Raw genomic sequence first — 72,089 nt, 5'->3', positions numbered from 1 at the left:
AACGCGAAATGCCGATTCTCAGTGCCCCAAATGCGCCAGTTTTGATTATTGACGAACCCATCCAAACGAAAGTGGGCTTCGACGTCGCTAAACCATAGCATACTAATTTCCATCTTGCCCCGCGGACAACTCTGCAGTTTGAACGTCCTAACGCAATCCGTCCAGAAGTTATAACGATTTTATATTGTCACCCTGTAAATATAGCAAAAGACATAATTCAAAATCGGTCCTCAGTTGCTTTACTGTCTCTGCAATCACGATGCGTATCGTACACGACAGAATGTATGTGATACGTAGACGATGACGGAGTACCTAGTAAGTACCTACAACAGTTTTAGATGGGTCGACGACATCTAATGATGGCCATATATAAAACCAGACAAATATTTATTAGAAGAATTCTAAGAAATCTTAATTATCTCGTGAAAAATGTTTCTTATAAAATATTTGTTCTGCTTGTTCTGTGTAGGTAAATATTCTACTGGCATGATCCTCTTTAAGTTCAAAAATGTTCAAATGTGTGTGAAATCTTATGGGACTTAACTGCTAAGGTCAACAGTTCCCAAGCTTACACACTTTTTTTTTTTTTTTGGTCATCAGTCTACTGGCTGGTTTGATGCGGCCCGCCACGAATTCCTTTCCTGTGCTAACCTCTTCATCTCAGAGTAGCACTTGCAACCTACGTCCTCAATTATTTGCTTGACGTATTGCAATTTCTGTCTTCGTCTACAGTTTTTGCCCTCTACAGCTCCCTCTAGTACCATGGAAGTCATTCCCTCATGTCTTAGCAGATGTCCTATCATCCTGTCCCTTCTCCTTATTAGTGTTTTCCACATATTCCTTTCCTCTCCGATTCTGCGTAGAACCTCCTCATTCCTTACTTTATCAGTCCACCTAATTTTCAACATTAGTCTATAGCACCACATCTCAAATGCTTCGATTCTCTTCTGTTCCGGTTTTCCCACAGTCCATGTTTCACTACCATACAATGCTGTACTCCAGACGTACATCCTCAGAAATTTCTTCCTCAAATAAAGGCCGGTATTTGATATTAGTAGACTTCTCTTGGCCAGAAATGCCTTTTTTGCCATAGCGAGTCTGCTTTTGATGTCCTCCTTGCTCCGTCCGTCATTGGTTATTTTACTGCCTAGGTAGCAGAATTCCTTAACATCATAGACTTCGTGATCATCAATCCTAATGTTAAGTTTTTCGCTGTTCTCATTTCTACTACTTCTCATTATCTCCGTCTTTCTCCGATTTACTTTCAAACCATACTGTGTACTCATTAGACTGTTCATTCCGTTCAGCAGATCATTTAATTCTTCTTCACTTTCATTCAGGATAGCAATGTCATCAGCGAATCGTATCATTGATATCCTTTCACCTTGTATTTTAATTCCACTCCAGAACCTTTCTTTTATTTCCACCATTGCTTCCTCGATGTACAGATTGATGAGTAGGGGCGAAAGGTTACAGCCTTGTCTTACACCCTTCTTAATACGAGCACTTCGTTCTTGATCGTCCACTCTTATTATTCCCTCTTCGTTGTTGCAGATATTGTATATGACCCGTCTCTCCCTATAGCTTACCCCTACTTTTTTCAGAATCTCGAACAGCTTGCACCATTTTATATTGTCGAACGCTTTTTCCAGGTCGACAAATCCTATGGAAGTGTCTTGATTTTTCTTTAGCCTTGCTTGCATTATTAGCCGTAACGTCAGAATTGCCTCTCTCGTCCCTTTACTTTTCCTAAAGCCAAACTGATCGTCACCTAGCGCATTCTCAATTTTCTTTTCCATTCTTCTGTATATTATTCTTGTAAGCAGCTTCGATGCATGAGCTGTTAAGCTGATTGTGCGATAATTCTCGCACTTGTCAGCTCTTGCCGTCTTCGGAATTGTGTGCATGATGCTTTTCCGAAAGTCAATGGTATATCGCCAGACTCATATATTCTACACACCAACGCGAATAGTCGTTTTGTTGCCACTTCCCCCAATGATTTTAGAAATTCTGATGGAATGTTATCTATCCCTTCTGCCTTATTTGACCGTAAGTCCTCCAAAGCTCTTTTGAATTCCGATTCTAATACTGGATCCCCTATCTCTTCTAAATCGACTCCTGTTTCTTCTTCTATCACATCAGACAAATCTTCACCCTCATAGAGGCTTTCAATGTATTCTTTCCACCTATCTGCTCTCTCCTCTGCATTTAACAGTGGAATTCCCGTTGCACTCTTAATGTTACCACCGTTGCTTTTAATGTCACCAAAGGTTGTTTTGACTTTCCTGTATGCTGAGTCTGTACTTCCGACAATCATATCTTTTTCGATGTCTTCACATTTTTCCTGCAGCCATGTCGTCTTAGCTTCCCTGCACTTCCTATTTATTTCATTCCTCAGCGACTTGTATTTCTGTATTCCTGATTTTCCCGGAACATGTTTGTGCTTATTCCTTTCATCAATCAACTGAAGTATTTCTTCTGTTACCCATGGTTTCTTAGCAGCTACCTTCTTTGTACCTATGTTTTCCTTCCCAACTTCTGTGATGGCCCTTTTTAGAGATGTCTATTCCACTTCAACTGTACTGCCTACCGCGCTATTCCTTATTGCTGTAACTACATCGTTAGAGAACTTCAAACGTATCTCGTCAGTCCGTAGTACTTCCGTATCCCACTTCTTTGCGTATTGATTCTTCCTGACTAGTGTCTTGAACTTCAGTATACTCTTCATCACTACTATATTGTGATCTGATTCTATATCCGCTCCTGGGTACGCCTTACAATCCAGTATCTGATTTCGGAATCTCTGTCTGACCATGATGTAATCTAATTGAAATCTTCCCGTATCTCCCGGCCTTTTCCAAGTATACCTCCTCCTCTTGTGAATCTTTAACAGGGTATTCGCTATTGCTAGCTGAAACTTGTTACAGAACGCAATTAGTCTTCCTCCTCTTTCATTCCTTGTCCCAAGCCACTATTCTCCTGTAATCTTTTCTTCTACTCCTTCCCCTACAACTGCATTCCAGTCGCCCATGCCTATTAGATTTTCGTCCCCCTTTACATAATGCATTACCCTTTCAATATCCTCCTACACTTTCTTTATCTGTTCATATTCAGCTTGCGGCGTCGGCATGTATACCTGAACTATCGTTGTCGGTGTTGGTCTGCTGTCGATTCTGATTAGAACAACCCGGTCACTGAACTGTTCACAGTAACACACCCTCTGCCCTACCTTCCTATTCATAACGAATCCTACACCTGTTATACCATTTTCTGCTGCTGTTGATATTACCCGATACTAATCTGACCAGAAATCCTTGTCTTCTTTCCACTTCACTTCACTGACCCCTACTATACCTAGATTGAGCCTTTGCATTTCCCTTTTCAGATTTTCTAGTTTCCCTACCACGTTCAAGCTTCTGACATTCCACGCCCCGACTCGTAGAACGTTATCCTTTCGTTGATTTTTGAATCTTTTTCTCATGGTAACCTCCCCCTTGGCAGTCCCCTCCCGGAGATACTTCTTCAATTACAGGCCACATGTCCTGTGGATACACGTTACGTGTCTTTAATGCAGTGGTTTCCATTGCCTTCTGCATCCTCATGTCGTTGATCATAGCTGATTCTTCCGCCTTTAGGAGCAATTTCCCACCCCTAGGACAAGAGAGTGCCCTGAACCTCTATCCGCTCCTCCGCCCTCTTTGACAAGGCCGTTGGCAGAATGAGGCTGACTTCTTATGCCGGAAGTCTTCGGCCGCCAATGCAGATTATTTAACAAAATTTAGGCAGTGGTGGGGATCGAACCCGGGACCTAAGATGTTTTGATTATGAATCAAAGACGCTACCCCTAGACCACGGGATAAAAATGGCATGCGTAACTCGAGTGCATTTCCATTTCCCGTCGACGACTGGTGAAAGTTCCAATGACTCGTCAGTCATGACTTTCTGAACTATGTCATTGGCTGCGACATACGATCTCCACCACAGAGACGAATTCTCTCGACCCAACTATGGACATGTGACACTGAATAATGACTAAAATACGAGTATGTGGTTAAACGAAAATACATGACACATGCTGATGTATTCTTTATACTCGTTTGCTTCAGTTCTCCACAGAAGTCTATCTTGTGCAAGCCTCTTCAACTCTGCACAACTACCGTAACCTATTCATAACGTGTAGGCTTTCACAGCCGGCGTCTTTATTACAATCTGGCCATTAAAATTGCTACACCACGAAAATGACGTGCTACAGAGGCGAAATTTAACCGACAGGAAGAAGATGCTATGTTATGCAAATGATTAGCTTTTCAGAGCATTCATACGAGGTTGGCGCCGGTGGCGACACCTACAACATGCTGACATAAGGAAAGTTTCCAACCGATTTCTCATACACAAACAGCAGTTGACCGGCGTTGCCTGGCGAAACGTTGTTGTGATGCCTCGTGTAAGGAGGAGAAATGCGTACCATCACGTTTCCGACTTTGATAAAGGTCGGATTGTAGCCTATCGCGATTGCGGTTTATCGTATCGCCACGTTGCTGCTCCCGTTGGTCGAGATCCAATGGCTGACAGCAGAATATGGAATCGGTGGGTTAAAGAGGGTAGTACGGAACGCCGTGCTGGATCCCAACAGTCAAGAAGACGGGCATGTTATCCGCATGGCTGTAACGGATCGTGCAGCCACGTCTCGATCCCTGAGTCAACAGATGGAGACGTTTGTAAGACAACAATCATCTGCACGAAGAGTTGGCCGACGTTTGCAGCAGTATGGACTATCAGCTACGAGACCATAGCTGCGGTTACCCTTGACGGTGCATCACTGGCAGGAGCACCTGCGGTGGTGTTCTCAACGACGAACCAGGGTGAACGAATGGCAAAACGTCACTTTTTCGGATGAATCCAGGTTCTCTTTACAGAATCATGATGGTCGCATCCGTGTTTGGCGACACCACGGTGAATGCACATTTGAAGCGTGTATTCGTCATTGCCATACTGGCGTTTCACCCAGCGTGATGGTATGGGGTGCCATTGGTTACACGTCTTGATCACGTCTTGTTCGCAATGACGGCAGTTTGAACAGTGGACGTTACATTTCAGATGTTTTACGACCCGTGCCTCTACCCTTCATTCTATCCCTGCGAAACCCTACATTTCAGCAGGATAATGCACGAGCGCATGTTGCAGGTCCTGTATGGGCCTTTCTGGGTACAGAAAACGTTCGACTGCTGCCCTGGCCAGCACATTCACCAGACCTCTCACCAACTGGAAACGTCTGGTCAATGGTGGGCGAGCAACTGGCTCATCAAAATACGCCAGTCACTACTCTTGATGAACTGTGGTATCGTGTTGAGGCTGCGTGGGCAGCTGTACCTGTACACGTCATCCAAGCTCTGTTTCACTAAATGTCCAGGCGTACCAAGGCCGTTATTACGGCCGGAGGTGGCTGTTCTGGGTACTGATTTCTCAGGATCTATGCACCCAAATTGCGTGAAAATGTAGTCACATGTCAGTTCTAGTATAATATATTTGTCCAATGAATACCCGTTTATCATCTGCATTTCTTCTTGGTGTAGCAATTTTAATGGCCAGTAGTGTAGAAAAAACTTCCGGGCTGAGAGCCGTGGTCGGTCTATAAAACTTTTTCTTCCTGACTTTTCGTTGCCAATTGCGGCAACATCTTCCGAGGCGAGTCAACACCTTGGAAGATGTTGCCTGCAGTTGGTAACGAAACTTCAGGAAGAAGAAGGTCTTTAGGCCGACCACGGCCTCTCAGCGCGGAAGTTTTAACTAATGTACCGAAACCCCTACCCATCTGAAGCTGCTTGCTGTAGTCAACATCTGTCTCTTTCTGCAATATTTATGCTCTCCCCCACAACTCATTACGTTACCAAACTGATGATTCCTTGATGCCTTAGAATGTGTCCTAAACTGACCTGCTCTTATAGCTATATTGTACCGTTAATCTCCTTCTTTCCCAATTCAGTTCTGTACTTCCTGATTAGTTATCCAACCCATCCACCTAATTTTTAGTATTCACTTACAACAGCTCCTTAAAAATCTTCTGTTCTCCTCCTGCATAAAATGTTTATGGTCTACACTTAATTTCCGTACCCTCCCCACCCACTAACGGCAGAGAACTCTTCATAAAATTTAATTTTATTTCTGGTATCAATAAATTTCTTTTAATCATAAATGCATCTATTATTGACTGCACTTTAGGTTCCCCCTAATTCGATCATGGTTAGTTGTTTTGTGCCCAAATAACACAACTCACCTGATAGGTGAGATTCCTGTATCGTGGAACACCTTCAGACATGTTCCTCTAGAAAGCTAGAAATTTACTGCATTCTCTTATTCCATTTTTCAATTATAGCATTCAAGTTTTACTTGCTGCAAACTTTCTCTGAAATCGAAAACACCACATAGGAAAATGAAGGTTTTCCCCAATGTGAAAACATGTTCCCAGGTACAATATGGTCAAATACCTATGAACCATTATTGTGTTGAAATCAAAGGCGTTACAATGCAGAAAACCTCCCCAAATTGTATTTTATCATCTATATGTTACATTACTACCCCGCCACAAATCAATAAACAGTGAGGGACACCAATTTGTGTAGAGGTATTATTAAAAATCAGTTAAGAGTTAAATATATTTTGGAATTAAGTTATTGGAAAGTAACAGAAATTTCCCTTTTCAAGACAGGTAAAATTAGTGATACCTGACATTGTCAGGGAGGAAACTGCCGTTTTAATATGGTTTATTAAATAGGAGTTTTTTAACGTAGAAAGAAATTATTGTATCATAATTAAAGTACCATAACCAGTTTCAAATGTTATCTTCAGTCATCTTCAGGTATGTAACACATGGAGGAAACGTAGCCTAGAAAAATTATGTACAATCTAGTAGAAGACCAAAGCACAACAAAAGCTGAGCAAAAACATAATGGAGAGCCAATTCTAAAAGTAGGAATGAACATTTGACGAATCGATTTACCAATATAGTACAAAATATGTTAATGTTAATATCATAGCGTTTAAAATGTGAAAAAGCGATGAACATGCATTGTAAAGCATTATTAACTGTAATCACGCCAGATAGTAGACCTTTCGAAAGAAGTTTAGACAAAAAATCTGAATTCTGATGCTCTTATCAATTGAGTCTCACACCTGTATTAGTACCGTATAGTGCATGATAAGTAAGTTTTGCGAGTACGTAGGTAGTGATTTACATGACCACATCTTTTTACAGCATTCACTTAGAAGCTTAAATTTTATGCCGTTAAGCGATCGTAGACATTATTATGTGACATAATTTGAACTTGATGCGCCTATCAGTTACTGAAGAAACGAAGCCGTAGCAGACGGAAGGACATGTTGACAGTCAAATAACAAATGACAAAAAGTTGTTTTTCGTATAATTACAAGTTTACAGTTTTCAGATGTTTTCCTTTTGTTGTATTGTGAAACTTTGTTTCTTGCAAAATTTCGTTACTTCTAGACCAACAGAGAGTAACATGCAGATTTTTATGAGCGAGTTTGCGAGTGCGAAAATACTTGACAGTATCTTTAAAATGTATTGACTAAGAAGCTTCAGTCAGTCTCTTTCATATGGCGCATTGCCAGTTAGCTGTGTAAGGCAGCAAAAAGGTTTGGGAGACTTAAGATCAGATAAGGTAGAAGGGATAGATAACATTCCTTCAGAATTTCTATAGTCATTGAATGAGTCAGGTGCTATACCATCTTACTTTCGCGAAAATATAATTCATACAGTTCTGAAGACCGCAAAAGCTGACTAGTGCGAGAATTATCGTATAATCTGCTTAGATCTTAATGCAGTCCAGTTCTTGACAGAAGTAATATGCTAAAGAAAAGAAAAGAAAACTGAGGATGTGTTACATGACGATCAGTTTGGCTGTAGGAAAGGAAGAGACACCAGAGAGGTAATTCTGACTTTGTGGTTGAAAATGGAAGCAAGACTAAAGAAAAATCTAGACTTTTCACAGGATTTGTCAAACTGGAGAGAGCATTCGACTGTTCGACAACGTCAAATGGTGCAAGATATTCGAAATTGTGAGGAAAATAAGGGTAAGCTACAGGGGGAGTCGGGTAATATGCAACCTGTACAAAAGCCAAGGCTGAATAATAAGAGTGGAAAACCGAGAACAAATTTTTCTAATTCAAAATGGTGTAACACCGAGATGTAGTCTTTCTCTCCCAGTCTGTACATCTGTACATACCTTCAATCTGTACATCGATGCAAGTAAAAGTAAGTTTCAGGAGTAGAATTAAACTTCAAGACGAAACGATGCCAACGATACGATTCGCTGATGACATTGCTATTCTCAGTGAACATGAAGAAGAATTACATGATCCACCGAATGGAATGGACACTCTAATGAGTACAGAATATGGATGGAGAGTAAATAGAAGAAAGGCGAAAGTAATGAGAAGTAGCAGAAGTGAGAACAGCGACAACCTTAACATGAGGACTGATGGGCTCGAAGTAGGGTAAGTTAAGAAGTTCTTGTACCAAGGCAGCAAAATAACCAATGACAGACGGAGCAAGGAGAAAATCGAAAGGATATTAACACTGACAGGAAGGGCATTCCCGGCTATGAGAGGTCTACTAGTATCAAACGTAGGCCTCAATTTAAGGAATAAATTTCTTAGAGTGTACGTTTGGATCCAGCTTTGTATGAAATAAGGACTATGGTAAAATAAGAAGAGAATCTAGGCATTTGAGTTGCGGTGCTACAGACGAGCTTTGAAAATTAGGTGGACTGGTAACGTAAGGAAAAAGGAGTTTCTGCGTAGAATCGGAGAGGAAAAGAATATGTGGACAACATGGACAAGAAGAAGGGACGGTATGATATGATATCTTTTAAGAAATATGGGAAAAACTTCCATGGTACTAGAGGGAGCTGTAGAGGGTAAAAACTGTTGAGGAAGACATAGATTTGAATACACAGAGCGAATAACTGAAGACGTAAGTTGCAAATACAACTCTGAGATGAAGAGTTTCGCACAGATAAGGAATTCGTGGCGGGCCGCATCAAACCGGTCAAAAGACTGATGACCCAGAAAAAAAGAAAGAATGAGTAAAGCTGTGGTGTCACCGCCAGACACCACACTTGCTAGGTGGTAGCCTTTAAATCGGCCGCTGTCCGTTAGTATACGTCGGACCCGCGTGTCACCACTATCAGTGATTGCAGACCAAGCGCCGCCACACGGCAGGTCTAGAGAGACTTCCTAGCACTCGCCCAAGTTGTACAGCCGACTTTGCTAGCGATGGTTCACTGACAAATTACGCTCTCATTTGCCGAGACGATAGTTAGCGTAGCCTTCAGCTACGTCATTTGCTACGACCTAGCAAGGCGCCATTACCAGTTACTATTGATGCTGTAAAACATGTACCGTCAAGAGCGATGTTCACCAATTATGGATTAAAGTTAAGTATTCCAGCAGCTACGTATGTTTTTTGCTAGTCTGATTTCCTTGACCTTTTCCAGACCTCACGCCAGCCTGCGTGAGCTAAAACGCGTGCATTTCGGCTTCCTCTCATAGTGGGTTGGCGCTCTTGCCAATCCACAACAAAAGCTGTTATTGTCTTGGTATTTACGAATGCGTGTTATTACATGAAAGCTACTAATTATGCTTTCCAGCGCACATTCACCGCTCTTTTACATTTTGAACGTCATGTTATCTTATAAGCACGAACATATTTTGTACTGTCCTATTACTTGGATTGGCCAAATGTTCACTTTTACTTTTAGAACTGACTCCCCATTGTGATTTTATTCAGCTTCTGTACAGTTCTTTTTATGTATTACACTTTATTGTACATAATTTTCTTAGACTAAGTTTCCCCCATGTGAAGGTGATTGCAGATAGCAAACGAAACTAGTTATCGTACATTGTGATAGTAAAATTGCCCTCAAAGTTTTTTACGCTTTAAAGTTTTTGTTTTATTTAAAAAACAGGCAGAAGTGTTAAGACATTTACGAAACTCATTTAATCTGCAAACATTTCATGTTCTATGGAATAGCTGTTTTTCTGCTTCAAGGTACAAGATGTACACAGTGGTTAAATATGACTGTACCACCAACATGTTACGTAATTAGTTTTCAAAACGTACAGAATTTTTCTTGCTAAAAATTCTGTAACTTAAGAATTAGCTGCAAATGTCAAATAGCTTAAAGGTGTTATGCTTCACTTAAATGTGTAGTACTCGTAGTATCAACAAATGCTGCACAAAGCACAACCTCGTTTCTAGTAACAACGAAAAACTAATATAAAATGTTGGTAACTACTTATGGCAGCCTATTGCACATTGTTTCATGTGTTTCTGAAATCAGTCCTTAAACTTAAGTACCAGCTAGAAACATCATGTGTTCCGTGGGCCACTGCGCTCTAGCTCCAACACTCTCCCCTGCTTTTAATGTACCATCTCCTAATCTAGTTCTCTCAGCATCGCCCAGTTATGTTCTATATTCCATTATTCTTGTCTTACTTTCGTAGTAGTAGTAGTAGTAACGAGGTCTGTTCAAACATCTATCCATTTCTGTTAAACGTTGTTGTGCTTTCTTTGCCATGTCTGATCCAATTGCAATAACTTTGGCAGGCCCGAGAGCTATAATTTCTTCCCTCTGGATTCTAATTCCCGATCGAATTTACTCCATGGTTTTGACAACAGCGCGCTCAATGTTCATATTTACTGACTGTAAATTGTGTCTTACGCCTTTCAAATGAAGAATTACGAGGGTGATACAAAACAGAAACAGGAGTAAAAAGCCCTTCGGGAGGAAACGTTGGTTCAGGGAGGTATAGAGGCGTACAAAGGTACTAATGGACTGGCACTTATTACTTTTCAGCGTCGGCAGTATGGTTATCGAAGCATTTGTTCCAACGTAAATCATTCTGTCGCTACTGGCAAAAGTTAAACTAACCTGCCAAACTTCAGAAGGAGTAACATAAAATTCCAGCTACTCGTTGGCAAAAAATTATACTTTTGGAGCATGTGGGCCGAGGTATCGCAGTCGTACACAAAAGTTTGTATGTACTTGACGTGAAATCAGCGTGTTTATAGCGCCCCACAATACGAGGCAGTTGATGGAACAGGAGAAGAAAGTGTACGTCAATCAGCGAGCAGTTACAGTGCACTGTGGTGGTGTCCTTCGTTACAAAATGGCCCGGAGGCAATGCGTGGATGAATTCACTTGGGGAAGAATGATAGGGAAAATGGAAAGACGAAGTGTGACGAGTGTAGCTCAGGAGTTTAGCAGTGCTCATAGCGTTGGTTCATGAGAACGGGTGGCGCTACAAACCACAGCCATTGCAAGACATCAGTTGGTTGGTTGTTTTGGGGAAGACCAGACATCATCGGTCTCATCGGATTAGGGAAGGACAGGTAGGGAATTCGGCCGTGCCCTTTGAAAGGAACCATCCCGGCAGTAAGGCATCAGTCTCACGCTCCAAAGTGACACAACGACTGTATTGTTGTGATCTCTTTACCTGGCGACCAGTACGTTGTGTTCCGTTGAAACCAGCATACCGGCGGCAACGTTTGCGTCATGTTGCTGTATGGGCGTACAGACCTCCAGATGTTTTAACACAGTTCATTCATCGGTCAACATTATGTGACACTGTACTCGTTTCCTATGTGCTTCTTACCTGGGGTGCGTTCCGCATTGACTTCATTTCTATGAATGACGATGCATTGTTATCCATATACACTGACGAGCCGAAGAAACTGGTAAACGTGCTAAACATAGCGTAAGGTCACCGCGAGCACGCAGCAGCGCCACAACACGACGTGGCATGGACTCGACTAATGTATGAAGTAGTGCTGAAAGGAACTGAAACCATGAATTCCACAGGACTGTCCTTAAACCGTAGCAGTACGAGGGGCTGAAGATCTCTTCTGAACAGCACGTTGCAAAGCATCCCAGGTATGCTCAATAATGTTCATGTCTCGGGAGTTTTATGGCCATCAGAACTGTTTAAGCTCAGAATACTGTTCCTGGAGCCACTCTCTAGAAATTCTGGACGTGTGAGGTGTCGCATTGTCCTGCTGGAATTACCCAAGTCCGTCGGAATGCACAATGGACATGAATGGATGCAGATGATCAGACAGGATGCTTACGTACGTGTCACCTATCAGAGTCGTATCTAGACGTATCAGGTGTCCTATATCACTCCATGTACACACGCCCCACGTCATTAAGGACCCTCCACCAGCTTGAACAGTCCCTTGCTGACATGCAGGGTCCATGGATTCATGAGGCTGTCTCCGTACCCGGAGAGGCTCCGTCCCCGCCGCAGCCACAGTGGTCCACAATCCCACGTCGACTACCGCAGTCCACTTCACCCCACCGCCGCCCCACACCGAACCCAGGGTTATTGTGTGGTTCGGTCCCTGGTGCCCCCCCCCCCCCGCCCCCCCCCCCCTCCATCCGGTAACGTCTCACACCACCAGACGAGTGTAACCCCTAAGTTTGCGTGGTAGGGTAATGTAACGGTGGTGTACGCGTACGTAGAGAACTTGTTTTGCGCAACAATAGCCGACATAGTGTAACTGAGGCGGAATAAGGGGAACCAGCCTAAAACCCATCCACGGACTGGCCGGTTCACCGTACCTCGACACAAATCCGGCGGGCGGATTTGTGCCTGGGACCAGGCGCTCCTTCCCGCCCGGAAAACCGTGCGTTAGACCGCACGGCCAACCGGGCCGGCTCCATATCCGTACACGACCATCCGCTCGATACAATTTGTAACGAGACTCATCCGACAACATGTTTCCAGCCATCAAAATTCCAATGTCGGTGTTGACTGGCCCAGGCGAGGTGCGAAGCCGTGCAGTCATCAACGGTACACAAGTGGGCCTTCGGCTCCGAAAGCCCATATCGATGATGTTTCGTTGAATCGTTCACACGCTGACACATATTGATGGCACAGTATTGAAACCTGCAGCAGTTTGCGTTAGGGTAGCACTTCTGTCACGTTGAACGATTCTCTTGAGTCGTTGTTGGTTGTGGTCACATATAACAGCGAAACCTACAGGCATCGCTGGCATCTGTGTTTATGCTGACGCAAGCATTTCCTACGATATTTCCACACTTTTCTCCAACCCATGATGATGCAGCCGACGTTTACATGTTGCTGTTTACATTTTGTTGCTTTCAATAACAAACCACCGATGCCTCATATTAAAAGCGAAGAAATAAATACGTGGCACTGTTGCACTGCTATAAAAACGTCGCCGGGATCTGATTTTAAATTATTCTGAACAACTTCAAAGTTTCTGCAACCAGATGAGCATATATACACGTCTCTCTTCCTTCCTACATTCCTTTTTCTCACTAGCGGAGTTTCAAAAACGGAGAGGTCTATTTACTGTAACTGCGCCGCTGGACACCGTCTGTGGTGCCCTTGGGGCGCCAGAGCAAGGCTATGGATAGCCGTTGTTTCTCCGAGTTATAATAAATTTATGTGCAGGAGTTGGCACGCCTGGGAGCTCCAGATTATGATTTGTTCGCGCCGTCCCGCCGGCCGGCATTTGTCCTCATCTGCGGCGTGTGAGGCCACTCGTGCTGCGAGCGGTGACATTCTACCAACGTACTAAAACCGGACGAGTCGTGAGAGCTCGGATGACCGTCTGCCGGTCCGCACGTGTGCCCGAGTGCCTCCACGGAAAGCTGAACTCTGGGCCTTAAATTAGCGTGTAGAGTGTACAGTGCTGAGCAGTCGGTTGGTGTTCTCACTTACATTCTACGTTAACCTCTGTCAAATGTTTTACGTGCCCTCCTATTTGCATTCCATACCGCGTTAATTACGATAGAAGTGTTCGAGAAAGAGGAGGAAACGCCTCTTAGTGTCCTCGTTTGGCAGCTACGTGTATTACATACAAGAAAACTTTTACATAGGTCATTTGAATGGAAATCATGATTCTGCTGGAAGACAGTGAAAAATGGCACCAATAGCATGTACCGGGTTGTTATAATTAAGGTGAAGCTACTGATCCCTCCAGTGTGATCTGTAATTATCATGTGGTAGCGAAACTTGGTAGATACGGTAACGGCCGGCCCATGTGGCCGAGCGGTTCTAGGCGCTTCAGTCTGTAACCGCGCGACCGCTACGGTCGCAGGTTCGAATCCTGCCTCGGGCATGGATGTGTGTGATGTCCTTAGGTTAGTTAGGTTTAAGTAGTTCTAAGTTCTAGGGGACTGATGACCTCACATGTTAAGTCCCATAGTGCTCAGAGCCATTTGAACCATTTTAGATATGGTAACGTGCTAACGCGAAACCGATTTTCGATGGAAAAAATTAGTTCCAGTTTTGGCCAGCAGGTAAATATGACGCTGTACACTGTTTGTATGACCGTATGACGTTTACACAGTCATTCCTCAATCAATAACGGTTTATAATCAATATCATGCCTTTCTCACTTGTTTGACATTTCCTGCCCATATACTATTCCTAACTCATTACATGTAAGAACATTCCTGTTCGTCTTCCTTGCATTTACACCGCCCGGATGGCACCAGTTTGTCAAAACTGTAGCTAGTTTTCTCCCAGTGGGAAGAACAAAAATGTTCAGTAAATTCGTGAGTACAGTCGCTGAGGAATGAAATAAACAGGAAGTGCAGAGAAGTTAAGGCGAAACGGCTGCAGCAAGAACGCGAAAAATCGCAAAAGAAATTATTATCGGAAGGACTGACTCAGCATATAGGAAAGTGAAAGTAGCCTTCGGTGAAATTAAAAACAAGTGTGTAAAATTAAGTGTGGAACTGGAATTCCACTGTCAAATGCAGAGGAGAGTGCGAGCTGATGGAAAGGGTACACTGAAGATGTGACAGAAGGGAAAACATCAGGCAGGGCATCCAGTATCAGAATCAATATTAGAGAGATTCGGAGGACTTAAGACAGAATAAGGCAGAAGGGGTGGATAATATTCCATCAGAATTTCTAAGATCATTGAGGGTGCTGGCAAAAAAAACACTATTCACGATTATGCTTGGAATGTATGAGTCTGGCGACATAAGGTCTGACTTTCGAAAAAATATTGTCCGCATAATATCGAAGACAGCGACAGCTAAGATGTGCAAGAATGATAGCACTATCAGCTTAACAGCTCATACATCCAAGTTGCTGACAAGAAAAGTATACAGAAGAATGGAAAACAAAACCGAGGATGTGATAAATGACGATCAGTTTGGCTTTGGAAAAAGTGAAAACATGTCAGTGATACGATTCACTATCTTCAGTGAAAATGACGAAGAATTACATGATCTGCTCAACACTTTGTTGGGTACAGTATGGATTCAGAGTAAATCGTAGAAAGACGAAAGTAATGAGAAGAATTAGAAATGAGAACAGCGAGAAACTGGGATTTATCGCCATGAAGTTAAGGAATTCAGCTACCTAGGCAGCAAAATAAACAATGATGGACGGAGCAAGGAGGTCATCAAAAGCAGACTAGTAACTGTAAAGCAACTAGGAATTGTCCAAGAGAAGTCTACTATCTTCAAACATAGGCTTTAATTTGAGGAAGAAATTCCTGAGAATGTACATCTGGGGTACAGCATAGTATGGTAGTGAATCATGGACTGTGGGAAAACCGGAACAGAAGCATTTGAGATGTGGTGCAACAATCGAATGTTGAAAATTTTCTGGACTGATAAGGTAAGGAATAAGGAGGTTCTGAGCAGAAACGGAGAGGAGAGGAATATGTGGGAAACACTGCCAAGGAGAAAGGAAGGACGATTGGACATCTGCTAAAACATCAGGGAATAACTTCCATGCTACTAGAGGGAGCTGTAGAGGGCAAAAACTGTAGGGGAAAAAAGAAATTGGATTACATCCAGGAAATAATTGAGGAGGTAGGTTGCAAGATCTACTCTAAGATGGAGAGGATGGCAGAGGATAGGAATTCTTGGCGGGCGAAGCAAACCAGTCAGAAGACTGACGACTCAAAAACAAAAAGTGCTTAACATGTCAGTATCTTGGAACTACAATATATAGAAAGATTTTCAAGAAAGTTATGTTTAATGGAGAGAAATTGAAATGTATGCCGTTCAGTGGAAAGCAATAATGTGTAGTCTAAGAAAATAAAAGAAGCCTAACACACTGGTGTTAGAGACGTGAAATCTGGAGAGTATATTTGTTTTAAATGAAATGGCTAGTTTGCTTTTGTTATACAGTATTACTGTAGAACAAAAGCAAACTAGCTGTTTTCATTTATTACAACGTTGTTCTAGCCAGAACCAACGCAAGATTCAGTCAACATAATATTTGTTTAGTGATGTAAGAGGATACTGTGCTATCCAGCCGCCGCTGGGTTGAAATTAATGTGTAAATATTTCGTATATAAGCGGCCAGGTTAAGCCATTGTTCCTAAAAAAACATGATATTGGAAGGAACATTTATTTCGTTCCGTAGGCAGCCATTAAGAAAGGATATGACACAATTCTGTCCCTAATGTACAAAAATAATCACGAATACAACGCTAAATGACAATAAAATTTAAACACCTAGAAGACAGGATCGCAAATCAATGCTACTTCGTTTATGTATACAATGTGGAATGTGTGTAAATCATTAGGGTAGAAATTCTCTGTGACATGCTACCAGCATGCAGTAGTGTTACTCACGTTTAGTGTTGTTACTGGACACGCGTAGTGAATGTAAGAACCGCGAACAGCATCAAATGTTGAGTGATTGGTGTGAAGGACGCGGAGATCCTGCGTATTCATGTGAGACGGCGCACTCAGTACCTCACACAGTTTGAAGCTGGCTCATTGTGGGTCTACGCTAGAACAACTAGCCGAATTGTGTAAAATCCAGATTTATGAGGCTTTTGGATGTGGCAGTGGCGCGATGTTGGACTACATGAGAACGTGAATGGATACATGCTAGTCTTCATGTCTTCGGTCAGCCACATCTGACCATTACAAGGGAGAATGCAAGCTGCCTTCTGAGAATAAGTAATGGACTCACTGAATCATTCAGTGCTATCCCGCACTCTAGGTCGGAGACTAGCAGCATACTTGCTAACGAATAAAGTCCCATGCGTAGACACCGTTAACACCACAACACAGATGGTTCCGTAAGAGGAGGACATTACCAGGAAGTACGGCAACTGACGACTACCGTCACAATGTGCTCAGCAGTGAACTGATGTTCTGCACTACTTCGGATGACCGTCGTCGACGAGTTTGATGGCAGCGACCTTTCGAGGGGTCCCATTCATCCAGTGCTTCGAAGAGGCACACAGGTATTGCTCCTGTCGTCATGGTGGGGGCAGGCATCGGGTATTACTTCCAGTCGTGACTAATATCAATTAAGGGAACTCTGGAAGCACAGTATTACGTCACGAATATCCTCGTGTGTTACCTCTCGTGTGACAGTATCACGGTGCTGTTCTACACAGCACAGTGCTCGCCCACATGTGCCACACGGCACTATGAACTGTCTGCGCGATGTTGAGGTCCTCCTGGACCCAGCAAGATCTTCAGATCTGTCCCCTGTAGAACATTTGGGGGACCAGTTCGGACGTCAAATTCATCGGGGATATTAAGGACCAGTTACAAAAATTTTAGGCCAACTTGCCTCAGTAGAGGATACAATGCCTTTATGTCAACCTTAGCAACCGAATCAGGGTAAGCAACCACCTACTCCTGAAGTGCTACAACGCCATACTGACAAGTGGGCTCATACCGCTAAATTCTTTATAAATATGACTGGATTTTGATATCACAGAAATAACATCAGCAGAGCAGATGAAGCTTCATTTCGTATCCTAGCCCACTTCTGAGGTCTTCCGTTTTTTGCCAATCGGTATACACAAAAGAGTATATTATATAATTCCACCCCTAATAGGTTGAACTGAGGTTCAACGCATATAACTAATCCATAATGCAAATTACATGGAGGCCAATGTTCATTTCTCAGGAAATAAGATAGTAAATTTTTCGTTACATTACACGACTGTAATGATAATGCCTACAGAACAGTATATCCTAAAGTTCTTAAGATACGGAGAAATGGGCCAGTTGGATGCAGCAGGAAGAATACATTGGCTTTACATCATTTTGATGGTCATGCGGTCTGGTCATTCATCTCGGCATTACACAGAATCCCTTAAATACTCACTCTGATGGTTTCTTGTTTGACGAGGCGGAATTCTCTTAACCGACATGTAATTTAACCCAAAATTAAACAGTGCTTTCACTGCATCTGATATTCGTATATTCATATATCTACTTAAAACTCGGCCGCTTTAGTAATACTTTCGAAGACAAAGAAACGTAACGATAGATACACAGATTGAACAAGCAAGATCTTAAAAAGCCTTAGAAAATCTTTCATAAATAACCTATCACCAGACAGGTAAAATGCATCAACATATCAAAAATGAATTCAGAGATACAAAAGGTACATCTTGACCCATATAAGTCTACATTACTTCTAAATGCTCTAAATCCTGGGAAACCTTGCTGGACATTACAGTAGTGCAGCGGAAAACACGGAGGTAGCCGAAACTATGTAATTACTTTCCGACAGAAGGTTAATGACTTCATTGTAATGCAACTGAGGCTACTATTTGTTCTATGAAAAACAGTTCGTCCGTCTTCCACCGATACCCAATGATTTCTGTTTTGAATCAAAGACAGTGACAGCGACAACCATGAATAAATTTTCAAAAAAATGAAGTATATAGTCAATCGGTTGCATAAATTTGTTGCAAAATCCATGACCTTATTTAAATACCGCTAAGGATATCTTTTTCATTATGAAAGTAATATAAAGTACATGATCTTAAAATTGTAAACATGCATGATGAGCTGAGAAGCTCAACTCAAAAATTATAAAATATGGAATAAAGTTCTCCACGGAAACAGTAAAATTTTTTAAACAAGTACCGCTTGCTGCTTCCTGCTCCAGTAACAAGCTGCTATTTCTGCCTTATCTTTCTCGTTTTCTTCCACGGCATTGCTCTTGATCTTTTTATTCATTAAACTGACTTCACGGCGGATGGTATCCTGAACAAGAATCCAAAATTTCTGTCCCTTCGTTCAGGATCTCTAATCCTTTTTGAATTATTCATGTTACAATAAATATAATCTCTTACAAACACCAGTAACATCTGCCAAATAAACCAGCTAACAGTTCAGTTAAAAATAAAATAACATAAAACTGGTCTAAAACAGTCTGTACAATGTTCTCATTCAAAACGTACCTCAATACAGTTTTGTTAGTGTTAAAATAAAACAAACTTTTCAGCAAAGTAACAATAATTACAGTGTAATAATAATAAAACATGAAAAACTGCCCAGTGATGGAACAGAAAATTTAATTTAGAATCATGGCATCAGACTTACCTGACAATGGTTTATCAAGAATTATAGAACCCATTTCACAGTAGAAATTGTGGTGCCGCCTGTGATGCTATTTTGTACCAAAGAGATACATCATTCAGCCATCCAAAAGAGTGCTGTTTGTTCTACGTGATGTAGTAACTTAATTCATTTTTCTAAAAAGCACACTTACACCAGTATAAATGAAGGTAGTAAGTCACTAATAATTCTATTTTAACCCATGTCATCTGCCATCAGTGTGTGTCAACCAGATGCGAAGTTTGACTCTGGAAGACTACTGAGCTGTGGCGCCATTGAATTAGTGGGCTGTTCTCTGTGGCGTTACTGGCCCAGGTGTAGTGTCGACTACCCCTCTTGCAGCCCCATTGCCAATATCTATGAGGAAGAGTTGGTATCTGTGGATTGTGTCCTTGGCTCGAGAGGGTCCCCCACCCTCATCTACCTTGAACTTACCATTGACTGTCACCTCACCTGGGTTCCTCATCTTCGCTCTATCCAATCCAAAGCCCACAACCGCCTCTGTCTCCTAAAATTGCTCTCTGGCCGGACATGGGGGTTGCACCCTTCTACCATCCTCCCGGCCTATAAATCCTTAATCCGTCCCATCCTCTGTTATCCTCCCCCCCAAATTCTATAAGTCCCTCCAGTTCCTCGACCACCAGGCCTCCGTCTTGCATTCCGTGTACACCTTCCATCCCCCACGTGGATCCTCTATGACCTGATTCCTTTCCCCCAACTCCTCCTTTTTCTCAAGCATGTCTGCGTCCTCTATACTTCCCGCCTACTTGATCCCCCCTCATCCTCAGGTTGCTCCTCTGATCTCCAACCCCCGTTTGCTGCCGTGCCTTGACCGCTGTGTCCCCCCTACCCTCCACCTCTACACCGCTCACCCCCTCTACCGAGATGGGTTCCATCAACTGTTCCTCCCAGATTATGTCTCTCCCTCCATTTATCCCTCCTATGAAATGGCTCTGAGCACTATGGGACTTAACATCTATGGTCATCAGTCCGCTAGAACTTAGAACTACTTAAACCTAACTAACCTAAGGACATCACACACATCCATGCCCGAGGCAGGATTCGAACCTGCGACCGTAGCGGTCACGCGGTTCCAGACTGAAGCGCCTAGAGCCGCACGGCCATACCGGCCGGCTATCCCTCCTATCAACTATGATCCTCACCTCCCCCTCCCCCCGTCGGTCCCTTTCCTGGGCTTCCTCTCGCACCCTCTTCCATCCGGTTGTTTCTCCACCTACCCACTCGTTGACTTCATTCTCCCCCGCTTAGTCCTTTTTCTTTCCCTTCCTCTGTCTTTCTCACTCCTTTCTCGCGTCCGCCTTGCTCCCCCCTCTTTTCTGTGCCCTCCCCCTCCATCGGCTCCCCCCCATTCGGCCCTCCCCCCCTCATCTATCTGTGTTCTCCCACCCGCCATGTGCATATGCCTTCGTACTCTATAGTGCTGTGTTTCCCGTGAGTGCAACGTGTGACTGCTTTTTCAAGTACTGCGAACAGAAACCAGACTGTCGCTGTGTTTTTTAATTGTGCCTATTTCCTAAGTGTTTTAAACGGCATCACTGACCTCATTGTTTCTTATGTTTTCTTCACAACTTTTTTGCCATGTATCAGTTTTAAACAGACACAGTTTGATCGCCTCTTTTTATTGTTATGTCTCCTTACTGTGATTCTTAACTTTATCTGTAGGCTGCAGAGCGGCGTATTACGCTGCTGCCAGCGAAATACAATAAAGAAAAAAACAAATAGCCCGAGAGGGAGGCGCGAAGTTTGGGGATTGGCAGTAGCGTCGCGACAAGAGGGGGTCACGAGGTCCGAGCGAATCCAGGAGCTGCGCAAGGAGAGCCTGCGCAGAGTGAAGATGCCGGAGTACTTCACCAGGGTGAGCGTCAACTACAAGCAGCAGGCCGACATCCCGTCGGTTGGTTGCTAACGTTAGTGCCGGACGACTGCTCGTGGCCTGGCTGCCCTCTTCCACCTGGCTTTCATCGTCACCAGTCAGTAACCACTGCGACGCACCGTGGATCCATGGAACTGCTTGCAGATAAAGGGGAGTAACATTCTGTAATCCTCGTGGTGATTTGTTTCTTTGTCCATCTTCCCTCCTTATTACTTTCTGGATTGTACCCGACCCTCAAAGTTTGATACGGTCGGCTCTTTGGTCGTAGATATAGGGAGTAGTATTGTACTAAGACACCAGTGGTTGTTTGAAAATTTGTCCCGCTAATATATGGTATTTCTTTTCTGGTTTATACCCGATCATTAGTGTGCTAATGAATCAGCACCTGGTCGTAAATACAGCCGGAACAATTGTACTAAGGCACAGGCTGCCCTTAAACAAAAGATGAAGCTTGTGGTTAGATTTAGCTGTTAACCGGTTCATTTCTTTGATCGTAATTACATTCCTCAGTCATTAGTTATAATCTTAAGAACCTGTTGTACTAAGCTGTTCGTTTCTGAGTTTGAAAGACCAGGTCATTATTGGTGTATTTTAGCTGGATCTTGTGGCTACGCCGAGTGGGTTCTCTTGGAATAAGTGTTCACAAGTAATGTTTTAAGACGTTTCTTCAGAGCGGTCTTAATAACTGACAAGCAGTTTAACCTTGAAAATATTATCAACCAACTGTCACCAGGGTTTTAGTCAATCGTCAGAAGGGACTGGTTGGGGTCCAGTCGTACCTTGGTTGCCGACTGATTTTAAGAGGTTGGTTACTTCGAAGTAAGTCTTATTGTTTGCTAATCTGTTTAACCTTAAGCAGAGGCGTGCATCTTAACTCTGAACCTTTTGACATACAGTTTTCAAATTAAAAGTTAAGTAATTTGTTTTGGGTAATTGAATCACTCTTGTCATCAATTGTGCTCATATAGTTTTCATGTGTTGCAGAAGGGCATTTAATAAGACAGACTGTGTCCAGCGTGGTAGTAAACACCGCTGTTTCACCCGATAATGAGCAGGTTGCAGGTCTGGCCGTCTTGTAATACTGTCATATTTTTGCTGTTTTGCAATAGAGCACTTCAGATATCTTTTGCGAAGATTAAAACTTAAGGCTGAAAGTCAAACGAATTTTGTAAGTTTTTTCATTCGGTTAAAGAAACTTTTATGGTCAAATGCTTCGATTATCTATAAAACACACTTCCTATATTGTTTAATAAACAGGTTGTGTGAAAAGAAAGTTATATTGGTGGGTCCTCCCTTCCACGTATTCCTTATTTCCAGTAAGTACTACTATCATATACCTTTTATACAGATGAAGCTTACTCTGTTATTATGTATGCGTAATACATCAGCACCGTTAATACCACGGAGGTAGTAGTCCCTTAGAAGAAACCATTATGCATTCATGCATTCGTATTGAGGTATCGCTTCAGAAAGGCATAATAATCGAAATTGCGATCGTTAATCAGAACGAGGGGACTTGAGAAACTAATCTGCATATGTGGTGCCGTGCTAACATCACTGCGCAACAGGAGTGGCACATCATCGGTAGAGGAAACATGTTCCGGGAATCTGGCAGACATAGTTCTGCTGGGGTACGGATAACAGGTGCATCAAAGTGTGGGAGTGAAATGGCGTGGTAAGTGGACAGTACGATTCTTGTAGGCAAAACGTTTAAATTGCACACAGATTCACTGCGGAATTCTGGCGGTATAAGGGCCGACTGCAGTTCCGCGTCCAGCAGTAATGAAAAGGTGCTACTAATTGATCTGTGTCACAGAGACGTAAGGAAAGGATCTCACTAGGCGAAAAATGGATCATTGCTAGAAGGTTCTGACTGCTGTTTACAGAGGATTGGTGACCATGTTGAAAACTAGTGCCATGTGCCTGCCCCATTTTGAATTCAAATGCAATATCCGATAGGACTCGCGACTTTAGCTATCTGTACGAAACTAAATTACATAAATAGATAGTTCAGCCATTCCGGGAATAAAGGATCATGACAAGTTGTTCCTGTTATCGACATTTACACTTGCAAAATTTCGATCCCGGGGATTCAGAAATTGTTTTAATTTCAAGACTGAAGCCGGATAACAAATGACAAAAGGAATATTTTTCTATGAATGTTGGAGCTTAAATAGTGGCAACTATTTATTCACAACCGATACAAAAGAGTTACATGTTTGCACCTGTTACTGTCCTTCAGAGTAGTCACCAGCGTTGTGTAGAACCCGTTGCCAGCGATGTGGAAGGCGTAGTATACCGTTGGCAGAGCCTATTCTGTTGGTGATGCGATTGGAGCGGTATACTGCCTGTCGAATCTCTGGAACAGTTCTGAAGCGAATACCACGAAGCGGTTCCTTCATCTTCGAAATCAAATCAAAGTCACAAGTACTTGAGTCCGGGGAGCATGGTGGATGGTACAGTACTTCCCAGTCCCTTCGACCGAACAGAGCAGCCACAGCTTGTGCTGTATGAGCCTGCGCATTTTTGTGCAAAATGATGGGTGGGTTGTGCAGAAAGTGTCGTCGCCTCTTTCGCAAGGCTGGTCGCAAGTAATGCTCCAAAAACAAACAGTAATACTGTGCATTAACGGTCTGTCGTGGAGGAACGTAATGCGTTAGGATAACACCATCACAGTCGTACATGAGAATGACCATAACCTTCACCATACAGGGGCTCTGTCGCACTTTCGACTTTCGCGGTGACCCATAATGACGCCTGCCGGCCGCGGTGGTCTAGTGGTTCTAGGAGCGCAGTCCGGAACCGCGGGGCTGCTACGGTTGCAGGTTCGAATCCTGCCTCGGGCATGGATGTGTGTGATGTCCTTAGGTTAGTTAGGTTTAATTAGTTCTAAGTTCTAGGGGACTTATGACCACAGCAGTTGAGTCCCATAGTGCTCAGAGCCATTTGAACCATAATGACGCCATTCGTTGGATTGACGTTTCAGTTTTGTTCCGTACGATCCAATGCTACGATACGTCGTAAGAAAGCCTCTCGTTCGCGCTCATAGCGCTCCAAGTGCGTCTCAGCAGCGTCGTAACGCATCCATCTCTGCATTTCCGTCAAGTCATGCGGAACCTATCGTGATGCAATGTTTCACATGCCCAGGTCTTCCTTCAAGATGCGAAGCACAGTCGTATGCGCTAATCCGGTTTCGTGGGCGAGCTCATGAATCGTATGGCGTCGATCACTGTCCACTAACGCGGCAACAGCATGCACGTCTTCTTCAGAGACGCTAGGACGACCTACCCGTTGTATGTCTGCCACAGTTTGCCGACCTTGGTTGAAGTCTTTTACCCAACGTGCCACTGTTCTTTACGTCAATGTCGATTCTCCGCACTCTCCTTGAAGACCTTGATGATACTGGCGTGCTGTGCGAACTCTGGCACATTCAGTCTTGATCCAACTCCGTTGTTCCTGTGACACCGTTACGTTAGACCACTCACTCACAAGTGACTGTTATTCCCTCGATTGTGCGCACGCCGGTGACGTGGGACGGGTGAGTCCATTTGTGCAGAGATAAGGTAGGTGTACTATCAGCGACAATAGTAGATTCCCTTGCATAGTTTCTCCACAGCACTGTTGCCACTACTTAAGTTCCAACCTACGTATGATATAATTACAGATAAACAGTTTTCTGATTTTACCCTTTACTTTTACTGTGAAACATTTCTTGTCATCGAGGGATTTTGCGAGTGTCAAAATATGTGACACAAAGGCCGTATCTTCTGACTGCATTCACTTAGAACCTAAATATTATTCCAACGCCAAGGCACCGTAGACCTTACTATCTAGCACGAATTTCAACCTGATATGTAAACCTGTTCCTTTGAAAAAGGTATCTTAACAGATGGACGGACGGAGAAACAGTCATATATCCAATGTCAATTTTTTTCGTATTAAATGACAACAAATTCACAACTTTAGGACTATTTTCCTTTATTTGTATAGTGAAATCTTGCACCCTGCCAAATTTCGTGATCCTAGGTCAGCGGGAAGCATCCTCCAGGTGACCTGGCCTCGCAGGCGTTAGCTGGGATAGTGAGAGGTCCCTGCTTGGACTCACATAAACTCAGTTTGAGTAGAGAATGTAGTGGAAAATGTTATGACAATCATAAAAGTAAACTCAGTTAGAGCGGAAAATGTAATAGCAAACTCAAGGAAGGCAAAACCGGTGGTCATTTATTAATGTTACACTTCTAAAGCCAACATTTCCTGTGTAATTCCCTAAATCAATATCCCATGTTGTGTGTGGGTTTGTGAGAGAAAGATATTTGCACAAATTCAGTATTGCAGCAATCTACAGCGTCTGCTGGACTGAGATGTAAGGGTGCTCCAAAGAGAGCAAAAGCTAGTTGAAACTTCAGGTCTTGGTCAATCAGAGATGACTAAGGTTGGCAGTAAGAGGGGAGTTTCTTTTAAGATGCTTTGTTTGGGACTTCCGGGGGGAAGAAAGTGTGGCATCGATAGTGCCAATGCCACAGCGTAGGTTGGCACTACGAGAGCGGAAGATCTTCGCCGACCACAGCGCCCTCTAACCGATGCTGTGCAGCTCTACGAGCGCCGCTCCACTTTCGCTAAGTTCATGAATTGCGGACGGCCGAGAACCATCGCTTTAGCTTAGCTTGCTATTGAGACTTTCTCATCTGGACTGTGGCTGCACACCTACGAGCTCATCACCTAAGGTTATGTAATAAGTTTGCATATGTTTATACTACAGTAAAACCACTTTAACTTTAATTGCAGTACCGAAAGCTTTACCTCACCTACTCCAACTCGCTTCCTACAGTCGGCCTATGTTACTGATTTAAGGAAGAGATCCACGCGCCGCCTTCCAGGCGAGAGACAAAACAAAGAATGCTGAGCAGCGGACTTCATGGTGAGTGGACGTGTTGGGGAGCTTCGCTAAGAAAGCGTGGCATGGTTGGTGAGTTCACCTTAAGTGAGCCACAACGTTACTAAATCTTTTATTTCAGCGTTAGGAAATCAGGATAGGTCTTAAATTAAGACACGTGTGTGAAATATTTAAGAATCTTTTGAATATTTTAAGATACCGTGTAAAGGTTTGTAGTGGTAAATCTCTGAGTCGTGTTGCACAAGAGCACGATGAAATGGTAAGACACAGCTGTTAAAGCTTCAGGTCAGTATATATCATAAATTAACATGCGTGTGTGAGATACCATTCGTGTTTCAAGATTGAATGGAATAACACGTGTGACTTATAGATTCATTGTGCATGAGCGCCCCAGTGGTGAGAACAAGGTATGTGTAATGTGTTTCCATGTTAGTGAAATTGTTATATGTTCTGGGAATTTGTGTATCAAGAAAGAAGGGAATAGTAATCACGATCCTGAGATTTAATTTGAAGTAGGCTGCAAGTGGACTTGGTGGCCACATGGTAGGTAATGTGTAGATCCACCGATTGCTTAATATAGCGAATTAGTTACATGCTAGAGAGTTTCTTCTTGTTATTTAAGTAGTCAATTAATACATTGTATGGCGGTTTTAATAATCATCATGTGGGTAATATTTATGAAGGTTCCTAGTAACATCTGGGTTCGATCTTTTATAGTCCCGGGAATGCAGCGTGCCTTACGTGTATTAGCCTGTCTTATTAGCGTTGCCGCGCGGGATTAGCCGAGCGGTCTCGGGCGCTGCAGTCATGGACTGTGCGGCTGATCCTGACGAAGGTTCGAGTCCTCCGTCGGGCATGGGTGTGTGTGTTTATCCTCAGGATAATTTAGGTTAAGTAGTGTGTAAGCTTCGGGACTGATGACGTTAGCAGTTAAGTCCCATAAGATTTCACATACATTTGAACATATTAGCGTTGTGAGTAGCGAGAGCAATATTCCATTCCTGGACAGTTTCTCTTAGTTAAAGCTACACGTGTGGCATCACCGCAGGAACACATCCTAGTAGGCAGTTTGCTTAAGGCACCCTATTAGCGTTCGACTCTGAAAGGAGTTGGACTGCGAGGTGAAGTACCGTGTTGTGCAGAAGGGACAGAGGCTGCGCTGTGCCGGATTCTGGTCGCTATGGGGAAATCCGCCGCGTTGGAGGCGCGCAAAAGCGATGTGTAGCGGCTCGTTAGTGTGCGGAGCTTTCAGCCAGACCTCTGCTAATTTAGAATTGCGGAATACACCTTAGCTCGGAACTTCATAACCAAGTCTAGATAGCGTTCCACTGTGTAGCATTACTTGTAACTTGAAGCACCATACTAATCGTGTTGCATGAAAGAAAATCCGGTGTGCACTAAATGTATGACTAACACACAAGTACTAGCATGAATGTGAATACATCCAGTTTCCATCCGTTACTTGAGTAAATTATCCGTTGGCTTATAATTGTAAAGGCACCCAGGAGATGGACATTATTATCAAGATGTTAACTGTTGCAATCAGTCAAATAATCTAACGTTTAATTCATTGGTTTGCTATTATTCCAGACAATTAAAATAGAATCCCGTATTTATAATGAGAATAAAAATCAGGGAAGTAATTATCAGGGAAAGAGAGAATGATAAATAAGCTAGAAGCATTGGAAGTAGAAACATTTTATTAACCCTCCATATGACCAGGAATCTTTCTACTTGTTCCATTAACAAAAATATTTTCATGAAACGAACCTTCCCCGTAACAGAAGCCTTTCAAATATGTACAGGAATCGTTCAATAGATAACGGGCAAAACATTAGGCAACGCCCGAAGGCCAGTGCTCTGATTACGAGGAAGTTCTGGGGAGTACGGGCACGCACCGTTTCTCTAATAAGAGCATTTTTTACCTTTAAAATTTTACAACTTTACTAACCTGATTTTAAAATAGTAAGTGAACATTCGATATCATGAACCACATGATCCTCAATATAGTTTGTTAATGAAAGTTCCTGAAGTATTATTTTAACAGATCAAAGAGCAGCCCTAAGAATCAATTTAGAACGCTTAAATCTCTAAATCCCTTTTTAAGCAAGGAAAAAAATACATATTACACAATTCAATGTTAAATAAAAGATTCTAAGCCACATGGTAATACCAAAATTTTCATATGACCTGTGATCTCTAAAGGCAATTAATATTGATCACAAAATTTTTCATTAAAACAACTTAAAAGCAATAAAATCTCATTACTATTAACGTACACTAAAACTCCGTACACCCTACGATGCGCAGCGTGTCACAAACTATTTTCCTTCCTTTTAAACACTTTACACCATAAACATCCTTACATGTGATGTATACTACAGCCAACGATTTATGACAAATAATTAAACATAGATGTTATAATTAACCAGGTATGGAAAACTTCTCCTTTCAAAATCAAGAAACACAAATCAGCTCTTAAACTCAGTGGTTACAGCCGTTAAAAAATATATAATCGGTATATTTTGATTTCGTCGTCGTCATGCGCTGCTGTGCACCACGCTGTCGTTTAGGATCACATGCGGCACGGGACAGAATTTGCACGATGAACAGAACGTTAACAGGGAGCAACCAACTTACACAACTTGCATACTAGGACTGCACATCGGTGAGGATGAGGCTCGCAAATCTTACAACGGGCGAGGGAGTAGATGCGGTACTACTGAGCAATTCGACTATGCCACACCGCACCAAAGAGCAGTATGGTGTGGCCGATAAGAGACAAATCAACAACTGTTGCGAGGCAACCTCAGTAAGGCAGTAACAAAATATTTGGGACTTTAAACTCTTGGGATGGCCACATCAAACCACAGAAAGACGTCCCAAGCTAAATTATGAAAATACTATGGGCGATTTCCAGGACAAGTAGAACCGTAAAATACCATAAGAAGTGAACTGCAATTAAAACCATTCATAATTGTCCCACTGAAAAGCTCCACAGTCAATCTTTCCATAACTACAAACACTTAACAGTACCTTCAAAGTTCACTCGTGGACAAAACCAGAGTGTCAATTAATAGTTATAATTGTAGATAACAGAGTTTAACACGCTGGGGGCCGACTTAGGTTTCTTAATAAGATAAGCGATGATTCAGTCCTTCACTTGGATCCACTTTCGATCCAAACCAGTCAATTACCTTAAAGCAGCTGAACAGATGACAAAGCCGATATCAACGCACTCCTCCCGAACAGCACTCTAACTGCAGACTGCAGTACCCAAGCAAAGCTTACACCACTCACAATTCTGATATACGCGCCACCAAAGTGAACCTTTTTAGAATTCTTATGTTCATCTCATACACCAAGCTTGCAGTAATTCTTCGTCGTAATTCAAGGGCAGAAACAAGAAATCAAATTTCAACCTTTGAATGACCACACGATGAGCGCCATCGCGACAACACCGACCCTCCACAGTACGATCTTCGATCCCACGATGTTCCGTCCCCAACCAACTGCTTCTGCCGGGTCCACGGACAAAGCGGCCTTGCCCTCCGACAACGACGTCGTTCCTCACGGACATTCCCGAGCTAACTCCCAGCGACCCCCTTCATCCTCGTCCCGTGTGCCTCGCGGCACACGGGATGCCAACTCCGCAAAGATATGCGGCGACCAGAGACTCCAATCCGATCTCGATATTGACATCGTGGCATGTACTGAGAAGACGGGTGGTTTCAGAAACAAAAAAAAAAAGAAAAAAAGAAAAAAAAAGAAATAGCCAGCCGTAGTAGCTCACTAGGTTTTTATGAGTAACTTTTCCAGTATCGGAACATATGACATGAATGTAGGTATCTTTTGATTGCATTAAGGCAGCAGCCAAGAGACCATGAACTAATTGACGCAACAAAAATTTCAACTTGATACAGCCGTGCGGGTTCAGCCGAGTGGTCTCAAGGCGCTGCAGTCATGGACTGTGCGGCTGGTCCCCCCTCGGGCATGGGTGTGTGTGTTTTCCCTTAGGATAATTTAGATTAAGTAGTCTGTAAGCTTAGGGACTGATGACCTTAGCAGTTAAGTCCCATAAGATTTCACACTCATTTGAAATTTTTTTTTTCAACTTGATACATGATTCTGTTGCTGAGTAACAAAGCCAGATATAGACAATTGGATAAAAATTGACAACAAATTGTGTGATGTAATTACAAATAAAGAATTATTTGATTCTATCCTTTATGAACACTGTTAAGCTTAACTTTTCGAGAAATTTCGTGATTCCATGTCAACCGGAAGTACTGAATAGGTTTTCATGGCTGAGTTTGCAAGTAATGAAATGTAGGATGCAAATGGCCTCATATTTTGATTGCTTTAACTTATAAGCTTGTCTTTTACACCATCAATTTCCAGTTCACATGTCCACCTGTTGCTGAGAAAACTGGTTCTTAGCAATCGGTCAGGCAAACGGACCAAAAGTGATTCTACAGGGTGGTCCACTGATCGTGACCGGGCCAAATATCTCACGAAATAAGCGTCAAACGAAAAAACTACAAAGACGGAAACTTTTCTAGCATGAAGGGGGACACCAGATGGCCCTATGGTTGGCCCTCTAGATGGCGCTGCCATGCGTTTTTCTAAATAGGGACCCCCATTTTTTATCATATATTCGTGTAGTACGCATAGAAATATGGATGTTTTAGTTGTATCAAATTTTTCGCTTTTGGTAGATGGCGCTGTAATATTCACAAAGATATAGCTAACAATTTTACATCTACATCTACATCTACATTGATACTCCGCAAGCCACCCAACGGTGTGTGGCGGAGGGCACTTTACGTGCCACTGTCATTACCTCCCTTTCCTGTTCCAGTCGCGTATGGTTCGCGGGAAGAACGACTGTCTGAAAGCCTCCGTGCGCGCTCTAATCTCTCTAATTTCACATTCGTGATCTCCTCGGGAAGTATAAGTAGGGGGAAGCAATATATTCGATACCTCATCCAGAAACGCACCCTCTCGAAACCTGGCGAGCAAGCTACACCGCGATGCAGAGCGCCTCTCTTGCAGAGTCTGCCACTTGAGTTTATTAAACATCTCCGTAACGCTATCACGGTTACCAAATAACCCAGTGACGAAACGCGCCGCTCTTCTTTGGATCTTCTCTATCTCCTCCGTCAACCCGACCTGGTACGGATCCCACACTGATGAGCAATACTCAAGTATAGGTCGAACGAGTGTTTTGTAAGCCACCTCCTTTGTTGATGGACTACATTTTCTAAGCACTCTCCCAATGAATCTCAACCTGGTACCCGCCTTACCAACAATTAGTTTTATATGATCATTCCACTTCAAATCGTTCCGCACGCATACTCCCAGATATTTTACAGAAGTAACTGCTACCAGTGTTTGTTCCGCTATCATATAATCATACAATAAAGGATCCTTCTTTCTATGTATTCGCAATACATTACATTTGTCTATGTTAAGGGTCAGTTGCCACTCCCTGCACCAAGTGCCTATCCGCTGCAGATCTTCCTGTATTTCGCTACAATTTTCTAATGCAGCAACTTCTCTGTATACTACAGCATCATCCGCGAAAAGCCGCATGGAACTTCCGACACTATCTACTAAGTCATTTATATATATTGTGAAAAGCAATGGTCCCATAACACTCCCCTGTGGCACGCCAGAGGTTACTTTAACGTCTGTAGACGTCTCTCCATTGATAACAACATGCTGTGTTCTGTTTGCTAAAAACTCTTCAATCCAGCCACACAGCTGGTCTGATATTCCGTAGGCTCTTACTTTGTTTATCAGGCGACAGTGCGGAACTGTATCGAACGCCTTCCGGAAGTCAAGAAAAATAGCATCTACCTGGGAGCCTGTATCTAATATTTTCTGGGTCTCATGAACAAATAAGGCGAGTTGGGTCTCACCGACAGTTGGTAACAGGTAGGTTTTTTAAATTAAAATACAGAACGTAGGTACGTTTGACCATTTTATTTCGGTAGTTCCAATGTGATACATGTACCTTTGTGAGCCACTGTTGGTGAATGCCGCTTCGTCGCTAAATAGAACGCGTGCAAAAAGTCTGTCATCGACCTGTAATATCTCTTGTGCCCAGTGGCAGAACTGTACACGACGTTCGAAGTCACCGCCATGCAATTCCTGGAGCATAGAAATATGGTACGGGTGCAATCGATGTTGATGTAGCATTCTCAACACCGACGTTTTCGATATTCCCGATTTTCGCGCAATTTGTCTGCTACTCATGTGCGGATTAGCCGCGACAGCAGCTAAATCACCTACTTGGGCATCATCATTTGTTGCTGGTCGTGGTTGAAGTTTCACATGTGGCTGAACACTTCTTATTTCCTTAAATAACCTAACTATCCGGCGAACGGTTCGGACACTTGGATGATGCCGTCCAGGATACGGAGCAGCATACATAGCACACGCCCATTGGACATTTTGATCACAATAGCCATACATCAACACGATATCGACCTTTTCCGCAGTTGGTAAACGGTCCATTTTAACACGGGTAATGTATCACGAAGCAAATACCGTCCGCACTGGCGGAATGTTACGTGATACCACGTACTTATACGTTTGTGACTATTACAGCGTCATCTATCACAAAGCGAAAAATGTGATCCAACTAAAACATTCATATTTTTTACGTACTACACGAATATGTAGTAAAATATGAGGGGGTCCTATTTAAAAGAACGCAGTTGATATCCGTTTGACCTATGGCAACGCCATCTAGCGGGTCAACCATTGCGCCATCCGGTTTCCTGCTTCAAGCTAGACGAGTTTCGTTCTTTGTAGTTTATTAGTTTGATGCTTATTGCGTGAGATATTTGGCCCGGTCACTATCAATGGACCATCCGGTATAAGGGATTCTTTTATACGGATTGAGGTAGGGAAACGTAGTAACGATTGAGAGAGAGAGTCTTATCGTTTGTAAGATATTGGTTGACTGGACACGAATAAACCGAACCTGGAATTCTTGCCTTTTGCGCTTGTGAGATCTTTCTATTTAAATCCCTGTTTTGTAGTCATTGAAATTTCTGATTCTCGATCTACTGACTTGTTCCCGCGTTTTCTAACGCCTAAACTTAGCTTGTTTCGACGATTACGTATTTTTCTTGAACGTGTCAGTTACGCCGCGTCACATCAGTTTCAGCGGATACGCCGGTCTCCTTTTGTAGGACACACCAGCAACCCATGCAGAGTTCAGGATCCGCCACAAATAGCTGAATGAACACCGTTTACTCTGTACATGCGCTAGTGTAAAGCTGGGCGACCACGCGTTAAGACACACGTGGGAGCCAAAGCGGTACGCGTCGAGACACTGGAATCAGTTGGGTGCGCGCAATAACAGCAAAACCACCGACGGCTGTAGCTCCGGGTTACGGGCGCCGTGCCTTTACGGGACGAAGCGTAACTGTGCGACCAAACCCGCAATTCCTAATAAATCTCGGCCCGTTTACCGGCCACGGCCAGAGATTTATGTACTGGAGCAAAGCCACGTTGGTGGTGGCGATGCGACGTATCAGATGGCGCTGGCCCGGGCCGGCGACTGGTTCCTTGGTGCAGCTGCAATTACGCTGCAGCGCGGAGCGGCGCTGCGTGGCCGCGCCGTGGCCTGAAATACGGAGGCCATTGCTCACCGCCGCGCCCGGATTAGCGCCGCCGCACGCCGCACCAAGCACGCGCCACGCGCCGCGCACATGCGTCGGCCATCAATAGCCGGCCGCGCCGCGCCGCGGGGAACCCCCGCAGGCCGTAAATCTGCGTCGCGCCGCTGCTGGCGCCCCGCTTTGTTCCCGGCGCTCTTTCGCCGACCGCGTCGTCGCTCGCCAATCACTGACTGCACCGAAAGTCGTTTCGGTCCCGTCCCGTCTAGATTCAGACAGTCAATCTGCATCCCTCTCCTTTTGGGTCTTTCCTTACCTGCCATACACTTTAACATTTTCCACCATACCTCATTACTTTAACTTATTCCACCATATCTCATTCCACTTTCTCAAAAGGGGATCTTACAGACAGGCCCTCTATGATTTTCTTCATACCTACGGGACTAGTGCTTCGACGTCTATTTCCTAACGCAATACGACACAATTCCAAAATAGAACTCGAAAAAAGTGGTTTCGAAAATCAGAATATTACTGATAATTGTTAATATAGTTAGCTGATTAATGTACTCACCAGTGGCTGAGTGAGTAGTGTGAAAGTTTTGATCATGAAGTCTATCTTTCGACTCTCATTAGTATCATTATCTATTACATTCACATTCAATATTTATGAACAAATGGAAATGTTTCTTCATAAATTTACGTCATAGCTTTTAAATAAAACGACCGCTTTCTCTTTATAATGAACATGCACATGAAAATTCACAATACATTAAAATTTGGTATGAAACACCAAACAAAGAATTTTTTTTCTAGGTACCAGTAGAGGAGACGGCTATTGAATATGCAATATTTTTAATCTAACAAACATCCATTTGCCATTTCTGCACTAAATTTTAATTTAGTTTCGTACAATAAGTAATTAAAATAAGAAGATGTTATTTATCTTAAACAATTATGATTCAATGTTAATAATGTGCAGTTCAAATAAACGTAAGGAAAATACATTGTTACGGTCGACATTCGCACCACCAACTCGCTGACTTCCTTGTTACATGCTCAGCTACTGACGAGATGTTAATAATTTCAACACGTTTTCTGCCTCATGTCGTTCAGATATCTTCAAATCTCCGAAGGCGATTCTTTCGTGTTGTTTTGAGAACAGCGCCCTGCTGCTCTAGAAACTTAATATCTTGGTATTCACCTTGCTGTATGTATCACGAAAATCGAAGAGAATCACTCTGTAACATCCCCTAGTCAGGAATCTCCATGCATGCTCTCCTACGGCTTGAAGACTAGAAACCTGAATCCTGTTTTCCTAGTTCGGTACACTTACGGTCAGTAAATGTCTCATATGTTTAAAAGACACAAGAAAAGTTCTCCCAATATCTTATGAGATTTTACGTACGTGGTAAAACAGTGTGGTAGAGTACCTATGGTTATCTTCTATCGATGCAAGATTGTATTTCATCGAATCGATATGGATGTGACGATTTCACAGATGTATCTGATGACACAATGTTCTGAAATCAATCATATATGTATTACAAACAATCAACCTGGTTACAGTTCAGACTGAAAAAAATCGGTGATTTTTCACATAACAAAATAGATCGACACTGACAACCTTCGAAATACCAATGTCAACAATAATGAATAGATCAAAATTAGTTTAAGATCTGTTTTACAAGCCTATTCGATTTATAAACCATCATTATCTACCACACAAATCCCTTTTTCTTCGTTTCTTTTTTTCATTGTAGCATGGGAGCTATAATTCTTTCAATTAAAATCACAAACAGGGTGAGGCAGAAAATCACAAACAGGGTGAGGCAGTCAGCTATGACCCTGAAAGAATAAATAATGCTTGGTAATTAACACAAAGGTTAGCTGAAGTGAAAGTAACAATGACCATTATAGTGATTCTGATTTAGAGAAGCCGTGTTGTCCTTGTTTCCCGCTTGAGCAACGCCAAAGCTGCCCTCTCGTATGTGATTGTTCGGGTAAGCATAGCTCGTCATGTGTATCCCCCCTCTCCCCCTCGCTGGCCACAACTGCCCAACGCAGGATGACGCGGCACGCACAGCGTCGCTGCCGTCGGGCGCATGCAGAGCGGAGTGTACATTTATACAGTGTAGATTTACGCAATAAAATTAATAATTTTTAATTCTGTTCATGCTCACTGATGTGAAAAACGATGCTGTATTCCTGATTTCACCCTCCTAGGGTTCAATAATTTTTTTTTTCCATTCTAAATTAGCCTGTGTTCTTTCTCAGGTTCCGAGCTATCTCCACACCACATTTCTTCGCAATCGATTCAGTGGTTTAGTCGTGAAAACGTAACCGATAGGGCTGCTTTCACATTGAATAATTCAGCTCTGGGAAGTATGGATTGACCACGTTGAGGCATGCATAAGCATTGTATTCTACCTAGTAATTGTGGCCATGCTTGCATAACACGAAAACGAAATTAAAATCTGCGGATGTTAGTACTGGCCGGCAAACATCATTCAGGATGTTCAGCCGCTTAGTCAAGTCTTTTTCTTTCACGCCACTTCCGCCATATGCGAGTCGATGATGATTTGGTAAAAGGAAGCACACACAAACACGCACAGTCATGGACGGGGGGGGGGGGGGGGGGGGGGGGGAGGGAGTCTCATACGGCAACATCAGCGACCATAAGACCACGAGAGTTTGACACTTATCAGTAATTTTGTAATGATGAGTGACAGTGAGTGCTAAAATAAAATGTGGGTTATCTGAAGTTATTTAACAGCATTAAACCGAAGGGGAAAGAATATAAATTTGTAGTTCGGTGAAACTCAAACTTTATAATATTAGTACCTGCAATAATTTCAGTTGCCTTTACGTGTCTCCCTGTTACCTGCAGCTGCCCTCCCATATCATAATCAAATGGACCCTCACCAATAGCCTGCCATGTTACTCATTTAAAAGCCTGACGTATCTCTGATTGTCATACCGCATTTTAACGAAGCCCCTCTGAAGCTATAAACCACACGTGGCGCTCAGCTGCTAAGATGGATGGGCTTGAGACTGGTATTAGTATGGAAGTATGGATTAAACATTTCGAAGTTTATACACGCATTATAATCATTATGCGAATCATTTTATGTAGAACATATCAAACAATAAAAGCTATTTCACAAATATGATATGTGTCAAAAGTGAAAGGAAAAGTACTGTTCCTTAATTCGCATTATATTTCTCAAATCAACAAGTATCTTGCACTGCACATTTTCTAAAGTAGCCTTTCTTCGTTCTCAGCGTTCAAGCTATCTTCATACCAAATTTCATCAAAATCGGTTTGGCAATTAGGTCGTGAAAGCTTCAAAGAGAGAGTTACTTTTGGATTTATGATATCGGTACAGGTAAGTAGAAAATAATTATTTGTAACCAATTACGAACTTGAAATAATATTGTTGACGGTACTAATGTTTGGAAAGTGACCCATAACTTATTATACTGAATGAAGTGCTTTAGTTGCAATAGTGGCATTTTAAACTATGACATTTAATATATTGAAAAGTGTTATCCAGGGACCAAGTCCATAAAAATAATTCAGTTACTCATTCAGATTAGAATTTGAAACTAACTACGCAAACCAACTGATTTTAGAACATAACGCGTATATTACGTCCGCCACGAATCGTAATACCTATTGATGGTTACTGATAATTGATTTAATATTCGAAGGTATCCTGAAGCCCATTAACTAGTAACAACTGAGAATATCACGTACTAGATTCTACGGCAAAACTTACACGTTCAGGCAGTGAAACTGTCTGAAATAATATTTGAAAATATTATGGAACTGCTCAGATTAACAGAATCCGTGCATTATGCCATTGTTTTCAATAGAAAGCTCAAAATGTACACTTCACCAGCGACTTGCATTAATACTTTGACGCAATCAATTCTCTTCTATACACTGCTTGATATTTCAAGAATTATTCAACATATTCGCTGTTAATAGGAACACTGGAATATAACACGAAACTCATAGTATGCAGTGAATATACGGCATTTATCACAGTCAAATTACTACTTTAAGAGAGCCTTTGTAAGTGATAGTAGCAACAAGCTGAAACCGAATAACAGAAGATTTCGCTCAGTATTATTTATATAGCAGTCGTTGTTGTAAAGAACTAGACAGAAAAAAGTACTGTGACACCGCGCCATGCGTATAAACATACAAGATACTTTGCTATGGCAAACAGTAAAGCTCAAAGCGTTTTGATTTGAATTGTTCACTTCGATTTGAGGTTTCTCGGAGCTCCACTTCCCGAGGCTGAATGAAGAATGCAACCGTAGAGTTGTATATGCAGTTACCATATGTCTCACACTAACACGACCCTTTAGACCATTTGCAGGAGAACTTCCATGAAGTTTAAATGGAAGAAGATGAGGTACTGGTGGAATTAAAGCTGTGAGGAATGTCGTGAGGCGTGCGTGGGCAGCTCAGTTGGTAGAGAATTAGTCCGCGAGAATCAAAGGCCCGTGTTCGAATCCCGGCGCTGCACGTCATTTTAATCTGGAGGAGTTTCACTGTCCATACAGTTCTAAACACATTGCCTGATAAAAAACTTGATGCACCCAGGAGACATGGTCAGATGTCAGTACGACTTGGTACAACCCTTCACACCATCGGCGGGTGTCATTACAGAGGTAGTCTCTGTGACAGGCCGAACGGCCACCAGAAAGCATTAGTGTTTCTCGTGTTTAGCGTCGTCACAACGCCTGGTAAGGTATGCAAGGGGCGTGGATATTGTAAGGTGTGAAGTGATCATTGTGAAGGACACCAGCTGCCACGAACTCCTGTGTTACAGCGTTGTCGGCACCAGTAATAGTTTGTGGAACTCCGTTTGGATGGCTAGTCAAATAGTACAATATCGAGGTATCGGATGTGACAGTAACAGGATGGTCCACTGGATGGAAACTGTGATGGTAGTCCTAAACTTTGTCAAGATTCCGGGCAATCATGTCTGACCACCAAGACGGAGGATATCGGTATTATGCGTCTAGAACACTGTATCCACATTCAAGCTAGTTTCACAGTTACGATTTACGAGACGCAGTACCACAACATTAGCATTCCATTTCCAGAAGCCCTATTCCTTTGTCTCTTTGAATCCATATGCAGGGTTGCGGCGTTCGATATCGATCCCGTGTAATGGTACTTACTTTTTATTATCTTTTGCTTCATGCTAATTCACTGCCCATGCTTCATCACACTAGTGGTCTTCTCTTTCATATGTCTCATCCACTGAAGTTTTTAAGGCGTTATTTATATCGTGCTGCAGAAGTGTGCACAATTTAGTTTAGCTGCGGCTGTTATTTCTCGGTGTTACTCTGCAGGCTTTCGTGGCCATTCGTGTTCTAGCAATAGTGGACAGCGAAACATCCAGAAGAAGATCCCAGCAGAGGGGTCCAAATGTCGCTTATTTTATAAGAAAATACGACGCTGCCTAACAACCCAGAAGGCTTTAACTTCTACTTTTATGTTTTAACTAATGCAATTGTTTACATTTTGATGATTAAATGAACATCTTCACAAACACAGCAGCGCGAAAATATCATTCAACACGGAGACACAGAATTATAATATTCCGTAGCACTAGCAATGATGCTCAACCATGTGCCAAACAACGGCCTTTAGAACTAATATAATTCCGATCTAGGCTGTTGACAACAGGTTCTCTCACGTAGTTTTGTTGTAGTGTAGTGAGGCTTACTACTGGTCTTGGGTGTATGTTGGTTAGATAAAATTATCCATAACATATAGCTTTTGGCACACATTTGTGCCACTCAGACCTAAAATTTAGCGATATAAAAACAGTTTAATGAAATTCTTCGATAAGCAAATAAGAATTTTCGCCACCATACTGTGTGATATGTAGAAAGGAGGAAGGAAGGATGTAGTGACAAATAAATACAAATCCTTCTGTCACTTTTAACACAAGATCAGTTTTTAAATTTGCTTCGTCAGCAACTGTAAAAAAATGTCCACAATAATCTCTTCTTGCCTAAACAGACAAATAATCTTGTCAGAAAATCGAATATTGCTCACATTCAAACAACCCTGTATTGTCACACATGCTTCTGCTTGTCTACTGCATTCACTGATCTTCTTCGATGGCCTCACACACCGTAGTCCAAAATACTGCAGCTGCAGGAACCACAAAAACACATAAGTGATTATTCCTACCTATTCATTCGTCAATACAGATGATAACTCAGAGCATCTCTGGCTAAGTGTCTGACAAACCACTTAGGCCCTACTTCTTATTTTGAATGTCTGGCCCTGTATCAAGTCTGGCAGACTGAAATAAAGTTCTTATAGACAACACCTGTAAGAGATACTGATATATAATGTAGGCCTACCACAGAGTTCCCCTTATTTTAAGCCATGTATTAACCGCTATCTACCGATGTCTAACACGAAGTGTGATGTGTCGATTTCTGTAAACTAAAAAGAGTTGTTCTTCAAAATATGCAAACCGTCGGTGAAAAATTATTACTGACAGCGAAATACCTCGCACACGTTGAAGCAGAATCGGAGGGCGAGTAAATCGAAAACCATTCTTCACTCTTCGACAGACTTCGCTATTTTTCCCCCTCCCCCATTAAAAATGGCTTTACCATTTAAGTCACATTTACCCGCTTACAGGAAAAATACGTTTCAATCTTTAATCCGAACATTTATCAAATAACTCACGAATACTAGAGAAGCGAAATGTTGATGAAAGTCTTCACGGACGTTACATATTCAAGGAATACTGATTTCTAATATATACTAATGACAAATTTCAACTAGCCCACAAGACAGCATATAGCATCCAGGATACGGCAAGTATATCACCTGACTGGCTTTTGGAGATAAAAACTCAAAACAAATTTCATTACTGACTACAAAGTTCCCGTCACTAATTTTGCAGATAAAATTTCCGTCACTGACAGTAGTACGTAAAGCTTTCATTGCAGTTTTGAACTACAGTAAATCAGGAAGTATTTGGATTCCTGGTTTTCTTTCAGGTTTTGGTGTGAGGAATAAGCCCACAAACTTTCTAAAAGTAACTCCTAAACATCCTGTACATCGCATCAGGGTTTTAAGTTTATTTCTTGAGTCTCCAGTTTTGAGAAGCGCTAGCCATTGGCATTTTATGACGGGATACAGTTATTATTCTCATCAAGGTTGTTGCAGTTGCCCCTATGTTTCCTTCAGATGCTTAAGAACCGATGTCAAACGAATATCGTAGTAAGGTGATTATAAATTTGGTATGTGAGTATTTCTTCTTAACATTTTTATACTTTCGCTGGAGGTGTGTGAGTTTCATAACCTAAAGATGTAACGAGATACAATATCAAATAATTAAGTTAACACATCTTTCTAGTGAAACCTACAAATTGATTATGTAGAATCAGGAAGGGAAAACCATATAACGACAGCGTATCAGGTAGTAACGCTGATCTAAGGAGATAAGTGTGCTTATATCATTTGATTACTGCTTAATTTTCAAAAATGCGCAATTAACTAAACAAGAAGCAAACAATTGCAGACAAACAGCTGCTTCATATCGTAGCTGGAAGTCCACTAGGGATTTTATGTTACGTTTGCGATAATTTCATTAATTTGGGATTTGAAAGTATCAATGTGTTATACAGATTTAATTTCATTTAATTCTTAGCGCAGCTTACATAACTAGTATCTTTCATCTTCTATTCTGTATTAATTTATACATTGACTACTTGACCAACTGAAAAGGTTCTCCCCTAGAAAAAGCTTTAAAGAGTACGATGGAGGAAGGAATAGATAGTTTAACAGAGCGTCCACAGTCTCTATAACAGCTTCGACAAATGGGAAGTAATGAACGACGTCCAGGTGAAGTTAAATAGTAACAGCCACATTCTATAGCGTTACTACGATATGAAAAAAGTAGGATAACGTCAGGAGCCCACTAGTTCTATTTAGTACTCACCCTGACCATTCAATTGGGTCATGCCCTTTTTGATAGCATGCGCCCTGATGATAGGCATCCATCATTCTTCAAAATTCGACGAAATAGAGTTTGATGTACACAGAAACATTTACGGTGCTGGAGGGGAGAAGCGGGTTACCCACAGGGCTGCTCGTCCCGCCTCCAAGTGCTTTCTGACGTTGATCGATGTTGGGCGTTTAACGAGCAACGTTATCCCCCCACAAAGTCTTCCCTTACGGGACGCACTGCACGTCACGACGTCAAAGCGAAGCCATGTTGAAGTTTCACAACAATACAAAGAGCCCTCTTATCACGGATGGGTTTGCTTTGCAGGTGCTCAAACATAGCACAAAAGATGTTCAGTATCCTGAGTTCATGGCACTGTATCATACGGGGAACAGCCATCACTCTGCGTAAAAGTTTACTGAGCCACCACCCACTCCCGTGAAACCGCTGGTGTACCTTACGTAGTACGTGACACAATGGAGATCATTATTATGTAGGTATTTATTTTCGTATTTATTTATTTAATATATTTCGAATTCACTATTCTTGAAAGAGCCTTTTTATGCTGATAAATCTTCATATACATTTTCGCAGTGTAATAACAGCTATATTATGCAGCTTTTGTGAAAAGATATTTCTGATGGGACAGTGCTAGGTTTGAAGTTGTGGCATGCTGTCAGTAACGAAATAGTAAAAAAAAAAAAAAAAGAGAGGAATAGTGAGAGACAGAGAAAGAGGAAGAGATAGACGTATACAGCTAGATAGAGAGACAGAGCAAGAGACAGGGAGAGTAGGGGGTGATCAGGAGAGATAATGGTCGTAAAGGTACTACTAAAATTCATTAATTTATCCCAACGAAGTTTCGTTATGTCACCCAGTCACCCACATTGTTTTTATGTACTTTTAGAATGAGATCAAAAACAAGCGGTTGTAATATGAACTACACTCTCTGATCTTCAGCGTCCCATTTCTAGTCGAGGATCATTCCAAAATTTATCCCTTTAGCTGAGGAACAGATGTCTCCTGATACAACAATGTAAGAGACGATGTTGTACAACAAACTAAGGAGTAAGAGGCAACAGACATTTCCTTTTGTTCTAATTTAGTCACAAAGCACCTACATCGAAATTTTGAGAGGATAGTTAGTGTTATATAATGCACTATAATATTATGAAGCGGACATCGATATGCTAATTTACGTTCTGTGCAGTTGCTCTGCAAGCTAATAAAGTGGCCTTCAGTTTCTTATAATGAGGTCCAAATAAAAGTGTATAATCATTGCTTTACTATCCAGTTTTATGTATTTACTTTGTATTATGGCCAGTTCGACTGTACTTACCTCGTACAATCTAAATGTAAAACTGTTTAAACACTTCTCTCTGACAGAAGGAACGAATAGAACAAGAATATATCTATAGTGCTCATAATTAGTTCACGGTCACATTCCTAGATGCAGCCATTATTTTGAGGCAAATAGAACATTGTGAGGCCACTTTTACAAGAGTTCTTTAGTGAGTGTTATTACAGGGTGGCTGTCAGTATATAGTTGGCATCAGAAAAAGCGGTGTAACCCTTCTCCAATTTGTGAGAGGCAGTGCCCAGATGTTTCAGTACCCAGGTTACGATAAGTCTTGGCGTATGAACGATCAGTAACGATCCTAACGTATGGACGTCGTGCTCAAAATCAGTCCGAAGCAAACTTTCACCAGAAGACACAGTGTCTTGAATGAGACCTGAGGTAGAGTATCTCACAGATTCCTCATTGGCCTTTGGTCAAATTTCTTGTATTTTGCCCCACATGCGACTGAATGGTTCGGATTCATTGACCCACCAATCTAATGATCTGTTAGTAACTTTCATTGCTGTTGCAAAATGCTCTGTTTTCCCATGTGAGAAGAAATGGTCTGAGAACAGAAATATCATAATATTACGAATGAAAGCACGGAGTAGCAATAGACTCAATGATCATTAGACACAATCGCGAATAATTCAAGACACTTTAGGAAAATCTATCACTACTGGTTACAAGCAGCACATCTAACAATACCTTTTCAGCTTTCTGTCCCAATCTCAAACCACATATGAGCCGTGATAAAAATTGCTGTTTTGAAGAGCGCGCCGCAGCGCGTTGTGTGAAGCAGTCACCTTCCGTTTCTGGTGGTGGCACCGCTGTGGCAATCGCAGCTGTGGTGTCTCCCTCTGGTGGGAAAGGGGAAAGGCTGCCTGTTCACGTGCATTTAAGGGGCGCTATGAACTCGCCAGTAGGTCAGTCTGGGTGCGTCTGGAGTCAGTCTGGGGTCAGTCTCTTGTCCCCGGCTTGCTAGTCTGTCTCTCGTGCGAATTTGTGGGGCCGTTAGTGTCTGTATGTCGTCCGGAGTGTTAGTATGTCTTTCGTTCGGATCAATCTTTAAAGCCATATAAATGAGAGCCTTTCCACTTCGCCAGTAAGAGAACTCAGCGAGTGGTCGCCCGGCTGGGGCTTAGTTCCTGCAACTAAGTATGCTTGTTAGGCCGCCAGTCTGCTCGAGTTGCTCAGGCATTGGTCATTGGCGGTTGGCTCGATCGGTTGGTCGGTCGCGCACTGAGACACAAGGTGACTTGTCCACCTTGAAAGTCGGGGCAAGTGAGGTTGCCACGTGAATCCAGTGGGCCGCGCCGTATAGCGAGGGGTAGTGGCTTCGCGGCCGACACGAGAGCAACAGGGGTCAACACACCACATCGGTCTGGCCGGTGCGAGCTGGGACGCCGTGAGACGGGAGATCGGCGCGCCTTCCTGCGTCCATTGAAGCGGCTGGCAGCGGACGGTTCGGGAGAGCGATTTGGGGGGTGCTGCTTCAGGTCTTCTCCAGAAATCGAAGTTTATTAGAAGTTAAGTGATTGGTGATATGTTGTTTCATTTACTTGTTAAATTCTACTTGTTTTCTTGGTGAGGTCACCAGCCACTTTGTTTTGGGGTCGTCCCACCATTCTTCTCCGTTTGCCCACCCGCGGGAAGGTGGTTATTTATGAATTGGGTGGTCTGTTTTTCCCTTGTGGAATAGGGGCGGGTTAGAGAAACCTGCGGTTCGGGTTGTTTGGTAATCTCCCTATCAATCTGCTGTACGTTAATAGCTGCCTCTGTCATGTCTGTCGGATTCGGTGTGTTAACGGATTTATTGCTTGGAGTGTAAGGGCCTAATTCCTGAAATACCTTTTTATCTTGCCTATCATCTTGAGAGGCGGTATATGTGTACTGTAGAGCATGTAAACTCGTTGGGCCAACGTTGTATAATTTTATAGTTTGCATTTCATGGGCTTTTATTTAAATGATCATTTTAGTATATAAGGTTGCCACCCTTCTACTGTAAGACTTTTCTTAGAAGTTAAAACCAAGTTGCACCTTCGGTGGCATGTTATTCTCTTAACTTTAGTGTTCTGTACCATTTACATCCCTCCTACGGGGTGCAAAGTTTGTGTGCTTGTATGAATTGTTAAAACTTTTACTTTAAAGTAATCTGATGTGTTGCAGATTTGCACCAGTGTAGTCTCTCAAGGTTGTTGTGAGCGGTCGTGACTACGACCGTGTCAAAAGGGAGTGGCAAGGTTCTCAGCCTGAAAGCTCGTACACTCAAAAATTTGTTTCTTTCTGCTTCTGAATAAATTGTAACTTGATATTTAGAGGGTGCTTTGCGCTTATAATTTTTAATCTGTTTCTTTAGAAAAAAAGCTTTTAGGAATAAAATTCCCATTTGTTAAAAGCAATTTGACTTTGACTTCATCATTTACTCCGTGGCAACTACTTCCACCCTCACATATTGTGATTAAATGTGTCAATGTTCTTGATGAATCGCTAGTAAATAAATTAAATTTTTAAGAATATCCTTTGAAATTAAATCCATGGTTCAATATACCTTGTTATTAATCAAAACTAGTTATACAACAGGATGCCAAAACGCACACATAGCTTTGCACTTGAAAGTCAAACTATGAGCAATAAATATTCCTAGTGGTAATACAGCGAATGTATCTACTGCTAAACATGTATCCTTCAGGTTTAAGACTAGACACATAGGCTGTGTTATCAGTGAGAGTATTTATTAATCACAGTTTAACTTTCTTGAGCAAAGCTATGAGTTCCTTTTAGCACCATCTTGTACGACTAGTTACGCCTCATAACAAAGTGTCACATGTTCGTTTTCTATAAATCGTAGATTTATCGATAAATAACTCGTTGTGTTCATTTCTGAGCCTTGTGAGCTCCTGAAACCAAGCGACTTCATCCTGGACGCATATCGGCTTCTAGCTGAAATGCTAGAGTGGAGATCTTGATGTTATGTATCCACCTGCTTCCTGCTCTGCCACTTAGTCTCGTTCCCTTGATCTTATTTTCACTGATTATTTTCACTAGTTTTGTTTCCATCTCTTCAAGCACAATGCAGCCTACGAAATAGAGAATTTCTTGGGTAGGACGAGAAGAAGGGCGTGCTAGTGTACTGCGTTGCTCAATGATCGGAAATTTAGTCCTTTTTTCAGCCAATTCTATGAGCAGCAACCTGGTCTAGCACGAAAGTTCGACTACATCACTGCTTGTCTCTGGCCTAAAGGGTTCATGTTTCACTACCATAACACAAGAAGGAAAGCACGAATGTTTCTACAAACCAGATACTTGTGCTGTTCGGGATCTCTCTGTTCTTTCAAATCCTAGGGAGCCTCTTCATCCCCCTTTCCCATAAAGTTTTCCGTCTTTTATACCTTCTTCGTAGCTTCCCATGTCGCAGATGGTCCATCTGAAATATATGAAACAATGCACGACTTCCGGTTTCTTTAACCGTCTTGTGAGATGGGAATGGTCTCCTCAGTCAGTTGCCATGAGTTTAGACTTGCCGAAATTAGTGGCTAATCCGTATGACCGAGTAATGTCCTTTTCTTTTCTTAGTAAGTCAGCAATTTCATCCTAGCTGTTGGCAAAATGTATGGTGTCGTTAACAAAGGAGATTGTTAACAGTTCTTCCAAAAATGGAGATACGCAAACCAGCTTGATACCTTTCGATACACTGAATAAATTCGACATGTCAAAAACTGTCTTCACAGCTGAGAGGTAATTATTGTATAGAATTGTGGTCGGTGCTGTAAAGTATGGTGGTACACCTAATGCAGCAAGCATCTGTCATAACTTTCGCAGATAACACTTTCCCATAGTCAATGAAGCAGACGGAAACCGGAATACAAAACTCTTGCGATTTCTCAGTTAACTGTCATATGTAGAGGATCTATTAACGATTTCCTTTTCTTGCAACAAAACCTGCTTGTTCTGCGCTAGCTGAAGGAGTCTTGACACTCTCTTGTGTAGATGAATGAAGAGAGACATCGACCAGTCTTCTAACCACAGTTTCCCATATTTCTTACACAATGAATGCTGCACATTGACTTCTTCCTGTCCCATTATTTTCATTTTCCCAGACGCTCAAGACATGGCGATTTATAAATCCCCAGATTCAGTGTAGCGTCTATGTTCAAGGAATCTCTCTTCTACCATGCATATAGTTTCCCAAGCTATCCTCTGCTGCCTTGACAAGGGATTTGGTAGACTCATGGCTTGCGAAGCCCTGCATCGTCCTCCACCGAGTCTAGTGCTGTCGACGTTTTAGGGGATGAACGAAATGAACATTGAACTTCACATCACTAAAGATCTTGATGATTTTTCCGGAAGTTTTAGCGACAAATTGGATATATCTGAGAGATTTGTGCTCTTCTTTTCCTTCGTGCTGTAGTCTTTGTACAGTCTGTCTAAAGGCACACCTCATCTGCTTACTGCCACATCCATTTGTTGGACTGTCGTTCAAGGTGCTTCATCTCAGTTGGAAGGCTGTCTTGGTCACAGATGGATCGTGCCCTGTGAACAAGTGTGTGTAAAATGTTTCCTTGTTGGGAGTTGAGTACTGGAGGCTGGCAGATACAGATATATTAAATTAATCAGAAAATTTAAAAAATTATACTTTTTTCCTATCACGTTCACGAATTTCAAAATAATTACTTTTTTCGTATAGAGGGTGAACATAATAAAAAAATTTTACATTATTTTTATAAAAGGCGAACATAAAATAAATAAAATGAATTATGGTGGATATAAGAAATCTCATAATTTTTGTAATACTTTCTTCCTGAGCAGCCATAATAATATTATGAGTTGTCGATTGTACATGTTTTTGTAGATTTTTTTTTACCTAAAGCTCTACCTCATTCACATGTAACTAAAATTTTCTGATGTCTTGGTACACTTTCTCTACAAATCCAACAAAACCCATCTCTTCAATACTTTTCTTTACGAAATTAATTAATATTCTTTTTCTGTAGGCAGTCACCACACTACTTTATGAAACAATAAAATTTTCAAAATATTTGCACAGAATGTATTCCAAATCACGAAATTCATATCTTTGGACTAGAAAAAGACTAAAAAGAAAGTCACCTGCTTGTAACAGGAATTTGTTTAACAAAGACAATTTGACACTTAGTCAACTGTTATTCAGTCTAGATGGTGAACTCAGTAACAAAACAAAGCAGTAGGCTCTGCCACAAATATCAACTTTTAGACAATCTGTCTAATAGTTTATTTCAATATGACAATACGCCATCCTAGGCAATTTATAACACTTATAAGTAAGCATTATAAATATGGATTCTTATACTGTTATTTCACTTGTTATGTATTTCACTCTTATTATCTATCCTGCTTCCAGAAGACACTTGATAATGGCACTGTTGCGAACACATGTAGCAAGTGTTGCTTCACGCAGTAGAGAATGGCAAAACAGAGGCACACCGGCGACCAAGGCTTTGCGAAGTAGGCAAGTACAGATAGCCTCACTGAAAGCAGCAGTCTACCAACAAGCTGATGCAACGACGCACACAGACGGAGTTCCGAGAAAAACGTAGAGAGTGCTGAGTAAGGGGACGTGAGGCCAGCACAATATACTGCAGGAGCAATAACAAAAAGCTACCACCAAGGCTAAAAAACGTCCTCCTGTCGGACATAAATAGTGCAGCGCAGGCTGCAATGGGCAGAAGCCGCTAGGAAGCAATTCGCATCTTAGGATGGTTGTGGTCCGTGTCCTAATGTTCAATCTTCGTAAAAGACGATTCCGGAAGTCTGTTCCAGCTGGCAGGAGTCATCTGTTTGCTGCCAGATGTCCACTTCATCTCTGGAGGTCGGCCCGAGTTCGGTCGGCACCATGGCTGACTAACTACAGCGAGAACTTCCAGCAGGATTGGCCGCAGCGCGGACTTGGTCATAGGTGCCGCCGGGGACTGACGCCCGGACTTCATGGCAACCCAGCCCCACAGCGCACGGCCTGTCTATGACGGGACCACGCAGACATCGCGAGTGAGAACTTCCCAACCACCGGTCGGCAGCTGACCTCACAGCGACATGGCTCCATGGGCGTGCCCACGCTGGGGCACCGAGCGGCGACGAATTCGTCTCAACCACACGGCATCCTGGCTTCAGCGGAGCACTGGTGGCCTGGCGCTCCCGAGTGCGATCAGTGTCGCGCGTTGCACGCATTTTTGGAGAATCTACACAGCAGCACACAGGCGGAGGGATCTGCAGGGCTGGGCAGTGACAACGAGGGAGGAATTGTAAAGGAAGTTCAATAAATAATGTAAAACTCCACGCCGTCTCAGTCTTTGTTTCAGCCACTGCGTCTGCTCCTAACAAGTGGTGCAGAAGTTGTAACAGCACTTTGAAGCCTAAATCATGACTGTGTAAGTGTGAACGTAAACTGTAAATGAACAACAGTCTAATGGTGGTACTGACACTAAGGATGGATGAAGTAACTCGTTTTTCTAAGTCATTATTTTTTATTTTTAAGAATATGTTCTTCCAACCTTATTTTATCAATAGCAGATAACATCAAAAACAATGTAGTAGCTGATAAAATAATAGGATGTTAGATTCTAGATAAAATATTAGTTCCTTTCTTTACGGACTAAAATCAAGCAGTTTTGCCACGTAACTAAGGACAAATTTTTTATTGGCTTTTTCTTCATATGCTGGATAATCTGATTTTGATCCATCTGTTCTAAGGCTTATGTACAATTGTTCTTTAACTGAATGAAGCCCTCCATCACGAATATTATTGGTTAGATTTTAATTATTTTTTGTTTTCTCATTCACAGGGAATAAATAAAACTAATAACTCTCGATTTTGTTCATGATTAATTAATTATAAAATTTACTAGGATATTTTTAAAACGACTGTCACCCAAGCCATTTTCATTGGTTATAGCAATTTCTAAATCTTTAACAGGATCAAAAATAGCAATATCTACAGGACAATGTGGTTCATAATTTATTGGTCTTCCAAATTCAGCATTCCATTCAAATAAAGCAAAAATATTACTTTCTCTCTGAAAACGATCAGTATGTTTAACACATATTCCATCAGTAAAATTAAAATTTATTTTAATTATTTTAAATGGTGTAATTTTTGAAACGCTTTTGGTAACCATCTTTTCGCTAGCCTCAACAACGTCATTCTGAAATCCTAATATACTGCAATAGTTTCCTTTATATCGACATAGAATTTTATATCACTTTCAAGAACAATTCTGTTTGAAATTTCAGCTACTTTAATATGAATATTTGTATTTTTTGAATGAATAAATTTTTCAAAATTGTTGAAACTATGCTGACCTATTGGAAACTCTATTGTTTCTCCATCGTTATATAGTATATTATTTTTTTGTTGTTGTATTACATTATATAATATTATACAATATTTGAAGTTAAAAGGTGAATGAAACCCAACTAATGTAACATTTTTATAAGTTTCTCTTTGTGGAATGGTTAATCGTTTTCAAGAATAGGTGAGTTACTACTTTATTGAAATGATCTACTGTAACAGCTGGAACAGTCTTGACTATGTTCCATTTATATTAACAAAAATTTATTTAAATGAATGGCAGATTGAAAACTGAAAATTAGAATTTAGAAAAGAAATCAAAAATAAAAATCGTTAGTTTTCAGCACATTCTACTCAATGTGCAAAAATGGGATCAATTGGTTATGATAAAACTACATTATTGGCTGGCAATTATATTCTAGCCCAAGGATGTTTGAACTGGAAAATATTAATCATAGGTATGTTTATTCAAAAAGGTTGGACCTGTCAAAAATCAAGAATTTATAAAAAAGATGTAAAAAATTTGAAACAAAAATAATGAAAAAATAGTATTTTGAATGAAAATAATTATAAAATTATTCCTTTATGTCACTGTCCAGATAAGTCTGTAGTAGTATTTGATGACTTCCTTCTTGGGAACAGGATACATTTAAAGAATATTTTACTACATCAAGACATAAAGAATTACATCGTTATATTTAAGTCAAAGGTTTTCAAAAATACCAAAACAACTACACAGAGATAAATTCAATTTTTTGAATGTTTTCAGATGAGGGAAAGAAATTTAAACCACACTTATCATGAGTTTGCTGGTGGTGATTTGAAGTTTGATGGTCGTAAAGAACTGTGTAGTAAATTTTAAAATTTTCCCAGCAAATTGACTGCTGAAACAAATTTCAGGCTTGCAGCCGGTCGTTGTTCAATACTTAGTACAATATTTCAACTGGGCACCTGCCAGTAATTTTCAGGTGAGCCAGTCTGCGACAGCTCACCTGTAGATGACTAACAGGTGCCCAGTTGAAATATTGTGCGAACTATTGAGTGACGACTGGCTGCAAGACCAAAATTTGTTTGAACTGTGTAGTAAATTTCGGAATGAACATTTTTTGATGTTTTTGTTGTAGACATGACTAGAAAACCGAATTAAAGGAAAATTCACAAATGTTGTTGTTGTTGTGGTCTTCAGTCCTGAGACTGGTTTGATGCAGCTCTCCATGCTACTCTATCCTGTGCAAGCTTTTTCATCTCCCAATACCTACTGCAACCTACAGCCTTCTGAATCTGCTTAGTGTATTCATCTCTTGGTCTCCCTCTACGATTTTTACCCTCCACGCTGCCCTCCAATACTAAATTGGTGATCCCTTGATGCCTCAGAACTTGTCCTACCAACCGATCCCTTCTTCTGGTCAAGTTGTGCCACAAACTTCTCTTCTCCCCAATCCTATTCAATACTTCCTCATTAGTTATGTGATCTACCCATCTAATCTTCAGCATTCTTCTGTAGCACCACATTTCGAAAGCTTCTATTCTCTTCTTGTCCAAACTATTTATCGTCCATGTTTCACTTCCATACATGGCTACACTCCATACGAATACTTTCAGAAATGACTTCCTGACACTTAAATCAATACTGGATGTTAACAAATTTATCTTCTTCAGAAACGCTTTCCTTGCCATTGCCAGCCTACATTTTATATCCTCTCTACTTCGACCATCATCAGTTACTTTGCTCCCCAAATAGCAAAACTCCTTTACTACTTTAAGTGCCTCATTTCCTAATCTAATTCCCTCAGCATCACCCGACTTAATTAGACTACATTCCATTATCCTTGTTTTGCTTTTGTTGATGTTCATCTTATATCCTCCTTTCAAGACACTGTCCATTCCATTCATCTGCTCTTGCAAGTCCTTTGCTGTCTCTGACAGAATTACAATGTCATCGGCGAACCTCAAAGTTCTTATTTCTTCTCCATGAATTTTAATACCTACTCCGAATTTTACTTTTGTTTCCTTTACTGCTTGCTCAATATACGGATTGAACAACATCGGGGAGAGGCTACAACCCTGTCTTACTCCCTTCCCAACCACTGCTTCCCTTTCATGTCCCTCGACTCTTATAACTGCCATCTGGTTTCTGTACAAATTGTAAATAGCCTTTCGCTCCCTGTATTTTACCCCTGCCACCTTTAGAATTTGAAAGAGAGTATTCCAGTCAACATTGTCAAAAGCTTTCTCTAAGTCTACAAATGCTAGAAACGTAGGTTTGCCTTTCCTTAATCTTTCTTCTAAGATAAGTCGTAAGGTCAGTATTGCCTCACGTGTTCCAGTGTTTCTACGGAATCCAAACTGATCTTCCCCGAGGTTGGCTTCTACTAGATTTTCCATTCGTCTGTAAAGAATTCGTGTTAGTATTTTGCAGCTGTGACTTATTAAGCTGATAGTTCGGTAATTTTCACATCTGTCAACACCTGCTTTCTTTGGGATTGGAATTAGTATATTCTTCTTGAAGTCTGAGGGTATTTCGCCTGTAATTCACAAATACAATACAGTATTTCACAGCAACATAAACGTTAAGGATAAATGCATAAAACTGTTTAATTAAAGTTTCTTGTCTCTAATAAATGTAAGCATCCGGCCTTGGTGGCCAGCGGTTCTAGGCGCTACAGCCTTGAATCGGGCAACCGCTACGGTCGCAGGTTCGAATCCTGCCTTGGGCATGGATATGTGTGATGTCCTTAGGTTAGTTTGGTTTAAGTAGTTCTAAGTTCTGGGGGACTGATGACCTCAGATGTTAAGTCCCATAGTGCTCAGAGCCATTTGAACCAAATGTAAGCAAAATATGACCCAGGGGTTTTGAACAGGCTAAATGATATAGAAATAAAGATGAAGAATAGAAAGAACAATTCAAGGTTTTGAAGAAACGTCCATGAACAGGATACAGAAAAAATAGAAAAGAAGATAAACCAGTCATCAAACCAATTGAAGAAGTTAATGAAGGAACTGAAGGATTAGGTGGTAATGTTCTGAGAGCTACAGAAGAAAGTAAAGAGGTTGAAAACAAATGGTCCCACTGTATCCACATCATCATCTAGAAGAATTTTAAGATTTATTGCCAGTTAGAAAACTGGTCTCATGATCAGGGATTCAGGATGCATTGAATAAGTATAATGAACAGAGAAAAAGATTGCTCAGACTCAAGGTGCCATTAAAAAAACACAGTGATGCAAGAAAAAATATGTAAATGAAAGAATATTAAAATATGTTAATCACAGTAAAGATCCATGTTTTGGATTAACACCTCTTGATAGATTTAAATTTGTTAGGTATTTGCAGTTGATTTAGTTGTTGTGAAATTAATTATTGGCTGAAAAGAATACAAAGTCTCATATGGTCTAATGAATCTTTTAACAAAAGAACAAAAAAATGGATAATATAGGTGAAGAATTTGATTGTGTTGGATTATCAAATTATGCAGTTGTATTGTACAGTTCACTACACTATATTGAGAAACTAATAGAAATAAAATAAAATCAAGTAGTGCTATAAAATACAATAAACTGATATCATAAATTAGCCAAAAGTATATCAAGTACCATGACCTTCAGATTCTTCAGATTATTCAGAGGCAAAAACAAATGAATGTGTAATTAAAAACCATACAGAAAAACCAGTCGAATTTGTTTGGTTGAAAGATGTTAGAGATTTAACTAATAGATTACCAGTAATTCAAAGAGGAGAATTTGCTAGAAATAAAAATTATCATAATGGAAAAGTTTGAATAATACAGATGTTAACATACTAATTTAGTGATTTTATTATTATTAATCCTAGATGTATTCCACATTCGATTAGGTTGTTGAATAATCTCCCTCACACATTTTGGAAAAGTGAAAAACATGGAGGAGGTTTAGTAAACGCTTTGATTAATAAATTACCATTTGAGATGCATCTTACAGGCTCCTTCTACTGCAGACCTGGGACCAAATTAGAAGAAAAGGAAGCATATGGTGATCCAGGAATTCACCCATTAGATGAGGCTTGTAATAAAGAAGATATTCCTTATAGAGGTAACAGGGATTTGGGAAACAGACATGAAGCAGATAAGGAACTTGAATTAGCTGCAAAAGAAAGAATGCATGTGAGTGATGTTTCATTAGCAGAAGATATAGCTGCAACTGGAGTTAGAGGAATAATGTATGGAAAACGAAAACAAAGTATGGGCATTAAATTAGCACCAGCTGGAGCACACTGAAGCCTGTGGATTGATGAAAGTAGATGGAATTGTAAAATTATTAATCATTATAAATTTTTTATCTGTGTAATGAATACCATTTCAATTGAATGTACTTCCCTGCAAAGTTGCAAAACTAAACTAAAATCCATTAAATTTAATCTGAATAGTGAACAATTAAATAGTATTCAACCATTTTAACTAATGTTCAAGAAAGAAAGTAAGAGAAAGTGGCAGCTAAGGCAGTCTTAGGATAGCACCCAAAAATTCTTGTAATTTCACTAGTCACATTTGGTATTCCTGTTGCTAAAAATATTATTGAATATCTGAAACGAAAGTAATATAAAGTACCAACACAACACAAAGGTGGATTTATTCCATTATTATTAGCTGTACTACCAATCTACCAACAATTCGTTCACTTTCTGGTGGTTCTGCAGCTATTGTAAAGGCATTAATAAACAGGAAAACGTCAATTGCAGGTTTAGAAGAACAGAAAACATATTATCTTGCAATTGAGAAAAAAGGATAGGAGACAAAAATTCAAAAAAGAAATTACAAAGTGTAATAATCCATTATCCGATTTTGACACATGAGAATTAGTTAAACAATTGAAAATTAAAAATTTTCGTGCAGTTTTTGTGAATGATGAATTACCTAATGAACCAAAACATTTAGAACATGGAATAGTTAATTTAGTTACATCTGGTTATCCTGGTAGTTACTGGATTTGTTATCACAAGAATAAAGATAAAAAAGCAGTATTTCATTTATTTGGTGGTAATATGCAAAAACAGATTATTTAGGAAAAAATGATTTATATTGTAACACTGAATGAGTACAGAATTTTGTTGAAGTAATATATAGACACTTGTGTCTATTTGTTTTATGTGTGAAAAGATATTTTAATTTAATAAGTTAACATTTTTGGGAATAAGGGCAGTCCAAAGGTCACACAATTAATGGCCAGATAAATTTAGAGAACAGAAAAAGGAATTAAAAGCAAAAATTTATCCAAAAATAGAAAGTTTCATTAAACAAATTCTTAAAAAATGACATAACATTTTTAAAACAACTAAACGAAATATTGAATTTAAATGTAGAAATGTAGTAGATCTAAAATATACAGTAAATGATTATTATGCTCTTACAAAAAATATTCCGAATCATGATAAGTTACAAAACCTGAATATACAAGTATTTTAATGCAGATGAATAATTATGTTAATGAAACGGATTTAACTCCTTACTTAACGATTTAAGTAATTTTAACGAAAAGTATATGATAAATAAACTATTGAACTTACTTTTATGACAAGAGTCGAAGAAATAATGCACAATCCATTGAATATTAATTTATTCTTAAAAAGTTGTCATTTGTGATAGCATAAACAGAGACTTAAGAGACTTAACAATTAATGATTTTGGTAATTCAATGAGTGTTTGTGACAAACTATCAATGATGACTCCTGTCACCGATTCAATCAAATTAGTTCACAAATACAATTTTCTAATCATAAGATTAAGAACAATGTAGAAACTCTTCCAGTTGATATATAGTTAATTATGTTTGGTGAAACCATTTAAACCTTATTCAGTTTTATTCTATATAAATGGTAAACCATATCTGCAAATTGAGATCTACAAATTTACTGAAAAACATAATCCTCACAAAATAAAAACTAAAACTGGAAGACAAAAAATTGAAGGTTGTTGTACTGGACATAAAACTAAGTAGAGCAAATTCGATAAGAAAATTATATAATCAAATGTGTTGCCATAGTCAAATATTTGTGAAGATACTATTAATGAACTACACAAACCAAACAGAAATATTTTAAAATAAGATGTACACTTTCTCCCAGTATAGACGTTTCATGGGAAGCTGATTCAGTTGAAATTAATTCTAGGAAATTAAAAGGAATTTCAAAATAAACGAATCATACAATTATTTACTAAATAAAATGATTATATTTTCAAAATTTTTGTGGGCTATTTCTGTGAAGGATTAACTAGGTAAAAATATAACTGGAAACTTTCACAAAAATATTGAAACATAAATCACTAAAAAATTTTCAATCAGACACTGGTAAGGAATTTTATAATAGAGTTCTTAAATAATATTGAAAAATAATAATTAATTAATTTTTAGCGAATTAAGACCATCTGTTATTTAAAGATTTAATACAATACTTAAAGGAGGTATGTGGAAAAAAGTAGCTACTTAAGGATACTAATAATTGGTTAAGTTAGTTACTAAATTAGTTAGTGAATGTAATATCACAGAAAATTCAACTGTAAAAATAAAACCAACTGAAGATAATGAAAAGAATTGTAAATCAACTGTTTTGGTAGCTAAAGATGAAAATTAATTTGAAAATGGAGATAGAATTGAAGTTAGTGAACTTGAAGGACATCTTGAAAAAAGAATATACAGCTAATTGGTAAAAAAAATTTGTGACATGTAATTTGCTTTTCATTCTAATCCAGTCATATATAAACTAAAAGATGTAATTGGTAAACAAAGAAAAGGAAATTTTTATGAGTAATATATACAGAAAACAATATATTTGGATGTACATTTTGTTGAAAGACGTTTCAAAAATAAAGGAGATAAATGTATGATTAATGGGTAGGATCTGATAATTTGCATAATGGTTGAGTAAATGAAAATAATATTGTCTTATAACAATTTTAGTATATAAATGTACCAAACAGTATGAATCAGAAAAACTAACACTTTCATTGTTTCTATCTGTGTCTTATCCTGAAGAAGATGAGGAGATAGTCTCTAAATTCATGAAATAATTAACTGATGAAAATGTGTATTATTTATACAGTCTCAAAAAGAATTCCTTATTGTTTTGAATATTTTAAGAAGCAACTGTAAGTTGCTTATGATGGTACTTGAAATTTATAGCTGAATTTGAATTACATTCCTTTATAATAGTCATTGAATCTTTTGGCATATTTCTTTATATACCAATTTTTTTTGATTCAATAAGATTTTCTAGTGTTTGCCTAACCATATTATTTTTATCAGGATATTATACCTAGAATTCCAAAATAATTGGTGTTAGTTCCTCTCTAGCCAGTTCATCTAACACACTTATATCTATTATCTTGTAGTTTACATAAATTGTGAGTTTTCTTGAAATTTTTAATAGTGGTATTTCCTTCTGCATAGGTGATGTAAACAGTGCTTCCATAGATCGATACTTAACACAGTCTCTGATGTAAGAGTATTCGAATTTATTATCTAGATTTTCACGTATGTAGATATCTAGATTTAATTAACTTAACTGTTATTCCAGCAATTTTTTTGAAGTGATCGTTATGGTTTTGTTTAGCAGTCACAATAGAGTTGATACCATTCTTTTCTAATTTCGACACTTTTATATTCACTTGTTTTCACTTTTTTAACTATTTCTCCTTCTGTTTCCATAAGAAGTTGTTCTTGTTCTGTATCTATTAGATTTTCAAAATCGATTGCAAGTTTTTTTAACCTTTTCAACAGATGCTACATATTTTAGATAACCAGCTAGCATTTATTGTAATTTAGTGTAATATTTTCTAACACATTCACTATTCTGATTGTTCATCAACATTATTGATTTTTAAACTTTCAACTGCCAATTTTAATCTAGTTTTTTCGTAGAAAATAATGTTTATTACAAGTTTTTAATTCATCTTCAGTAAATGGATAACCATTTAATACTGGAACATAGTATTTTATTACTTCAAATTTAATTTCATTTTGCTGTAGACAAGTCTTATAATGTCTTTTATGACTATGAAAATCTGCATCATCATATGTGGGCAAATATTTGCCCCCGTGAAAGTCTTCTTAAATAAGATACTGAATATCATTTGTAATTAATACATTTTTCTCTTCAAATAAACGAATCCAAATATCTTTAATCACATAACCTATATTTAATAGATAATTCTTCTTCTGAATAAATACATATATACTGACACCATCTCAAGACAGCTGAAGCAGTCACTTTATGATATGTATTTCTGAAATTACAGCAACTGCGTTAGTGCCAGCTAAAACAGACTTAAGTCTTCGACTATGTGTACTTGACACCACTTCAGCTGTTGCTGGAATAGCTGCCATTTACTAAAAATAATTTTTCTTACCTCTTTCATATTTACAATATAGTTTTGGTTTTACTCAATCTTTTTTCACTGATCATAATATTCCATCACTGACCTTTTTATGTAAATTATTTTGTGTTATTCGCTAGAGACCATTCTGCATGTATTCATACCTTAAATCTAGTTGATCACTATATTTTATTACTGTACAATCATTATTATAACTTTCAAGTATTTCTTACAAATTTCTTTTGCAGTCTGTATGAAACTAAATACAGAAATTCCATATGGAATGGCTAGAAGAACAAATTAATTGTCCAATGTGTCCAATGTAATTTAAATCTCAATATGCTGCACCTATATTTATTAAATCATTAATCAATTGTTCTTCAGTTTTTTGATTTAAATTATTAAAATAATTTTGCCAGCGAATAATTCTTTAATTTTCTTTCATTCATTGAAAATAACTTACTGAATTAGGACTGTAATTAAGAAATAACAGTCCTTCACAGTTTGGTTGTCTATATAATGCTTTTAAAAATACTACTGACATAGTAAGTGTATTCAGTCACTGTTAAATAATTTCAAAAGGACAAAAGTTGGTCTTTAATTTTCAGTAACTATTTGAGGTACAATTTTTCATGTAAAGTTTCTGTTGCTCTGTCAACTGCCATATTTAAATTTTGAATGCAATCTTCTCTAATTTTATTTAAATTTTCTAAGTGAGTTACTTGTAATGTATGCATTCCTTTTATTTATTTCTTAATTTTGTATTGTGCATATTTGCTAACTAATGGTAGAAGTTCCTCCCAAACCCAATCTTTTCTGCAAAAGACATTTTGCATCCTGTAACTATAGAATATGAAGCTGTTTCATAGAAAATTATTTTTGCATTCTTAAAAATTTATGTAGTCTTGCAGTAGTAATACCAAGATTTTAAAATGATTTTCAATACATATTTTAACAAGATCATGAACCGCTTTTCTACATCAAACATACTCAAAAATCAGCAACTTGATTTTCTTTGAACTATGGATTATAGTTTCTGGTGATAAGCTCTATAATCGACTCCATTTATAAGAAAATAAATTGTCAGTTTTTTAATTTTTTAGATTAAAAAATTGAGGAATGCAATGTTGGTTCATTAATAAAATGTATATCTGAATATGAGTGTAACTGTTGGCTTAGTAATCAATATAATGTTTTTCAATTGTTCAAAATTTCCTTTCAGGAACTATTTGCCATGTGGTATTCCAAACAGCAAAATTAAAATATGATTTGTTATTATTGCATTTCTTTATTCAACAATTGGAATTATTTTTAAGAGGACAATGAGATGTTTTGTATTATAATTTTTTACAAATCTATTAAAAATTATTTCTAATAAACAGTGAGTCTACTTAGTCTGAAAGTAAACGAATTGAATGCTACAGCAAAACAATTAGGACTTAAATGTTGTTTAAACCTGATAATACTAAAACTGATTGAACTTATTAATAATACTATTCACAAGCCGAGTTGGCAGTTGAATGAACTAAAACCTAGAGAAGAACAGCATATTCAGACACTTCATCTTAAGTGTAGAAGTTTATATTTTGAACCATTATGTGACTTGTATTTAGCACATGAAACACACACACACACACACACACACACACACACACACACACACACACACACACACACACATATATATATATATATACACACACACATATATATATATATATATATATATATATATATATATATATACTAGTTGCTTACAATGAAAAGAGAAATTCTTTTACCGAATTTCAGTGGACAAAAATTAATAGCAGGATTTTACAACTTATTCGAAAAATGGACGAGGGAATTTTCTGATAAATTAGATTTGGGGTATTTATTTACAGGTCTTGAAACGTACGAAGATTTTATAATAGAATTTCAACATAAATGAGACTCGAATAATACATGATGACATAGAAAGTTATCTCAGGTTTTTATGTCAGAATTTCAAGTTAAACTGAAATTGGACCATATATGTGTGTTCAAAACAAAAAATCTAAATATCTTATATGAGAATTTCAGGACAAAGAAAGATATGATTATATCTCATTAAATCAACATTTATCTGAGCATTTCCTGAGAGAATTTCAAAATAACGTAAATTGGGATGATATATCACGTAGGAAAGTATTGTCTGAGAATTTCAGTATAAATTAAAATGGGAAGAAATTTCAGGTATTCAAAAGCTGACTGGAGACTTAATGAGAATCTGAATATAAATTAGATTTGAATAGAATGTAATCTTTTCAAATATTCTCTGAAGCTTTTATGCAAGCACTTCAGGATATTTTAAATTGGGAATTCATATCACCTGATCAAAAATTGTAGATTATTTTATGAGAAATTTTCATGGTAAAGTAAACTGAGAAGTTATATCAGGTGAAAAAAAAATCGCAATATTTTGTAATAGAATTTACATGTAGAATTAATTGGAAAATAAGTTTAAAATAGTAAGAACTATCTGAATCACATATACAAAAATAATGAAACCATTTCAAATACTGACAGGACAATCTGAACATAATGAATGTACTATATTTATAAGTAAGGAAAATCATCAATTTGTAAAAATAATAGTAATTATAATTTTCATAAAGGGTCTATTTATGAATGGTTAAAAGAACAAATTGAATGTCCAATAGTCAAAGGGTTATTAAAAGATATAATGAGATAGTTCATTACAAATCTGTTTGATGATTTATTATATATTGCTGATGCTTAATGTGATGATGAAGATTGTGCTAGGGATTATTGTTATAATATTTTACTTTTTCACAAGTGTAATAATTTTTTTCTTTGTAAATGGAGCAGGTTCAATAACAACCAATCAAATCCAAATGTTGTAAATATTATCATACTGAGAATTCGAAAGATAATTTTACCTCACAGAAATATACGAAAATTGATATAGAACGCTGTGTACACCATGCGTAAATGAATAATACATAAAAAATGTCAATAATAATCGAATTTCTTCCATAGGGGGAAACTAATTTCTAAATATTATTAAAATAACCATTTGCAACTAATTCCAAGTGTAGAACTTTCGACAATATTATTGTCAATGGAAAATCATGAAGAACCAAATGATCCATCCTGAAAGAAATTACTGGTGAAATAGTAATTAAAATAAATATATAATAAATGTAAAAGACGAACTTTAGATATATGAAAAATAAGTAAGTAAAATCACCTTGTACTATGTACTTGAATATCTGTTAAATAAGATATCTCAGATGTCTTAGAAATTTGAGAGCGTATTTTTTATAGATATGTTAATTTTTTCTTGTATAAATAGAAGGACAAAACAGAGCAATACCATTTATCAACTTTGTGTTTACTGTAGAAGAAATAACTTTAGAGGCTATAGTAAATTAAATAAAGCTGATCTAATAATAAAAGCCATCAAAACAAAGAAGGAGGGAGATTTTTAACACAACTACATTGTTGTGTAATTAAAAATTGTGACGAATATTCAAAACTAGTGAATATAAATCATTAAAAAACTTTCCATTTTCTTATGACATCTTTGAGAAAAAAGAAACTAAAACTAACAATGAAATATTATTTCCTTGGCATACCACTTTATTTGAGAAACCAAGAGACAGAAGAACATTTAGAGTTTATGTGTATGACACTGCATTTGCAAACAGATTACAAATGATAAATCAATAGGACATAATCATTCCTTAACTGCAGTAATACTGGAAATTATGAAAATTGTAGAAGGCTATCTAAAAAAACTTCAGAGATTGAAAATAACGTCAAGATTTTTTTAGTGAGTACCAACTGCAGACAAATAGAAATACTAGGAATTTCGGTGAGAGACAGAAAACTAAATGAAAGATATTTATTAAGAAACTCCCAAACCTGGGCTAGAAGATTGATTGATTGTTTTTAAAAGGAGAGCTAAAACTGCTTAGATCTAACCCACCACTGACCACACTGAAACTACGTTTATTGTGTGGTATCGCTCCCTGTATATCTAGTAATGCCAACCAGTGCCATTTAATAGTGCAAAGAGTCCCTCTACCAGTTTTTTGTTACACACAATTTCTTCAGGTCTAGTTGTCCTGAAGATCCTGTTTCTTTTACTCTCCAGTGCCAAGCATTCTAAAATTAGGTGAGATGCAGTTTCTTCACCCTCATCACAGATCCTACATTTAGAGCTGTCTTCCACGATACCCATTGTATGTAGGTGATTTTTAAGTTCCCCTGGCCAGTCATCAGTCCAGTCATGAGTTTCATCTTCTCCTGTTCAATCCCAGCATCACAGAGCTCCTTTTGAAACATGGATTGGGTATCATTACCTTACCATGTTTTTGTTTATGGACCTTGGTCCAATATCCTATGTGCTGTTTCCTAAGCCAGTTCCGTAGTTCTAATTTGATCATAGCCTTAGAGACTATCAAGACAGGTTCCGGTCCAATAAATGGAGTTGTTACTCCCATCCTAGCGAATATATTGGCTTGTTCATTGCCACAGATCCCCGAGTGGCTGGGGACCCACACTAGGTACACCCTATTGCTTCCCCCTAGCTCCACCAGAGCCATGTGGTAATCTGCAACAATCTTAGATCTTGTTGCAGGAGCTGCCAATGATTTCAGAGCTGCCTGGCTGTCTGAATAGATGTAGATGCTGCGGTCATTGTAGCACCTATGCATATTCTCCTCGACACATGCCCTGATTGCAGTAATTTCATGGAATACAGAGTGATATGAAGTGGGACAAGCATCAAATGGCAGTTGTGGGGAAGCGGATAGTCGTCTTCGGTTCATTGGTAGAATTTTGGGAAGATGTGGTTCATCTGTAAAGGAGACCGCTTAAAAAACACTGATACGACGTATTCTTGAGTACTGCTCGAGCGTTTGGGATCCCTATCAGGTCGGATTGAGGGAGGACATAGAAGCAATTCAGAGGCGGGCTGCTAGATTTGTTGCGGGTAGGTATGATCATCATGCGAGCATTACGGAAATGCTTGAGGAACTTGGGTGGGAGTCTCCAGAAGAGAGGAGGCGTCATTTTCGTGAATCGCTACTGAGGAAATTTAGAGAACCAGCATTTGAGGCTGACTGCAGTAAAATTTTACTGCTGCCAACTTACATTTCGCAGAAAGACCACAAAGATAAGATAAGAGAGATTAGGACTTGTACAGAAGCGTATAGGCAGTCATTTTTCCCCCTTTCTGTTTGGGAGTGGAACAGGGGCAGAAGATGCTAGTTGTGGTACGAGGTACCCTCCGCCACGTACCGTACTGTGGATTGCGGAGTATGTATGTAGATGTAGATGTAGAGGCGAGTTTCCATAGAGTTGTTGCTCTCCACTCTTGGCTGAACCCCGTACAACCATGCCCCAACACCTTAATCTGTTCTTGACCCATCGGTGAACCAAACGATGTCCCCCGTATGGTGTCGAACTGTTTTCTCCCACTGCTCCCTACTTCCAGTTATAATATTTTAAGGCTTGTCGAAGCAGTTGGGAGTTATTATATAGTCGGCGGGAATTTCCCCAGCCATACCTATATTTACCTCACTCACTATGTTAGTGTGTGATTCTGGATATTCAAATGAGACCCAGTTTTGGCCAGTTTTAAGTCTGTATGCCCGAGCTGCTGTCTCCATCTTAACCCAAAGGTGAAGTGGAGGCATATCCAGCATGGCTTCCATTCCAGTGGTTGGTGTGCTGCTAATTCTGCCCATTATGGTTAAGCAGGCCAATCTCTGCACTTTAGCAAGCTCTTTAGCAGCAACCCACTGTGCTACCTTCTTCCACCACACTATGGCCCCATAGGAAATCCTAGGTCTAACCACTGTGGTATCCAGTGCATACCCCTGGAGCTTAAGCCCCAGTTTTTGCCAGCCCTCTTAGTACTCACTAAAGTACTTTTTGCCTTGGAGCTGATACTCTTAATATAAGGGGTCCAAGTTAGCTTCTCATCCAAGGTTACCCCTAGGTATTTCATTGTCCCCTTCACAGGTAGAGTTTCATCAAAGAGCTTTAGATTCCAACTTGCATGCTGAATATGTCTTTTTGTAAATGGCACCAAAACAGTCTTCTTAGGATTAACTCTCAGATCCTGTTTAATGCACCATTTTTGCACAATGTCCAACCCTCTTTGTGCCATATTCCTGACTGTGTCAGTGAATTTGCCAAGTATTACTATGACAAGGTCATCTGTGTATCCTTGGTAGAAGCATTGTCCGGAATTTAGTTCCTCAATGAGTTCGTTCACCACTAGATTCCACAACAGAGGAGACAAAACTTCTCATTGTGGGGGTCTAGCGGTCTTAATTACCATCTTTTCATTCATCATGGTAGCCTACACCTTCCCTCCACTAAGCATGGCTCTGGTCCATCTACATATAGTGGTCCCCAAGTCATGGACCTCTGCTGCCCTTACCACGGAATCGAAGGTCGTGTTGCTAAAAGCCCCCTCGATATCCAGGAACTTGCAGAGCGATATTCCTTGGAAGTGAAGTGCTTTTTCCACCTTCCTGACGAGTTGGTGGAGAGCTGTCTCACATGATTTACCTGGTTGGTATGCGTGTTGTTTAAGGTGTAGAGGGACCCTACTTAGCCTTCTCTCCCCAACGTATACATTAATCAGACTTTCCAATGTTTTGAGAACGAAGGAGGGTGGACTGATTGGTCTCATATCCTTGGCCTCGGTATGATCAGTTCTCCCTGGCTTTGGAATGAAGATAACCCTCACTGCCCTCCTAACATTGGGAATGATTTCTATTGCTAAGCTAACCCTAAATAGCCTGCATAGGATTCTTATAAGCTTTCCTCATGCCTGTTGCAGGAGAGCTGGAAAAATTCCATCTGGGCCAGGTGACTTGAATGGCTTGAATGTTCCCTTCGCCCACTGGATTTTGTTGAAGTTCACACACTACTCGGCCGATTCCCAGTCCTCTCTTCGAGTGCCTGACAACCATTGACTCTCTGGGGTCACATACTGGTCTGTGTAATCCGGCAGAGCGTATTGAGGAAAGTGAGTTTTGAGGAGCAATTCCAGCGTATCATTTGCTGTCTTTCTATATTCTCCATCCTCCTTCCTCAACATACGTTCTGGATTAGTTGGTACTCTAGTGAGAATCTTGTGAAGTCTCGCTTGTGCAACCGTGCCTTCCACTTCCTCACAGAATGCCTTCCAGGATTCCACCTTTGCTTGTCTTATTACAAGATTGTAACTGACAAGTGCCTCACGATATTTAGCCCATTGTCCTTTACGTCTCGCAATATTAAACAGTCTCTGTACCTGTTTCCTTTGCGTTTCTACTTAGTTATTCCACCAGGGAACACTCCTATTTGTGCACTTCCTGGTAATTGTGCAGTTGTCTTGATATGAGGTCACTGTGGCAGAGTTAACAGACTCTGCTACTTCTTGAAATTCTACTGGCTTCCTTATCGTGGTTTTTATTTCTGATAAGCTGAAGTCAAGGTCCCTCCTATATGTCTCCCAGTCTGATTTCCTGGGATTTCTATCAGTCATGGTCTGTCTGATTCCCATTTCAACCTTGGATTTAATGTACATGTGGCCTGATGAGGATAGCTCCAACACCACATGCCATTGTTGGACGTAGCTACCGATCGTCATGGAACCAAATCTTATGTCAATTACTTCTCCCCTGATGCTCTTCCTGAATGTAGGTTAATTGCCCCTATTCAGGACCTCTATGTTGTTAGCTAAGGGGAATTCCAGAAAGTACTCATCTCTACTGTTGGTGTCCTTGCTGCCCCACACTAGGTTGTGGGAACTGACGTCGCACCCCACCAGCAGTTGGTCACCATGCCGATTGCTAGTCTCTACTAGTCTCCTCACCTCCAAGGGAGGGGGAGAACTGTCTTCATAAGGAAGATATGCTGAGGCAAAGACAATTTCCCTCGTGATACCTTCCTCACATTGCTGCATTTGGATGGTCACTATGTCCCTAGCGCAGAAATCCATCATCGGCTTGAAAGACATTCCGTTTCTTACATAGATGCATGTTCTGAAGTTTCTTAGATTCCTAGCACGGATTAGCTTACCTCCAGTGCCTCCGAGGCCCGATACACTCCCTTTGCATAAATATGGTTCTTGTATCAGGGCAAATCCACTTTCTGTCTCCCCAGGCAGCGACTAAAGGCAGCAGAGGCCCCTTTACTGCACTACAGATTAATCTGCAGCACCTCCAGGCTCCGTCTAACAGCCATCTTTGGGTCTTTGAGAACCCTGATGGTGACCTTCGAGAACCCTAAAAATAGCTTCCAGTCCTGCTCCCACATCGCCTTCAGGGACTTCTCATCAACCTCCACCACCAGGGTTTGTCCTTCCGGAGCAACCTACTAGCTAATCACTCTCTAGTCTTCTGGGCCCCTATTTTTCTGAACAGAGTCTTGGGAGAGACTTCCTTAAGGATCTTGGGTACCCATAGTGATATCTTTGCTGTCCTAAGAAGCTCCGCTGCCGTCTTGACCAGCAGCTTCGCATGTTTCCACGGGGATATCATGGGCACCTTGTCCTTGAGCCATTCTGCTGTGTGCAACCCCTCACAGACCAAAATGAGTGCACCACGATCCAGACAGACCCTGCTGAAGTTGGGACCTGGGCCAGTGTCCCCCCCCCCCCCCCCAGTCTTTTCAAACAGGGCTATCTGTACTAGTTCCTCCTGCTGCGAGGTAATGGCCACAAGTGGATAACCTTCCTGGATAACTGCCATCCTAAAATCCGAGACTGCAGTACTATAGGTCTGTTTCCCATTTTCTTCCCTCGGTTTTTTCTGGACTCGCTTATCAAGGGAGGAGGGAGTCTTTGATGCTTCCCTTATCCACTTGCTACCTGTCTTTGACGTTGTGGGGGTCTGCATGTCCCCTTCAACCTGAGGCAGTTTTTTCCTTGGGTCTTGGGTTCTAGTCCCTTTACTTCCCTCCACTGTGTTTAGGAAGCCATTCTTTTCCTTCCTTTTCCCTCTGTCCCCTGAGTAGCTTCCTCCTTTGGGCACCAGACAAGCTTTTGATCTTAATCTGGTCTAGCTTCTCGGTTACAGTTCCCACTCCTGGCTCAGGTCTAGACCCTGATTCAGTAGTGGAAATGCCTTCTATCGGTTCCGTCCCCGATGTTTGGGTATTGAGGTCTCAATTTGCCCCTCAGTTTCTTTTTTTTTTTCTTTAGTCGTGTCCATGTTGGTCCCACGAGATTTGCTGATGTAGAAGGTCCACACCACGAATACCCCGCGTGGTGTAAGGCTAATTACTCAGGGAGGTTGCCTATATCTCTGAGGCTCCGTTTGCGACACATCTTCCCATGTGCCACGCACCACTCAGCACAGATCGCATCACACCTTGGGTTGGGTCAGGGAATAGGGTTGGTGTGGAGATGGAAGATGAGACATTGTGGGGCACTCTTGGTCTGATCCATCAGCTGAGGCCTTTCTGGCAGTAGGTCCTCTACTTTTGGCATAGCACTAAGCTTCCCACGGACGTGCAAGCCTCTCCACCCACACGGACAGTGCTTCATCAAGGTGGTGTGCTCCGGAGAGGAGCTAGAACATACTGAATCATCCAACTAATGGCTTGAGATTGAATGTGGTAGGAAGCTAGAGAATCTGGAAAGGGAAATGCAGGGGCTCAATCTAGATATAGTAGGAGTCAGTGAAGTGAAATGGAAAGGAAACACAGATATCTGGGCAGATGAATATAGGCAAACATCAGCAGCAGCAGAAAATTGGATAACAGTGATAGGAATCGTTATGAACAGGAAGATAGGGCACAGAGTGCGTTACTGTGAACAGTTGAGTGATAGGGTTGTTCATATCAGATTTGATCGAAAATTATAACCAACAATGATAGTTCACATGTACATGCAGACGTCACAAGGTGAAGTTGAAGAGGTGGAGAAAGTATTTAGGATATAGAAAGTATTCTATAATACATAAAGAAGGATGAAAATCTAGTAGCCATGGCAGACTGGAATGCAGTTGTAGGGTAAGGAGTAGAAGAAGAGATTACAGGAGAATATGGGCTTTGCTTGGGACAAGGACTGGGAGTGGAGAGAGAAGCATTGAGCTCTTTAATAAATTTTTAGCTAGTAATATGAAATACTCTTGCAATGTAACCAGCCCACCAATGGTAGTGATACAGTTCGACTGGGTAAGCTGTTTAAAATCGGTTATCGTGTCCAACTGCTTTTGCAAGTTACCCTCTGTAGTACTTGTTTATAAAACTGGTGTGCTCCACGAAATGACAGGTCCCTGCGAGCTACTGATGGGGTATTAATAATTTTTAGCAGGTGGGTTTAACTTACCCATAAAAGTTTGAAGGCAACCGATAACGCAATCCTTATAACCACTACAGAAGGCACTTATGCATGGCTTAATAGGAAGCAAAGAGCTTTAAATTATTTTTTATTTGTTGACCCAGCATGCGACTAAAGTAGGGACTAATTTGTGGGAGGTTTGCCTGACATATCTAAGGGATATTTCATCAATTCTATTTTCCATTTTCTAAGGAGGTTTGGATACTTTAGGTTTCACCTATTCTTTAAGTTGTTAATGGTAAAGGGAGAAAGACATCAGTAGATGAACTAGATTAACTGATATTTATTGACTACTTATAGCATTTGAACAATTAGCTGTGTCTCTATTGGAATACTTATTGCCCATTCTTATGTTACAGCAAGGGCTCTCATATTATACATCATGCTAAATGGTCTCGCTAGTCAACAGGATTTGCTTTTACCTCGTAATTATGGAAAGGGAGAGGGGAGTGCAGACCTGGCTTCAGTGGAATTTTATGCAGGCACACAACTGCATCTAAACCCATGGCTTCTATTGATATTACGTTTAATTACTATATGTGACGCAGAACAAGTTCAGGAAAAGACACTACAAGTGAACTCTGTCAAGGTGGAAGAGTATCTGCCTAAATATTTCAAATTTCATTAAAACGCCAAAAAGGGGTAGCATGGGGTCGACTTGCCTATGACTACCAATTATTCTTTAACCCTGCGTTCTGAAACAACACCATGTTCCTGAGCGGGGGTCGCAGGAACATTTACTATCGCATAGAGGGAAAATTTTGCAAGTCTCCATCCCATCACTAGGTATTAAAATGTATTAATCCTTATATTTTATGTAACGCACTGCATTACAAGCAAATCAAATAGTTATGGAGGGGGCACAAGAAACATTTACTAATTATCGCCTTGATATTAGTGAACGCACGTGGCCAAGTTGCGACAGCCAAAAGAAATGAAAACTTCTGACACACAAGGTTATTTCTTCCCTATCTTAATTCACGCACTACCGCATAATTATATCTTCGTACCTTGTATCTACTGTTGTGGCCCACCTTTCTATTAACCAACGTGAGTTAACCAGAGTGAGAACGCGCATTTTTCATGATTCAAAGTTCTTTTTTCCCGCACAAATTTACTATTTCAGAAATGAGCTATATGAAACTGCAGTGAATCTACTGTACTTTTTGGGAATGAAACTGCACTTTACTAATGTGGCGGTCGCTCCAAACGACCACGTGGGGGGAAACCAAGTACACAAAGAAAACATATCAGGAATTTAAAAATCCCCCATAATATCACTGTGAAAGAAACTCCAAGTTAAAATACTTCAAATAAGTCAACGTCTGTTATGCTTAGATCAAAAATACTACCGTGAGCTTAAGACACATGTTGCGTGCCTGACCAAGACACAAACGCAGAGGTCTTACTGAAATTTAATCAAATTACGAATATAAACTCCACTGTGGAGGTTTCGCGGTAATCTCACACTTAATTTCATCATCTGGAGCTTAGTAACGAACAGATTTGAAACATTCTAATACCTTTGATATACTACTGTAAAACTGATAGGTAACTTTTCAACGTCTGCACAGCGCCGCTATGCAGCAACCAGTCCTGCGGGCACATCACTTAAGCGTTGCACGTTCAAAAGCGGTGGTGAAGGGGGTCGTTCGCCAACCTGAAAGAGCCAATACTCGTGGCTTCGCGACCTCACTCACCTCACTTGCAAACTTTGCCAAACTTGTTGGCATTTAGGGGTTGGTACTACCCTACCACAGAACCACACTATTCATGCATAGCTACAACCTCTGACTAAAGCTTTCTGCTACTTCACATAGTTTCTCATTCCAACAACCCAGGTTGCACTAGGGAAAGGATGCAGGGAAACGTGGAACACAAGAGATAAAATAAATATAGAAACAAACGCCGTTCGTTCCATTCCTTCATGCTTGTTACCCACTGACTTATTTCTGCAGGTTATAATAAAACCTCTCGCTATTCATTCTCTTGTACTGGAAATGTAACGAGAAAAATATGGAACGGTACAAAAAGTTCCGTTTCACTCTATTCAAGAATCACAAGAGGAGGTGGTATACTTGGAAAAGGCTGGGTGATAGAGGAAGATTTCAATCAGATTATATCATGTGTTGTGGATTGGCAAGAGAGCCAATCCACTGTGAGAGGAAGCCGAAAGGCACGCGTTTTAGCTCACGCAGGCTGGCGTGAGGTCTGGAACAGGACAAGGAAGTTAGACTTTAGCAAAAAACGACGTAGCTGTGGAATACTTAACTTTAATCCACAAATGGTGAACATCGGTCTTGACGGTGCATGTTTTACAGCATCAATAGTAACTGGTAATGGCGCCTTGCTAGGTCGTAGCAAATGACGTAGCTGAAGGCTATGCTAACTATCGTCTCGGCAAATGAGAGCGTATTTTGTCAGTGAACCATCGCTAACAAAGTCGGCTCTACAACTGGGGCGAGTGCTAGGAAGTCTCTCTAGACCTGCCGTGTGGCGGCGCTCGGTCTGCAATCACTGATAGTGGCGACACGTGGGTCCGACGTATACTAACGGACCGCGGCCGATTTAAAGGCTACCACCTAGCAAGTGTCGTGTCTGGCGGTGACACCACACTCCTCCCCCGCAAATCGGCGGACGGTTGTGGCATAAGGCTTCCGCCCGCCGTGGGAAGGATCCCATGTTGACGTATGCTACGAGGTGGGGAGCCTAACAACAGGCGAGGCTGCGCCACCCGCACCCTGCCATTCGGACCGAGCGGAGCTAGGAAACGCCTGAAAACCTGCTCCAGGGTGCACGCCAACATGCGGTGTATGCGCCCGTAGAGAGACAGGAGGGGCCGAAGGGTCGACCTCCATCGGGCCGGGGCACCCGTCGGGCGAAGATGACATAAGGTCCGGAGCGGGCAAGAGCTCCATGGCGGAGGA

The sequence above is a fragment of the Schistocerca piceifrons genome, chromosome 1 (genome assembly GCF_021461385.2).
Source record: "Schistocerca piceifrons isolate TAMUIC-IGC-003096 chromosome 1, iqSchPice1.1, whole genome shotgun sequence".
Lineage (NCBI taxonomy): Eukaryota > Metazoa > Arthropoda > Insecta > Orthoptera > Acrididae > Schistocerca > Schistocerca piceifrons.
The sequence above is the reverse complement of the archived record's forward strand: the minus strand, read 5'-3'. Positions refer to the sequence as shown.